At 44.7% G+C, this 67,563-nt stretch overlaps 1 protein-coding gene across 2 annotated transcripts; it reads left to right on the top strand.

The window, feature by feature from the left end:
• Window positions 1-13,473: 13,473 nt before the first annotated feature.
• Window positions 13,474-67,309, top strand: CASS4 (Cas scaffold protein family member 4). Of its 2 annotated transcripts, XM_053242727.1 has the most exons (8): window positions 13,474-13,658; window positions 14,936-15,248; window positions 42,665-43,090; window positions 55,101-55,205; window positions 57,839-57,988; window positions 59,328-60,692; window positions 64,664-64,744; window positions 66,681-67,309. In XM_053242727.1, the coding sequence occupies exons 2-8, from the start codon at window positions 14,979-14,981 to the stop codon at window positions 67,092-67,094; spliced, it is 2,811 nt and encodes a 936-aa protein (XP_053098702.1). In that variant the 5' UTR covers window positions 13,474-13,658; window positions 14,936-14,978; the 3' UTR covers window positions 67,095-67,309. The 2 variants fall into 2 exon arrangements, with proteins under 2 accessions (XP_053098702.1, XP_053098703.1); XM_053242728.1 differs by lacking the exon at window positions 14,936-15,248.
• The last annotated feature ends 254 nt before the right edge of the window (window positions 67,310-67,563 follow it).

Genomic DNA, 67,563 nt, shown 5'->3' with positions numbered 1-67,563 from the left:
CTCCAAAAGGATCTCTTCAAACTGGGCAACAAAATGGCAAATGTGGTTCAATGTTAGCAAGTGTAAAGTGATGCAAATTGGGATTCACATATACACATGTATCCACATAACTTCACATATACACTGATGGGGTCCGAGCTGTCAATGACTGGCCAGGAGAGGAATCTTGGGGTCGTGGTGGACAACTCGTCAAAAGTGTTGACTCAATGTGCAGCAGCTGTGAAAAAGGCCTATTCAATGCTTGGAATCATTAGGAAGGGGTTTGAAAATAAAACTGCTAACATTTAACTGACCAGGGACTTTTTTGTATGGGAAGGTAAATAAATACACTAAATAATAAATATTATCACACCCTTATACAAAACTATGGTGCAACCACATTCGGAGTCAGCATACAGCTCTGGTCACCATATCTTAAGAAGGACATTGTAGAACTGCAAATTGTGCAGAAGAGTGCAAACAATCAGGGGCCTGGAGCACCTTCCTTATGAGGCAAGGTTACAGCATCTGGGGCTATTTAGTTTGGAAAAGAGGCAATTATGGGGAGAGATGATGGAGGTGTATAAAATTGTGCATGGAAATAGAGTGGGCAGAGAGAATTTTTTCTCCCTCCCTCTCTCGCAACACTAGAACCAGGAATCATCCCATGAAACTGAAGGCCAGGAATTGTAGGAGTGGCAAAATGAAGTACTTTTTCATTCAATGGATAATCAGCCTATGGAATTCTCTGCCACAAGATGCAATGACAGCCAACAGCCTGGATAGCTTTAAGAGGGGCGTGGATAAATTCATGGAAGATAGGTCTATCAATGGCTACTAGTCTGAGGGCTATAGGCCTCCTCCAGCCTCAGAGGCAAGATGCTTCTAAATGCCAGTTGCAGTGGAGTAACAGTAGGAGATAGTGCATGCCGTCGACTCTTGATGGTGGGCTTCCCAGAGGCATCTGGTGGTCCACTGCATGAAACAGGATGCTGGACTAGATAGGCCTTGGGCCTGATCCAGCAGGGCTTTTCTTATGTTCTCTCTTATTCAGAAAGACTTTTTAATGTGTTTTACTACAGCCTGGTGGGTTTTTAATTGGGTTTGTTTTAATTATTTTAATTCTATATTGTGTCGTATTTGTTTATTGTGTAAATTTTATATTACCTTTAACGGATGTGCACATTATCATCAACTGGACCACTGCAAACATGGCTCAAGCAATTCAATTGCGAACTGCTCCAAAACGGTTCAAGCTGGTTCATCAAACTGACTGGCCCAGCTGGTCAGTTCAATCGAACCAGTTCAGATACTGGTGGTTCAGTCCAAATTTGGTTCTAATTCGGACCGAACCACACCAACCGGTCCATCCTCACCCCTATTACTTTTACTGTTTTACTGTTGTGAGCCATCCCAAGCAGTATTGTACTGGGGTGTGGGGGTATAAATATTTTAAATAAATAAAATAAACAATAATAATCAAGAATTATTTCAGTATTTTGGGTTATTACAGAGGATGCGATGGCTAATATACTGCACTATGTTGTACACACCGTGGCATGTAATATTTGCACAGTTGCACAAGAGCACTGTTGCACAAGTGCAAACATTGTACAAATAAGGTTGTGCGACAGTGCAACCATTATATATAATGGTCCAAAGGGGGCTGGCCTTTGTGGAGCCCTTCGGTGGTGGGACTGAGGGCTGGGGCAGGACCTTTTGATAGTGGTGTATTGTTCTCTTATTATTAGTTGTGTCTGGTGCATTGTATCTGCAAATTCATGTCCAGCAGAGTTGTCTAGGATTGTGAGAAGGCTAGTACAAGGCCCCTTCCCCTTGAATCCAAATTTGGAACCATTGGCTACCTGCTGTGATGCTTTTAATGACTTTTTCGTGGACAACATATCTCATATTTGGGCTGAACTGACTTCTACAATTAGGGTAGAATATGCTTGTGACTCCTGAGGATGTGAACAATCTGTTTCAGACTATGCACCCTACCACCTGCTCACTTGACCCTTGCCCAATGGCTTATTTTATCTAACAATCAGAGTATTGGAGAGGGTCTGGTAAACATCATAAATGTTTCTCTGAGAGGTTGAGTAGGATGTCTCCTAGTCTTAAGGAGTCTATCATTAGATCATACTTGAAAAAGCCTACATTGGACCGCTGAGAGTTAGGCAACTATAGGTCTGTCTCTAATCTCCCATGGTTGGGCAAAGTGATTGGCCTCTCAGCTCCAGACAGTCCTGGAGGAAACTGATTATTTATACCTATTTCAAACTAGGTTTTAAGCAGGCTGTGGGGTTGAGACTGCCTTGCTTGGCCTTATAGATTATCTCCAACTAGATATTGACAGAGGGAGTATGACTCTACCTATCCCTTTGGATCTCTTGGCAGCTTTCAGTACCATTGGCCATGGTATCCTTTTGGATCGCCTGACGGAAGTGGGATTAGGTTTTACAGTGGTTCCATTCCTACTTCTTGGATAGATTCCACAGGGGTGCACTTCCCCCCGACTTCTGGGCAGAAGTCCGGGGGCCCCACACCCCCTAAGCCCCCCAAATCTTCATTAAAATGTCCCGCTCCATGCCACACTAGGCAGCCAAGCATGACTGTCGTGATGGCAGTTGCTGAGTGCTGCGGGTGCAACCACTTGAGGCCCACCCGATCTCCTCCTGCTGTATGTGGCCATGGGCTGAGGGAGGAGCGCGGGCTGTGTGTGAGGCCAAAGTGTGCGTGATCTCCTCATGTGTGAGGCTATGCAGTGCCTGGCAGACCCGGGCCTGGTCATAAGCAGCCCGCTGAGCCACTTCCGCCTGGCCATAGAAGCACACACCTGCGCACCTGCACATGTGACAGCGTCATATGAGCTGCACACTAGGGAAGTACGGAGCGAACGCCAACCAGGCAAGTTGAAGCTGGGGGCGCTCTGTAGGGCAGGCAATCAGCCACTGACTCTCCCATCCTGCAACTGACTCGTCTTGTCCAGCAGGGTGAGGCTCGGCGGGGGGGGGAGGGGGGGAGGGAGAGAGAGAGAGAGATTCAAAACCTTTTTGTATCTGTTAAAAACTGGACTTGTTAGAGACAGAGCAGGGAGTGAAGAAAGAAATATGTGGAATAGGGATATGTTAAGTTGTGTATTGAAATGTTTCTGCTAGTGCATGTTTGCATAAATATACTTGTATTTCTCTACATTTTTGTGAGCTCAGTTGCTGTTTGAGCCCTCAAGAACCCACATGCTAAAAGTGTGTGTGTGTGTGTGTGTGTGTGCGCGCGCGCGCCAGCCGATATGGATTCCTTTCAATCTCAACAGGCCAGCAGCAGCAATATCAGCATTCTGTATCCTGCAAGACTATAATAATAATTATTATTTTACACAGTCAGACAGGTGTTATTGACTGGTTTGTTTTATCCAGACATCGAGTCCTTCCCAAAGACCTGGGATGGCTGAATTTTATTGTCAATGTTGTTGCTGTTGTTATAGATATCGTTGCAGAATATAGGCTGTTCCCAGTAAAGTTGCTTTTTGTAATTGGCTGATGGTGATTTCTGTGGCCCCTATGGTGTTTATTATTTCTTGTTTACACAGTCAGACAGGTGTTATTGACTGGTTTGTTTTATCCAGACATCGAGTCCTTCCCAAGGACCTGGGATGCCAGAATTTTATTGTCAATGTTGTTGCTGTTGTTATAGATATCGTCGCAGAATATAGGCTGTTCCCAGTAAAGCTGCTTTTTGTAGTTGGCTGATGGTGATTTCTGGGGCCCTATGGTGTTGAGGTGCTCTTCAAGGTCTTTTGGAACTGCACCCAGGGCACCAATGACCACTGGGATTATTTGGGTCTTTTCCTGCCACAGCCTTTCAATTTCAATTTGTAGATCTTTGTATTTGGTGATTTTTTCTATTTCTTTTTCTTCTATTCTGCTATCCCCTGGTATTGCTATGTCGATTATTTTAACTTGTTTTTCTTTCTTCTCGACTACAGTTATATCTGGTGTATTGTGTGGCATCATCATCATCATCATTATTATTATTATTTAAAAATTTTGTACTGCCCTATATGCGGCAATATCAGTGTTCTGTTTTCTATGATACTATATGGGGCCAGAGGTGCATGCACCTAGGTAATTTTGGAGCCTGGACCTAAAGGCCTTTGGAGTCTCCCCCCCACCCCACCACTGCAAGTTAAGCATCATCCCCCTACACGCACACACACTGTGAAACACGCAGTAATTTTAACACTTGGCTTCCTGAGGGCACAAACAGCAACAGAACTCACAAGAATGTAAGAATATTTGAAAGGTATATTTATGCCAACATGCACTAGCAGAAACATTTCAACACGCAACTTAACATATTCCCATCCCACCTATTTCTTTCCCCACTCCCCCCTCTGTCTCTAAAGAGGATCTGGGGGCCCCCAGGGGGTGTGGAGGCCCTGTAATTCAGCCCGGAAGTCCAGGAGTAAGAGCACCTCTATATGGGGTGATGTCAATGCTCTGTATTCTGGAATACTATATGGGTCAATATCAGCATTCATTCTGTCTACTGCAAGACTATAAGGCTCTCCACACAAGCAGTGTAGAGAGCAGGCCTGTAACCAGCCTCAAAAAAATTTTTTAAGGGAGATTGCAGAACTCAGGGGAGGCAGGTTATAAGATGTTCAGTGGAAACAGTCAGTGAGGCTGGGGAGGAAAGTGAATTTTTTGGTGTGGCAGGTACACATCATGCCACCAGCTGGCTACTATGGGCCTGGTAGAGAGCCTAAAGGGGGTTTGCGGGGAGAGAGGGCTCTCCCTGCAGATGAGCAGGAAGCCCTCCCTGGGCAGCTGGATCAGCCGCCCATACTGGCTCCATCACAGAGCTGGTGAGGGCAGCAGGGTTCGGGGGGCTTCTGGCCCTCGGAAGTCCCAGCTCCCCTCGCAAGCCCCCCCCCATGCCAGGAGGCTAAGGGAGCACAGCCTGGTTTCCACTGCACATGAAAATAGCCTCTATATGGGGCAATATCGATGTTCTATATTCTGTGATACTCAATGGGGCAGTATCAGTGTTCTGTAGTCTGCAGTATTAGGAACATAGGCAGCTGCCATATACCGAGTCAGACCATTGGTCTATCTAGCTCAGTATTGTATTCACAGACTGGCAGTGGCTTCTCCAAGGTTACAGGCAGGAATCTCTCTCAACCCTATCTCCTAAATTGGTCCACAGCTTGCAGACAAGTGCTATCTCAGGAAGAAAGATGACAGACTCATTGTGTCCGCTGAGAGAACTTTTTTACTCTATACAGAATGAAAGTTGGAAAGGTCACCTCATTGGATCAAGTTAAGGCCTTTGACAAAGTGAACCACAATTATCTGTGGACATCGTTGAAAGCTAAAGGTATACCACCCCTCTTCGTTACTTGGATACAGCTGCTCTATACAAATGCAAAGGTGACACCACAGATTAATGGATGGCGGGGCAACCCGATCATTTTGCATTCGGGTGTCCGCCAAGGATGCCCACTGAGCCCATTACTTTATGTTTTTGCCCTGGATCCGATCCTGATCAGGATTCAGAGAGAACCCCATCTGCAAGGACTCTCGGTCTCTATCCCTCCGCCCTGCGAGATCTTCCTGGGAGGGAGGAGGAGGGAGAGTGAGGGGATAGCCGAACCACCTGAGTTTAGGGTAAAATTTGTAGCTCATGCCGATGATGTTACATTACTGTTATCGAATGAAAATGAAATATCTGTAATACTAGACCTCTTCTGGGAATATGGCAAGATCTCGGGCTCAGAATTAAATGCTGACAAAAGTGTATTTGTTAAAATGGACCCCGGACACCAGCATCTCTCGTGCCTACCCATCTCTGAATGTAAAAGTGAAGGGGCCCCAGAGTCCAAACTGAAGTGGGTAAATACAGTAAACATTTTGGGGATTGAATATGGGATTAAGGAAAAAGTCTGGGGGGAAATTGGACAGATTGGGAAGAAAAAGTAATGCTTAAAATATCCATGTGGAAAAAATGGAGCCTCGCCATGTACCAGAAAGCAGTTTACATCCGGACTTACCTGATACCCCCGGTGCATAACCTGGCGGTAGTCTATCCTCCCCCGCTCGATCTCCTTCGGAGAGTTGAAAGCCAGATCTTCCGTCTAGTATGGCACACGGCGTCCTTCCCTTTGGTCCGTGCGGTAGCATTTAAGGAGGTTGAGCGGGGAGGCCTAGCCCTACCTGCCCTGCAACCCTATTTTGTAACTGAATTCATGTCCTACAATTTTGGAAATTGGATTTTCGTGAATGTCCATAATATGTCCAACCTCCTGCAAAAAACCTGGGTCTCACTTTTCACTCTGCGTTGGCGCAAGTCAGCATGGGGCATAGCATGGTGGGGGAAAGGATCTTTCAATGGTAATATCACACAAGTATTAAAAAGAGAACACCCGGACTACTTGAGAGATTTGTTATTCACACTTAAAAAATGGAAGGTTGAACCGGATCTATTTAAAGGATCCTCCTCAGTTAAGCAGCTAAGGAAAACAATTTATGGAGAGATTCTAGAAGTGGGTTTCTTAAAACCTGATTTAGAACGTAAATGCTACAAACACCGCACTTCACAGTACTTGTTGCAACCCGATCACCCTATCGCTCTCTTTAAGGAGAAAAAAGTCCCTTTCCATTTATGGGAAACAAGGTGGCGCTTATACCATCAAGTACTACCACTTAATGTGGCTAAGCCATGGCTCCCAGAGGACCAGCAAGAGTGTCCTAAAATCGCCTGCAAACAGAAAGCTAGTGAGCTTGGTAAAACATTCAGGGAAACCCACTCACATTTCTTAAAAGAGTGTGCGGTAGCCAAAAGAGTGTGGCAGGGACAGGGAGTAAGCAAGATGTTAGAGTGGCCTGATTTGGAAAAACAGACTTGGGAAGAACTAACATCGGGTTTGAGCAATAGAACCTCCTTTTGAGGTCCCAGAAAGAAACCTTCAAGGAAACGAGACAGAACGGGTGCCCTCATACTAGGAAATTGGAATGTTCCCCTCCTCGTAATCAGGTTAGTAAACCTGTATGTCATTTATGCAATGCTCCTGCATAGGAATAGGGAGGGAAGACGCGACCAAGAGGTTCACGCAGATGAGACAGTAAATCTCTTCTGGAAAAGTTTGTATGGTTATGTGCAAAAAGACAAGAGTATCTCTTCTAAACAGCAATGGGACAAATTGTGGAAATGGACATCAGATGTAAACCCCACCCCCCGATTACCTGATGTGCCTTGTAATCCCCCACCCCCGAGTTACAGTACTACTTGCATATACTTCATAACCTTGTGGGTTTCCAAATCCTTGTGTGTAAATCTTTGTAGATATATCATGTACAAACAACCACTTTGTATATAATTGTGCTTTGGCAACATACTGTATGCTTTGGTAGTTTGTTGGTTCAATTAAAAAATCTTGTCCTATTAAAAATAAATAAATCTTGTCCTATCCTGGAAAAGCCAGGGAGGGAACTTGAAACCTTCTGCTTTTCTCAGAGCGGCCACATCCCCTGAGGGGAATATCTTCCTGTACTCACACATCTAGTCTCCCATTCATATGCAACCAGGGTGGACCCTGCTTAGCTAAGGGGACAAGTCATGCTTGCTCCCACAAGGCTAGCTCTCCTCTCCCCATACTATATTGGGCAATATCAGTGTTGTGTATCCTAGCAGTTTCTGTGATACTGTGCATCGTGGGAGGGGGGAAAACACAGTGAGCAGCAGTTGTAGGCTCAAACGCTGTGGATGCTGTGCTGCTGAGAATACAGGAAACACACATCTCCCACAATGGAAGGCAGGGTGGTTCACCAAACCAGCAGCCACTCCCCCCCCCCCACACACACCATTTCAGTGATGGAAATAGAGACATGCTAATAACATCTCTATTGGTATACCAAGGATCACTTCATCAGCCACACCCTCTCCATTATTACGCATTTGGCCACATCCTGATAAGTAGATCCCTGAGTGGAAGATGTTCTGCTTGCACAAGGGGAGAGGGGCGATTCTCACCTATCCTCCCTCCCTTATACCAGTGTTTGAAATCCTGCCCCCAGATCTGTTCTTGAGATCCTCCCAACCCTTAGGGACACATTTTCAGAGGTCTGCAGAGGGGAGGGGAGTCGATGAAAATGGCCTCTTTTGCAAGTGGAACATCTCCTGTTCCTGGAAATACTACTCAGGAAGTTGTCTGTTGCAGTATGCTGTACGATGCGTTCATTAACTCTGTAGCAGCCTGCCCTCTACTTGAATGCCAAGAAGGTGATTGTCCTTTTGGTAAAAATATACTAAAGGTAAGGTAAAGTGTGCTGTCAAGTCGATTTTGACTCCTGGCACCCACAGAGCCCTGTGGTTTTCTTTTGGTAGAATATAGGAGGGGTTTACCATTGCCTCCTCCCACGCAGTCTGAGATGATGCCTTTCAGTATCTTCCTATATCGCATAGTCTGGGAAACACACCAGCAGGGATTTGAACTGGCAATCTTCTGCTTGTTAGTCAAGCATTTCCCCGCTGTGCCACTTCAGGTGACAAAGATATACTAGAAAAGCATTACTACCTTATCATAGGTTCTCAACAGATTCAGTATTTGAACCATGCCTGCAGTGCATGAAATGTCAGGCTATGCATGGCTTGGTGCCTTAGTGCTCATTTGTGTGCATTTACATTGTGTGTGTGACTCACACAAATGCAAAATGCAAAAATAGGGACAGAAAGGGAACAGTGGTTTTTATCACAGACAGGTACCAGAAAACAGGGACTGTCCCTCATCAATAGGAAGAGCTGGAGGGAATACAAGGGTGCCTGGCTGATTTTTAGGGCCAAACTCCAGGTTGTACAGAATGCATTTCAGCAGTCCTTGACTTCAGACGCTCTGAATTCAGATAAACGGCACTGCAGATGTTTGCAAATTGCCACCTTGTTTCAACTTTACAGTGTTTGCTACCAGAGGGAAGGCTCCACTGGACAGCAGCTGGGTGGGGGCTAAAAGAGGAGGAAGCCTGTCCCCCCCCCCCACACCATGATAAAATTAACATATTATTAAAAAGCATTTGAAGGAAGGGGGCAGGACAGATTTCTGGAGAGATGGAGCCTACTTATAGGCTACTGGAACTGTATTTTACAGAATGATGACTCAATGCAGGGGCGTAACTATAATAGGGCAAGGGGAGACAGTTGTCTGGGGGCCCACTGCCTTGGGGGGGCCCCAGAGGCAAGTCACATGACTGACTCCCCCAGCCGCGCACCCGCCCGGGCTTCCTTCAGTTGTATTCATCCTCCGAAACTGATGTGAGCGTTAAGACCTGGAGCTATATATAACTATGCTTTTTGTTACCACTATTCAGCCTCATTTAAGATTTCTTTACTTGATGAGCTGAGCTTCAGTGAGCAGGGGGGCATTTCAAAATCTTGTCTCTAGGCCCACTCCAACCTTGCTATGCCCCTGACTCAATGCGTGCGAGGTTTCCCTTTCTTTAAAGAGTATTATAAAGAGAAGATAAAAGGAAGTACAAACTTTAAATACATCTCTAACATCGATAATGTTCTAATGTAATTGGCAATGTTGGTGTTTATTCATTTATGTAACTTGACGCTTTGAATTATGTGTATCAATGTGGCATTTTCTCATGAAATGAAATAAAGACGAGGAGGAAGTGACAAAGGGCAGCTCGGCCAGATCCTCCTCTTCCCATCTCAAGAGGCAGTCCTGGTGACAGCAGCTGCTGCTGTTACTCCGGAGGTTGAGGAGGGATTGTCTGACTTGCCCATTCAAGATGCTCTCCTCACTGCTGCTTTGGCCCCTCCTCCTCCAGGTTCAGCTGCTGTATGTGAATGGTCAAGAACAGGGATTTTCAACGTCGGGTCCCCAGATGTTATTGGACTTCAACTCCCATAATCCCCAGCCCCAGTGGCCTTTGGTTGGGGATCATGGGAGTTGAAGTCCAGCAACATCAGGGGACCCAACGTTGAGAATCCCTGGTCCCCCCTGCTCTTTTTAGCACTTGGTTAGATTGAATGGCCCCGCCCCTGAGACAGCCCCGCCTCTGAGACGGCCCCGCCCCAGACGCCTCCCCCCCGCAATTTGTCCCTTATTCAGGCAAGGGAATGTCTCACCCTAGGTGAGAGTGAGACAGTCCAGCCTGTTCCCAGCCCACACGCCGCTTACTGTCCATCCTCCTTCCTTCCCTGTGCAACCACTGCCCAGTGGACAAGGAAATGGAGATGAGGAACCGAGCTGCCTCCCTTCCTTTCATGGAAAAGTGAGCAAGAGCCCGGAAGGGAGTGGGTGGGAAAGGGCTCATGCTCCACCATCAACTTCTCTTCTGCGCGTCTGTGACTGACACACCGTCAGCTTTGTCAGGGTGCTTTCCAGACAAGAACATGAAATTGCTTGGCGACATATAGGCTTGGTGTGCTTTCGTACAATCTGGGTTGGGACACCGTCTTGCATATGGGCACAGCAAGATGCCGTTCGCACAGCCATAGCCTGAATTCGTATCTTCTCTTGCCATTTCAAGTTTAAAGCATTGTATGTGCAGGATAAAATTGTAGCTGATTTTTTTAAAAAAGAAAAGAAATTGAGAACAGTTTGCATACTTGCTGGGTTTAATCAGAAGTAAATGATTTAGTTCAATGGGCTTCCTCCCAAGTAAGAGTGCATAGAATTGCAGCTGTATTTTTCACTCTGTGCCTTTTAGAGGGGTGTGTGTGTCTGTATCTGTGTTTTTAAAATTAATATATTGTTGTTGTGAGTAATTGAAACAACCCGTCTGCTTCTTGGTCTTGGGAAACAGCATGTGTGTATGTGTGTGTGTGTGTGTGTGTGTGTGTGTTGCTTTGGTGCTCTCTTTCATGCTCTTGTGCAATGGTACCAGTGGCAGTGGTACCAGCAGTACTGGATTTTTTATTTTTTATTTTTTTTAAAAAAAAAAAATTGTAAAAGCCTGGTGCTCTTGAGCAAATTCACCAAGTGGGGGAGGAGGGAAGGGAGGGAAAGCCATCACGTCACCCGTCCCCTCCTCTCCCCTCAAAGCCTCAGTGTGCAAAGAAGGGTCCTCAGTGTTTTTAAAAAACATCTTAAAACACACCTTTTTAAAGAGGTTTTTTAATATCATTACTATTTTGTTATATCTGGTAGGTTCTTTAGCTTTTTATTATTTTCAGTTTTAATTTGAACCTAATAATTGTTTTTAATCTGATTTTTTAAAATTAATCTTATTATTTGTATCTGTGTCTATCGTATTACTGTAAGCTGCTCCGAGCAGTATTGCACTGGAGGAGTGGGGTATAAATATTTTTAATTAATTAATTAATTAATTAATTAATTAAATTTAAATAAGTGGTGTAAAATCCGACAGCTAGGTCTAACCGGCTTCAAAATGTTAGGGTTTGCTGTAGAATTTTACATCACTTCCTCCTGCACAGTCTGGAAAGCACCATGGCTGGGGAGTCGAGGGAATATGGTATCTGGCCTCCATTCTTGATCCAAAACCCCATTTATGGCATTGTTTCCTATCGGGGTGGGGGGAGTACAAAGACTTTTTGACTTCAGACAGTTTTCAGGAAGCAATTGTGCTGTAAGTTTGAGGACTTCCTGCAGGTCAGGGGTAGGGGTAGGGATAGGGGAGTGGATGGAGGAGAGCTGCTCTTGTGGTAGCAAGCATGGATTGTCCCCCTTTGCTAAGCAGAGTCCACCCTGGTTTACATTTGAATGGGAGACTAAATGTGTGAGCACAGTAAGATATTCCCCTTAGGGGATGGGGCTGCTCTGAGTAGAGCATCTGTATGCTTGCATGCAAAAGGTTCTAAGTTCCCTCTCTGGCATCTCCAAGATAGGGCTGAGAGAGACTCCTGCCTGCATCCTTGGAGAAGCCGCTGCCAGTCTGCATAGACAACACTGAGTTAGATGGACCAATTGTCTGACTTGGAATAAGGCAGCTTCTTCTGTTGCTATTTTCCTACCTGTCCTCCATGGATTTGTCTAATCCCCCTTTAAAGCCATCTGAGCTGGTGGCCATCACCACACAGAGGTGCACCTAGTTAACTTTGGGGCCTGGACCTAAAGGCCTTTGGAGGCCCCCCCACTCCCACACACAGTATTTTAAACACATTTTTAATGTCACCACACCACCTGGGACAGACTAAAAAGGATTTGGAGGCCCCCACCCCAGGGGGTGTGGAGGCTCTGGACTTTGGCTCAATGTCCAGGGGTAAGAGTGCCTCTGCCACCACATCCTGTAGCAGAGAATTCCATAGATTAATGATGTCTGTGTGCAAAAGTACTTCCTCTTGTCACTCTTAAATTTCCTAGGAATCCGTTTCACGGGGATGACCCCTGGTTCTAGTTTTGTGTGAGAGAGAAAAAAATTTCTCTCTCTCCACACTATGCATACTTTTATAGACCTCTACCATATCTCCCCTTAGTCACCTAAGGGGGGCTCAACCATTGTCTGGGAGACTCAGGTTCATATCCCCATTCAGCCATGAAGCTCACTGGTTGACTTTGGGTCAGTTGCTTTCTCTCAGCCTGACCTACCTTACAGAGTTGTTGTAAAGTGGTGTGTGTGTGTGGGGGGGGGGGAGTTCTCATTCACTTTCATTCAATTATGTGGAGGAAATGTAGGATTCAGATGTGACTGAGAAATCAGTCTGAAGTAGGTCCAATTTTCCAGCACTGCCCCTTAAAAATTCATGTGCTTTTTGGCATCCATGATGCTTCTCCTATAAGATATTAAGAGTATCTTACATATTCAGTAAGAATAAACAGTGAGAATAATACTCAGAAAGAGTCTTCTGTAAAAAGAGGAAGGTTGTACTCAGGCAAGGCAGTGGGGGGGCGGGGGAGGGGAGATAAAAGGAAAAATATATGATGAGTAAAGGAACCAGAGAGGGTTGTGCAAAAGCAGAAGAGGTTAAAAAGTGATTAAACTGCAGATTCCAGCCAGGTCCAGATGGCCAATTTGAATAGCCGGCCCCAGTGATAGTATTTCATTTTCATGAATCTGCTCTGCTTTGTTCTCTCTCTCTTCCTCCTTCCCTCCCTCCCTCTTAAAAATATGTCATGACAATATCTTTATCCGTGCAGTTTGAAAAAGGCTCAGTGAGTCAGCATAGGCATGGTAAAGTGCGCTCTGAAAATTCAAATTCTCCATACGCAAAAGTAAAGCATGTTTTTCAGTGTAACTGTTCAGGTGGAATCTTGGAAAATAGTCTCAAAATGCAAAGCATTTTGTCCTGTTCAGCAGTTTGCCTTGCTTTCATTGAGGATGTTTTGAGCTATAGAGAGCTTTGCCTTTCAGGGCCCCTTTTGTTCTTCCCACCCCTTTGACAGTGAAGAGATACCAAATATCCATGTGTAATGTCCTTATTTGCATGGAGATAACTCCAGGCCAATGGCAAGGCTGGAGAGGATTTATGATGTGATGAGGTCCCTTCATCGCCCAGGGCTGTTCACTTCACTCAAAAACTACTTCTCAAGCTGGGGAAGACCAGCAAAGGCAATTAAGATTTCTAGGTTTGCAACCAAACTAAAGCACAACACTTCAGCCATCCTGACTCTGCCTCTTTGATAAAAGGTCGAACAAGACAGCTAATTTGGAGCGTGCATTTAGGTGATGGACTAATAGAGGTTTTGTGAAGACAGCAACATGAAAGTGAACGTGAGTATAGGGTTTTTTAAAAAACAAAAACTTGGCTGTATTTTGTGGGGAAAGGGCATTGTTATTTCTTGGGACGGTGAATTTGATGTGTTTATTTGTTTTTCGCTTTTTAAATTTTTTATTGGTTTTTACAATATCTTAACAATCCCGTTACATCTAAATAAGTAAATATTGACTTCCCGCTCACCAATCTGCGTGATTCATTAACTATACAAGTCAACCATTGCTATAGTAATTCAAAACATATATCCTACACATTGCAAACTCGATTTTACTCTACCCAACCTGCTATTATTACTAAATTTCAAACCCTGCTGAAAGGTCCATATTAGAAAAATAGTTCTTTAAGTATAGTAAGAATGGTTTCCAATCTTCTTTAAAAGATTCCAAGTTTTCATCCCTTATCAGTACTGTAAGTTTCGCCATCTCCGCTTATTCCAAAAATTTTATCAACCAATCTTCTTTTGAGGGCATTTCATTGTCCTTCCATTTCTGCGCATATACTATTCTGGCTGTCGTCGTTGCAGTGTTTATTTGTTTTTGAGTGCATGCTCATTAATGAATGCTAATTGATCATCTGTAATCACAATGAATGAATTGATCATCTGTGATAGCTGTGATCATCTGTAATCACAAATGTCTTGTTGCTAAATGATCATCTGTGGTCCTTATGATAATCAATAATCACAAATGTCTTCTCTGCCTGCCCCCCTTCAAAAGAATCTGTAAGTTCAGAAAAAGCTGTCATGAGGAAAATAATTCAAAGTAGTTCCATTGAAAGGCAATGCCTAACTTGTCCTTTTAATTTAATAGGACTACCTTAAGTAATTTTCCTCATGTCAGCCTACTAATGGAAGAAAAAGATCGGGGTGGCTGGGGCACTGAATTTCTTTGCCCTTCTGTAGAAGTAAGATTTTTTGCAGATTTCTTAAAAGTAAAGTTTTGCCTTTGAGACGGTGTCGACTCCTGGCAACCTCAGAGGCCTGTGGTTGTCTTTGGTAGAATACAGGAGGGGTTTACCATTGCCATCTCCTGTGCAGTATGAGATGATGCCTTTCAGCATCTTCCTGTATCACTGCTGCCCGATATAGGAGTTTCCCATAGTCTGGGAAACATACCAGAGGGGATTCGAACCAGCAACCTCTTGCTCCCTAGGCAAGTTACTTCCCCGCTGCACAGATTTCTTAGACGACCTGAAATGTGGAAATTCTGAATGAATGCTGGTGTGCTTGAATTTATGAGCAATCACAAATATATGATTTTCCACATATTTGTAGAAAAAATGAAAAATGGTAAAGATTTCTGATCTACACCATACATATGAACCACTGCGAGGTTCTTCTAGAAGAGCTGCATAAAAGCGTAAAAACTCATTTCAGAGAAGCTGGCAGAGGAGATCTTCCTGGCAGTCTGTGCCCTAAGTTTTTATTTCAACAAAGAATGAAAACGTCAGATAGAGCTGCCTCCTGCACTGCTGTCTATACCCCTCATGTTGGACTAGGTCTGGGGAGTCCAGAGTTCAAATCCCCATTCAGCCAACCTAACCCTGTATACCACTCTGTGCTCCTTGGAGGAAAGCAGGATATAAATGTAAGTAAACAAACAAATAAATCTCTTCCTTCAGCTTGGTGTTCTGACTACCTACCTGAATGATACTGTTGTGACTTTTATAAAGCAGCTGTGATGTGTCAGGGATTGTTAGGGAGTAACGTTCAATTCCTCTTTTAAAAATTCTTTTTTTACATTTATATCTTGCTCTTCCTCCAAGGAGCCCACAACAACCCTGTAAGGTAGGTTAGGCTGAGAGATAAGTTGCCCAGAATCACCCAGCAAGTATCACGGCTGAATGGGGATTTGAACTCGGGTCTCCCTGGTCCTAGTCCAAGACTGTAACCACAACACCATGCTGGTTTTCTATGGTTTTTTAGCATAGCCTTTCCCCTGACATGCTATTTTATGTGTGCAGGGAATTTTTATGTATAGTGGAGCATGAAAATATATCGTCTTCCACCTGTAGTCTTGAGTGCTAAGCTAAAGGTATATTGGAATTCTACATTCTGAAAAGAAGTGTCTGTGTTGAAAGCTACTGGCAATCCATTTGATAGAGTGACACTGAATTCTAGCATTGCATGGGAGAGAGAGGGAAATAGCTCTTTATTCACTTTATGCCTTCATTTCCACTGTTGGCAGAGTACGTTAATTTAATTTCAGTTAATTTTTTTTAAAGATATCTTTATAGAGCTCTCTTTTACTGGAGGATCAAAAGCCATTTACAATGGTTAGAGAGCCTAAAACAATAAAAACAAATATATATATAACACAGCAGCAGTAGCTAGAAAACAGGCCATCTAAAGCCAGATAAGATCAGAATAACAAACCTATAAAAAGAAGCCGCCACCAATTCTCCACTAAAAGCTTTGGAGAAACAAAAGGTCATAATCAATCAATCAGCCTGTCATTTAGATGTCAGAAGTGTTTGAGGGGGTATTCCATAAATGAGGCAACACCACTGCAAATAGTATTTGGATTGCAGCTGGGTTTAGGGATTTTTAGATCAAATGTACTGAGAAAAGGTTGCATTTGGCCAGTTAATCCTTAATGTTACCATTCTAAAATGAACCAACAAAACATAAGATCTGTCGTTCTTGGCCCTGGGTGGAGAATTACATTTCCACCCACATCAGGAGATGAAGCCAGCCAGGTCAATGGAGCCCAGATAAACACTCCATATTTGCATGTGCATCAGCATTGACTCCTGCTTCTGCACTCCCTGGTTAGGGGTGTGTTTGTGTGATGGGGGTGGGGGGTGGATCACCCCAGAGTCCAATTTCAAAGGCAAAATTTCAAAATGATTGACATTTAAAAAGAAAAAGAAAAGGAAGCCAGATTCAGAAATGCTTTTGCCTTTTGCCAGCAGTGCTTTGTTCAAGAGAATCCCCAGGGCAATTGTGCCTTCTGTCAGACCTTGGGGGAACATGTCTTTGATCTTCTGTTGTTTTTATCCATTTTTAGGGATATTTTAAAATACTGGTACTTTATTATTATTAATGCTATTTTGGGATGATTGTGAGCCATTTTGTAGCTCAAACTGAATGGGAAAGAGGGATACAAATATTTTCAATTAAGTTGTGCCCTAAAGTATCACATGGACAGCTTGAGTCTTCATTGGGCAGATGCACTGCTGAATCAAGACACACTGCTGAATCAACAGGTATCTGGCTCAGCCGCCATGGGTGAAAGTTTCCTATTTTTAAAAGAGATCAGGGGTTCTCAGACTTGGGTTCCCAAGTGTTGTTGGGCTACAATTTCCATCATCCCCAGCCACAATGACCCAAAGATGGGAGTTTTAATCCATGGGAGTCCGATGATGGGAGTTGTAGTCCAACAATATCTCTGGATCCAAGTCCTTAGATGAGGTTGCAGTCCCCTGTGCATGTATATCCCAATTTAATCTGTGGGATTTACTCCCAAGTAAGTGTGCATAGGGTTGCATGCTTTGATTATCAGGGCTGCACAGCTTTGGCCTTCCAGCTTTTGTTGGACAACTCCCATAATCCCCAGCCTAAGTGGCCAATAGTCAGAGACGATGGGAGTTGTAGTCCAATATCTGCAAGACAGAAGGTCACAGTTGTGCAGTCCTGGATTAAGTCGAAGAGGGGAAATGCATTGGTTCCTATGGTTATAGCATTCCATCTCTATTTTGTAGTCTTTTTCTCTGCAATCCTTTTACTTCTTTATTAGCTTAAAAAAATAGAGGGGCAGAAATACAATGAATTCAACCACTGAGAAGAAAACAGAAGGATGCATTTTGTCAGAATAATGCTCATTCCAAAAGTTCACAAAAAGAGACTCTTTTCTCTATAAACATATCTACCTGATTCAATCAATAACGCCTCAAAAATATGTGAGTTTCATCACTGAGGTTCTTTAGCATACCTTTTTGTTTTATGGCTGCTTCCCCCATAAACTCAAATGTTTGTTTAATTAAGGCTGGATTCAGACGAAACCCGAAACTAGAAGTCCATTCACCTCCTGTTTCACTAGCCGAACGTCTGGACCTGGGGAACTTGAGTTAAAAGGAAAAAATGGACCTGCAGTTCCCCTCCCCTAACTTCAATTGTTACCTCCATTTGTAAGGAGTTATGCCACCGATACCTGCATTTTGGGTGCGTCTACATTACATCCGGAGTGGGGATTGGAGTTTGCCTTTCCTCAAACTGGAGTGGAGGGAGGAAGCTCTTCCCTTGCTCCGACTTCTATTGGCTGCGTGGGCTGCCTTTCAGGAAAGAAGGAAGCCCACTCAGCCAGCTCCCACACCTCTCTGCAGTCTTGATGCAATAGGTTTGAACTCAGACCAGAGAGCGGGGGTAGGAGGGTGCAGAACCACGGGTCCACTGAACCCACGATTCTGTATGTTGTCTGAACTGACCCTAAGCTTCATTCAGAAACAACTCCATTTTTCCTTCTCCCTTTTCCTTTCCTTTTCTTTCTGACTCCATTCCCACACTCTCTACAGGATCCCCACTGAGACAAACATCCAAACAACAAAATACAAAAGATTACTGGATAGAATACAACACCTTTTGTTTCAGTCCAATCATACCGGACAGAAGGTTGTTTCCAAACCTTCCCTTTACAAGTATTAGGTGGTTAAGAAGTGCTCCTAAAGTTCCTTATCTGACTGATCAACATCTCCTTCAAAACTCACAAAGAGACTTTCTGGCATCTTAAAGGCTAACCAATTTATTGCAGCATCTCCAGCACACATCTGGTGTGACTTAGTAAATACAATGTGCAATCCTTTTAAACTGATGAGTGCTAGCCTGCCATTAACTGGGTATTGTTAAACTAAATTGATCCAATTCAGGATGGTGTGTCAAACTGGCTTATCTGGGAACTGCAGTTCATATCTCATCAGGGACATCAAGGCTGGGTGTCTTTTGTTGTTGTTGTTCAAGAAGTAGATAAATGAGTAATCCTTTGGTCAGCTTCAGAAGAACAGCTGTGTTAGTCCCTGCAGCAAAAACAAGAGTTGCGTGACACCTTAAAATTTAACATTCATTGTCTCTTAAGCTTTCAGGGACTGGAGCCCACTTGATAACTGCATGAAAACTTACCCTTGATAGTGTGTGTGTGTGTGTGTGCACATCCACACACACACTAACTGAACAAAGAAGCACGTTGCTAACTGAACAAAGAAGCACTTTTAAATTCAGGTTAAGCAACCATGGCTCTTATGGCATTTTTGGTCAATCCATTCATTGATCCAGGCCACCTTTTGAATGGTGCTTTAATTACTTGTATTCCAGCCCCAGAGCAGAGGCGGGGCTAACAGTCAGCAGCAAGAGGCAGACTGCACTTGCCTCTCTGTACATAACATTTTTCTTAATGATATTAACAGGTTAATGAACTGTTAATATTCCTGACTCAACTCTACTAACATGTCCTACCACAACTCCTTCCTCTGGATTCTATAGCTCTCCAGCTATTTGTTCAACTACAACTCCCATCACACTGGGGATGATGAGAGTTGTAGTTCAACATCTAGACAGTCAAGGTTGCCTACCCTTGTTTTAAGTGGTGGTTCTGTTATATGTGGTAGAAGGAGGACAGTTGTCCCTGTGCAGCACTGTGCCTTTTCCAGTTACTGTTTGCTGGTGTCTCCTTTGTATCTCTTGAATTTTAGTTTGTGAGCGCTTTGGGGACATGAACCATGATTTTATTTCTTCTGCTGTGTAGACTGTTTTGAGAACATTTTTGGTGAAAAGTGATATATAAATAGGAACATAGGAAGCTGCCATATAATGAGTCAGACCATTGGTCCATCCAGCTCAGTATTGCCTACCCAGACTCACAGGGCTTTTCCAAGGCTGCAGGCAGGAGTCTCTCTCAGGAGTCTTGGAGATGCCAGGGAGGGAACTTGGAATCTTCTGCATGCAAGCAGGCAGATGCTCTTTCCAGAGCGGCCCCATCCCCTAAGGGGAATATCTTACAGTGCTCACACATGATGTCTGTTGTGTTCTGTTAAGAATATAAGAACAGCCCTGCTGGATCAGACCTAATGCCTATCTAGTCCAGCATCCTGTTTCACACAGTGGCCCACCAGATGCCTCTGGGGAGCCCACAGGCAAGAGGTGAGGGCATGTCCTCTCTCCTGCTGTTGCTCTCCTGCAACTGGTATTCAGAGGCCTCTTGCCTCTGAGGCTGGAACTAGCCTATAGCCATCAAGTCTAGTAGTCATTGATAGACCGGTCCTCCATGAATTTGTCTAAGCCCCTTATAAGCCCATTCTTTACAATAATAATATTCACACACACACCACACACACATACAGAGAAAAATGTGAATAGTGGGGCTAAAATTCCATGAAATCCAGGGAACAGGAGTGAGTCTGTGTCATTTCTGTGTAGAGCTTAAATATAGATAAATAAATATAGATGGATAAATATAGAGCTTAAATAAAGATAAGATATTTCATAAGAGCAGTCCCTGAGACAATGCTATCTTTCCAGATATGCGATGGTATCTAGAACATGTTGAGGGAGAGAGGCCAAATCAAATAAATAAAATCATCCTATACATTCTAGTCCATCATTTTCAGGCTGGGATTGCAAATTTCCCTTTGAACTTTTGTTGTAGTATGGTGACTTTGAGGTCAGCCACAGTTTGTCGTGGGAGGCTGTCATGATTTCCCACTAACTTCTGAATGCTGCTGCTTTGCAGGCCAGGCCAGGCTCTGTTCATCCTCTTGTATAGAGATGAACCTCTTTGTTTATGTAAACAACAGACGGGCATTGTTGGCCAGTGATGACATATGTCATACTGGAGGATGAGCAAGCTGAATGATATGGCTGATATCATTAGGCCCTTTAATACTGTTACCTGAGAAGATACAGAGATAATGAACATAGGAATCTTGGACAGGAGAACTGGTCTTGTGGTAAAGGGTGCTGTTGAGTTGGTGTCGACTCGGTGACCACAGAGCCCTGTGGTTGTCTTTGGTTTACCATTGCCATCTCCCGTGCAGTATGAGATGATGCCTTTCAGCATCTTCCTATATTGCTGCTGCCCAATATAGGTGTTTCCTATAATCTGGGAAACACACCAGTGGGGATTCGCACCGGCAACCTCTTACTCGCTAGTCAAACCATTTCCCAAATTGTCCCCTTAGCTAAGCAGAATCTACCTTGATTTGCATTTGACTGGGTAGCATTTGACACATGTGAGTGCTGTAAGACATTTCCGTAACGGGGTGCAGCCATAGTTCAGTGGGAAAGCCGCTTGCATGCAGAAGGTCCCATGTTCACTTCCTGGAATCTCAGATAGGGCTGGAAGAGACTCCTGCCTGAAACCTCAGAGAGCTGCTGCCAGTCAGTGTAGACCAGGGATTCTCAATGTTGGGTACCCAGATGTAATTGGACTTCAACTCCCATAATTCCCAGCCAAAGGCCACTGGGGCTGGGGATTATGGGAGTTGGTCCAATAACATCTGGGGACCCACACATTGAGAAACCCTGGTGTAGACAATACTGAGCTAGATGGACCAGTTGACTGAATCAGTATATGGCAGCTTCCTATAACTCTGTTTTACTGTGTGTTGGAAATTATGAGAGCTGGTCGCAGTTGCTCTGACACAGTGCCTAGGATGCATGGAGCATGGAGCATCCTCTGTCATTAGTAGGAGCATTCATGTGATGGTGAGTGCCATGGAGCCAGTGAGCCTGCATCCCTCTAGGATGGTTGGTTGTGCAGTATGGTAGCCAAGATGCGCACGTACAGATCTGTTGTGCACATGTTATGTTAAACTCACATAGAGCAGTATACTTTCAATCTGTTATCTTGCATTTCAAGGGGCTTGTACCCAGGTTCAATTTTAATACGCATACACAGACAGTCATTGAGGCTATTTACATGAGCAGCCCAACACAGGTTAGGAGTAGCCCAGCCTGGGTTGGGCTGCTTGTGTGGACCGTCAGGATCATTCCCAATCCCAGCACTTTTGCTCCCACTAGCCTGACTTTTAACCCCGGCCCTTAACTGGGGTTAGAGGGCATGAGGGCACCTTCAAACCCAGGTTCAGGATTGTGTGTGTATGCTCTGGAGTTGCCTGAGCACACACAGCCTGAGCACCAACAGAGTCAGGGACTTAGGCACATAGGAAGCTGTCATATACTGAGTCAGACCTTTGGTCTGTTTAGCTCAGTATTGTCTTCACAGACTGGCAGCGACTTCTCCAAGGTTGCAGGCAGGAGTCTCTCTCAGCCCTATCTTGGAGATGCCAGGGAGTGAACTTGGAACCTTCTGCTCTTCCCAGAGCGGCTCCATCCCCTAAGGGGAATTTCTTACAGTGCCCACACATCAAGTCTCCCATTCATATGCAACCAGGGCAGACCCTGCTTAGCTAAGGGACAAGTCATGCTTGCTACCACAAGACCAGCTCTCCTCTTTATTGGGCACTTAGAGTGCCCAACTCTTGGGGGAATCTGCCAATGCACCGCACTCATCACACATTGCATTTTGAGATACCTGGAGGCCGGGACTTGTTTTCCCGGCCTCCAGCAATCCGTGCTGCCAGGAGCAAGTGTGGACTGTGTGGGTATGCGATGGCATGCCAAAGAGGAGCTCCTTGCTAGTCTGGGGCGAAAGTAGGTTCAACCCTGCCTCCCCACCCCACCCCATTATGATCATGAGAACGACCTTATTCATACACAAACCTGTACCTGTGTACAGACCTCCAAATCCAGGTACAAGAAGGTAATGTCTGAAAAGGGTTTCTATAAGTGAGGGGAGGCCTGCCACCAAAGACTGCATGAGAAGTACCCTTGTCCAGGATGGGCTGTAGATCATTGATTACACATTGGAGGTACGTAGTAATAAACTTGACTTGACACACTGGAGGTGTAGGTAACAAGTCGTGTTCTTTCTTTTTCTCTTCTGTGCTTATCCTGTCCTAGAGTTTGGGGTGTCCTGGCAAGAGATTCGAGGTCCCTTGAAGGTATGAAGGAAGTCAGACTTCTTAAAACCTGTACATGAAGCTGCAATGAAAGTACAGATACATGTATCCTAATTCATTCATGGCCGTTAATTCAGAGGTGGCTGGTGAGGGTACTGCTGTGAGGGTACTGCTGTGGTACTTTAAAACTAAATTAGATCGTGGTTACCAGTTTTAGGTGTGGTGGTAATGCCAGTAAGCACTATCTAATTTAGTTTTAAAGGTACCTCCTGCCATCCCACACCCAGTGGGGCTGTCACTGGGCTAATTTTTTATTACAACTGGAGTGGAGAATATTATACTACATTGTAAATACATGAATACAAGTCATAAACAAAAAGAAACTTGCTGTTACCCCCATATGTGATGTTCTTAATTAAACCAAAACAGACCCCCCAAAAAGTAAAAATAGAAAGCATCTTGTATAAGCTAAGGAGCCTTGGAAGATTCCTGTAGTAGGCAACTCTGGAGTGTACCAGTTGGTGTGGCCCATTTGTTTCTTCTCTGGGTAGGTGCTGTAACTTTAAAAATGCCAGTCCAAGCAGTTAGAACATCCATGGTTGTTTTGTAGGGTTTAGCTGTAGGTTGTGGATGTTCGTGTTGTGTTCTCTGGATGGTTGCTAGGAGCAGATAAAAAGGAAGTGGTTTCTGGTATATTTGTCACACATTAGCCTTATTTAGGTGTTGAGATAAGAAATGCCTGTGCAGGTTAGAAGTGCTGAGAGCCAGTTGGAAGTCCTGACCCCTGCCTGTCACTCACCTCCCTCATCGCTGCTCATGAAAAAAGTAGCATTTGTCTGTAAAGGGGAGCTCCCTAACCATGATCACCTGGCGGAGATCATCCAGAGATCTGGGCTTGGGTGTCAATAATATGCAGATGATACCCAGCTCTGTCTCACTATGTCATCTGATCCCAGGGAAGCAGAAGAGGTTCTGAGCCGTGGCTGGGAAGCTGTGATGGGCTGGATGGGGGCTCACAAGTGTAATCCTGACAAGACGGACTGTTGGCGGAGGTGATGATGGTTAGTAGAAAGCCTGATCAGGGTATGGAGTTTCAGCCTGTTCTGGATGGGGTTGTGCTCCCTCTGAAGGAGCAGGTTTGCAGCTTGGGGATTCTCCTGGCTCCAGCACTGCTCCAAGAAAATCAGGTGCTGTGGGGGCCAGGAGCGCCTTTGCTCAACTTTGCTCAAATGGTGCACAAGTTGGGACCCTTCCTTGTGAAGGCTGATCTGGCCTCTGTCACCCAGGCCTTAGTCACATCATGTTTGGATTATTGCAATGCGCTCTACATGGGGCTGCCCTTGAAAAGTACAGTGGTCCCTCTACTTACGAAATTAATCTGTTCCAAATGCACATTTGTAAGTCGAAAAGTTCGTAAGTCGAAAAGCGGTTTCCCATAGGAATGCATTGGGAACGGATTAATGCGTTCCGGAGCCTAGAAAAAAGACCCAGACCCCCAGTAAGGCTTGCAAACTGCACAGGAACATTTCTTTTCAAGAATAAACAGGCAGTAAACAGGCAGGCAAGTCAAGGAAACCGCATGTAAAATTCGTAAGTCGAGGAAACCCCATCTAAAAATTTGTAAGTCGAAAAAACCACATCTAAAACCGGATCTGAAACTGCCGTTTGTAACTCGAAAAATACTTATGTCGAGTAGTTCGTAAGTCGAGGGACCACTGTATTCAGAAACTACAGAATGCAGTGGTCAGATTGATCTCTGGGACTGCACACAATGCACATATTACACCAGTCTTGAAGGCACTGCACTGACTGCCAGTCTGTCTCCAGGTACAATTCAAAGTGCTGGTGATTACCTTTAAAGCCCTAAATGGCTTGGGCCCCCAAGTACTTTAGGGACTGCCTGCTCCCAGCTGAATCTATCCACCTGACTAGATCGGCTCAGAGGGCTCTGTTCCATGTGCCGACACCATGTGCCGACAATATTTGGGTTGTAGATCTAACATCTACATGAAAACGCTGAGTGAGGTCATCAGGAGATTTAGTTCAGGGTGTTATCAGTATGCTGATGACACCCTAATCTATTTATCATCATCATCATCATCATCATGAAATGGCATTCACTCCCTAAATGCCTGCCTATAGGCAGTAATGGGCTGGATGAAGGATAACAAATTGAACCTGAATCTAAGCAAGATGGAGGTGCTCATTATGGTGGGGTCAGAATTTGAGGGCTGCCTCTGTACGTAGTTTGGAAACATCAGTTAGTTCACAATGTGGCAGCCAGACTGGTCTCTGGGGTAACCCAGAGGTACAGGTTGAGTATCCTTTATCCAGACATCCAAAATCCGGAATGCTCCAAAATCCGGAAACCACCACGGTGTGTGCCATAACAAAACAACAACAACAACAAAAACGCTTCAGCTCACTCTCTCACAGATTCCCAATTTTACTGCTTTTAAACATGCAGTCAAAACTAACTTATTTCAGAAGGCTGTTAGTGACAGGGGTTTTGTCTGTAATCCTCTCTAGTTGCGCCCCTGTTTTTATTGTGAAGCTTTTAAATGTTTTTTATGTTCTCACTTTGGCGCTAGAGGGAAAAGGGAAAGCCCCCCTTCTCCACTCCCTGCTCAAATAAAATACAGTAACCTTTTGTGTTTAGACTTGGATCCCATGCCCAAGATATCTCATTATGCAAATATTCCAAACATTATGCAAATATTCCAAAATCTGGAAAAATCCAAAATCCGGAACACTTCTGGTCGCAAGCAGTCTGGATAAGGGATACTTATGCCTATTTTAAAACAGTTAACGCTGGCTGCTGATATGTTTCCGGGCAAAATAGAAAGTGCTGGTTATTACCTTTAAAGCCCTGAATAGCTTGGGTCTGCCTCCTCTGTAGCTGCTCCTGGCCTATGGAATGCACTCCCAGCAGATTTCTGCAGTTTAGGCTCGTGATTGGCCTTTAAGAGAGCCTTAAAAACTTACTTGTTTGGCCTGGCTTTCCAAGGTTTATAAATTGTTTTTAAGTATTTTAATTGGTTTTAATTGGTTCTGAATTGTTTTAAATTTGTCTTTATATTGTTTTAAGCAGTGCATTTTACATGGTGTTTGTTTTTATGTTTTGTAAATTTGTTGTGCACCTCCCAGAGCCTTTGTATGGGGCGGAAATGTAATGAATTAATAATTAAATGTTGTGAGTGAGGACACCATGGCAAAGCTTGGTGCCCAGATGTGCTGTGGCCACCAAGCTTAACCCTGGTGTCTTATAGTCCGTTTTGGTGGGAAATCTTGGTGTAAAGTGCCTTTACATCTATGGTGGTGAAGATACTGGCTATATGATTGTCCTTTTAATTTCAGTGGGACTGCTTTTGAGTAATTTCCCTCATCGTCAGCTGTTGTTTTTTGGAAGATTGTCAATAGATTCATAAACATGACCCACACAGCATCACTGGCACAATTATCTTGTGCAGCTTTTCAACTTACTGTTAGACATAATAAGTGCAGCTAAATGTTTTTCAAGGAAAAACTATTTGTTAAATGTGCACACACATGCACACGTGTGTGCACACACACAGAATGTTAGAATAAAAACTCTATATAAACTGAATTATGTAATCATAGATCAGGGGAGAAAAGGGTGGAAAGAACCAATTGTAGTACAACATCTGGGGAACCAAGTTTGATAAGGACATTGTGACATAGGGATGGTGGGAGTTGTAGTCCAACAGCATCTAGAGACACAAGCTTGAGGACCCTTCAACTTGGGCTTTGAAAAGCAAAGCAGCTCTACTAAAATAAGGTAGAATAGTGGCTGAAGATGTCCCTTGCATTGTAGAAGATGTCCCTTCATCTGCCTCTAGTTGCACCACACTACAGCTAAAAATAGAGGATGATTAGAGAGTTCAGCCAGAAAAGCATGATCTGTTTCTTTTTTATGCCTCCACAGCAGTGAGTGTTCTATGAGTCACTGTGGCTAACCTCTGTCCAAAAGGAAATCTGGGGAGAAAAGATGCTCACCATCCTTATTGGAAGTGCAGAAGATGGTCTTGGACAGAGGTGATGGTGCAGGACCACACATCTTTCTTTTCAGAGCATATGAAAATGCTGCTGCTTTCTTTTGTTGAAAGTGCAGTTACCATGGACACCCCAAACCATTCCTCTGATTCTTCTGTAAATAAGCTTTTTGATAGGGCAATGCAGATTTTGGTACGGTTTGGCTGGTTTTGGCTGTCCTGCTGCCATTGGGCTGAAAAGGTCTCTTCTGTTCCTAGAGCCCAAAATCAGGTTTGTAGATTTACCTTAGGAGGGGGGGAAAACAAGAGGCAGTTTTTGAATGTAGCCAGAGAATAGAGCAGTTCACATGATCATTAGCAGAGTCGGAGAAGCTCCCACCCTAATTTGGGAGCTGGGAACACGCCAGATTTTCAGTCGTGTGCGAGATAAAAAGAAGATCAGAGGTGGGGACCTTGATGGTCAGATGTTGAAGAGGAACTGAACCTACAACCTTGTAAATACAAAGCACTCTTCTTTATTTGGAACCCTCAGCAGAATGGCCTATAGGAATTGGCAACAGAGATGGAACGAGCCTTTTGGAAGGGCGGTATAAAAAATCAAATCAATCAATCAATCAATCAATCAATCACTATTTGGAAAGACTCATTCTAAATACCATTGCAGCAGTCCTGCTTTCCCTTTTTATCAACAGAACAAAGCAGCTAGAGGGGTTGTCCAGGGCAGCGGTTATCAAACTTGGGTCCCCAGATATTGTTGGACGACAACTCCCATCATCCCTGGCCACAATGGCAGGAGGGCCCCAGCTGGGTAGGATGATTTTGCCAGTGCCACCTACCTCGTTCGGAAGATGGGGATGGAATCTGGGTAGGGCTCACTCATCTTACCCAGTTGGGCTTGACTGATGATCAAGCTCCCCTCCTCTGGCCTTATCTTTATCTCTCATACGACTGAAAATCAGGAGGGTGCCCAGCTCCCAAATTAGGGTACATACATAAGAACATAAGAACAGTTCTGCTGGATCAGGCCAAATGCCCAGCTAGTCCAGCATCCTGTTTCACACAGTGGCCAATCAGATGCTCCAAGAAGCCCACAGCAGGAGGTGAGGCTGGGCATGCCCTCTCTCCTGCTGTTGCTCCCCTGCAACTGGTATTTAGAGGCATCTTGCCTCTGAGGCTGGAGGTGGCCTATAGCCCTCAGTCTAGTATCCATTGATAGACCTGTCCTCCATGAATTTATCAAAACCCCTCTTAAAGCCATCCAGCTGTCACCACATCTTGTGGCGGAGACTTCCATAAGTTAATTGTGCATTGTGTGAAAAAGTACTTCCTTCTGTTGGTCCTGTCAACAATGGGAGGGAAGGAGGCTTCCCTAAGGAGAAGGTGGGAGTTGAAGTCTGGAGTTGTAGAGCTTGCCAAAAAAGGTTGATAGAGATCTCTGACTGGATTTTTAAAAGGTCTTTGGGTGTTGCAGCTCTGGGCAGGGGTGGTATTTCCATGACGCAAGGTGAGGTGATTGCCTCAGGCAGCAGATTACTGGGCTGCTAAAGAGGTGGCAGCCACCTTAAATGGCACAGCGGGGAAATGCTTGACTAACAAGCAGAAGGTTGCCAGTTCAAATCCCCTCTGGTACTATATCGGGCAGCAGCGATATAGGAAGATGCTGAAAGGCATTATCCCACACTGCATGGGAGGAGGCAATGGTAAACCCCTCCTGTATTCTACCAAAGAAAACCACAGGGCTCTGTGGGCACTAGGAGTCGAAACCAACTTGACGGCACACTTTACTTTAATGAGGCAGCAAGATGCAATCCTGCCCCCTACATTTTTTTTAAAAGGTGGGGGAGAAGGGGAGGAGGGAGCACACAAGGCGGAGAAGCATTTTGCACCTTGCCTCAGGTGCATAGAGCTCTTGAGCAGTCTCTGGCTCTGGGATTTTTATTGCCTGCCTCTGTATGCCTATTTCTTTGCCATCTGCTCAACCTGTATATTTAAAATTAAATTAATAGACATCACTATGGAAAGCATTGCAAAACTTTATTTATTTATACATTTATGTATCACTCTTCCTCCAAGGAGCTCAGAGTGGTGTACATGGTTATGTTTATCCTCACAACAATCCTGTGAGGTAGGTTAGGCTGAGAGATACATGACTGGCCCAGAGTCACCCAGTGAGTTTCATGGCAGAATAGGAATTTGAACTCAGGTCCCCAGTACTAGCCCAACACTCTAGCCACTACACCACACTGGCTCTCCGTACTTCCTACCCAGGAACAAGTTGACCCTATAAAGTTATCTTGAAGGCAAGAACTCTTTTTCTCTGGAGAAGAATTCAGGGCAATAAAAAAGCTTGTTCGTTTATTTGGTCTGGTCATTTGAGCAGTTCAACCCCTTTCCATGTTTTATTTTGTTAAGGGCTTCATGTCCCCTGCTAATGGAGCAAAGAGGTGCCTTTTTAGTGGTGATTCTCTTTATTGTGCAGGGAAAAAGCAACTGACCCTATCTATCCCCAGCACAGCATCCCTCCAGTGGCTGTTGCTGGTGTCTGCCTTACGTTTCTTTTTTAGATTGTGAGCCCTTTGGAGATAGGGAGCCATTTTAGCCATTTTATTTATTTATTTTCCTTATTTCTTTGTAAACTCATTTGGGAAACTTTTGTTGAAAAGCAGTATATAAATATCTGTTGTGTTGTATTGTATTGTATTAGCTCCAAATGTCCCTATATATCAGGGACAACCCCTACTTTCTGTTGGTATCTTTCCTTGAGAATCGCTGCCTCTCCTTTGTTTTTGGAGCTGTCTTCTTAATATTATGTTAGTTATTATGTCCCATACTTGAGAGGCGGCCCAGAAGGATACTATGGTCGATGGTGTCGAAAGTCGCCGAGAGGTCCAGCAGAACCAACAGGGACACGCTCCCCCTGTCTAGTTCCCGGCGTAGGTCATCCACTAGAGCGACAGGCAGTCTCAGTCCCATACCTGGGGCGGAAGCCAGATTGAAAAGGGTCCAGATAATCCGTATCATCCAATACCCTCTGCAGCTGGGACGCCACCACATGCTCTATCACCTTGCCCAACAAGGGCAGGTTAGAGACCGGTCTATAGTTGTCTGGGTTGGAGGGATCAAGGGATTAATTGCTTGGGTTTTCTTTTTTCAGGCTAAAGCCCCCTTTCCTAGATCTGGTGCAGAAAAGGGCACACAAAATGCAAAACAATCAGAGGGCAGCAGCACCTCCCCTATGAGGAAAGACTACAACATATGGGGTATTTTAGTTTTTTTAAAAGGGTGACTAAGGGAGGGATTATGATAGAGACTCATAAAATGATGTATGCGATGGAGATATTGGGCAGAGAAGTTTTTCTTCCCTTCCACAGTACTAGATCCAAGGGTTATCCAAGTACTTCTGCATGTGACATATAACTCTATGGAATTCACTTCCATTCATGGGCGTATGGAGGGGGGCAAGGGGGCAGGTGCCCGCCACCCCAGACTGAGCTTGAGCTCCTGCCTATCCCAGCACACTTTCCCCCAACTCCCACCCATCCAAAGGCTAGCCCAGGTGGCCTCCGCCCCCCTCTCTTGAAGGAACCCAAGTGTCCAATCGCTTACTTGTCTAATGTAAATAGACCCACAGACTCCCACTAACTGACTCATCACTTCAGGCAGATAAAGCAGCCTTTCAGTGAGGCTTTCAGTGACAGCCATGGTAAGATGGAAGGGGATGTAGCGTGTGTAAGCCTAAGGGATTCTCTTAATTTCTCACCAGACCTTTGCTTCATGTCTATGTGGGATGGTCTGTGTGAACAAGGAGATTTGTGGAATCATGGAGCTTCTGCTGTTTTGTTCTTGTTGTTACAAATGCATTGCTGCTCAGGATTCTGACTACCCATAGGGTGACTCGACCCCCAAGACCCCCCCACCCCCACTTGTGTCCCTTATTCAGGCAATGGAATGTTGGCAACCCTACTCCGAATACTAGTTGCTAGGCAACAGGCACAGGAGGAGAGAGTTATTTGCCTACTTGCCCAAGCACATCTGGTTGAATAGTGTGGGAAACAGGATCCTGTACTACACCTTGGCTCCGCAGATGTTGTCAGACTATAATTCCCATCACCCCCTGCCACAACAGCCTTAAAAGATAGTGAAAAATCACCATGCAGGCAGATAACTGGAAAAAGAGTATGCACAGCACAGAGGTGTGTCCTGATGTGAAAGTGAGAGTGTGTGCATGAGGGAGTAACCCTCAGAGGTCACCATCCTCTAGATTCATCACCCACACAATGAACCACACTTCCACAAATGTGCACTGCAGTCTGTCCACATACTATTCCTTGCAATTTGGATGGCTGTTAGTGGACACAAAAATCTAGGAAGGGTCTCTACACCATCTGGCCAGCCAACAACATTGCCCATAGAAATTAGCAGTCAAGGTGGAATAAATCGTCCAAATCTTAGAGGCCTCCAGCTGAACCTTGTGCCATGCCATTCGCGGCCTAATTGTCCCCAAGGAATAGTAGACGATATTTTCCACAGTTGCAGGCCTGCAAAGAGTCTTTGGTGTCTTTGTGCAATTTTTTAAAAAATAACATTTTTATTATTTTATCATAAGAAAAATAGAAATAACAAAAGAAAGAGAAAAAAACTAAGACGTGATCAAGCAATACACAATTATAACGATTCTCATTACAGTCTGTATACTTCCACCGGATTTCTTTACACCATCATCTCTCTTTCCCCTTCTCCAATCTGCAAGATAAATGACTGCAAATTTAAAAACATTAACACTAAGGTCAATAATTAGTGCACCTAATTATTAACACTTAGGTCAATAATTATCTACACAGAGCATTCAGCATTAAATTTCTCAACAAAAAGAAACCAAATCTTGGGTGAGGAACCAAACCCCATGATATATTATATTAAATAAATCATTCCCATGTCTGAGAAAAAGAACCTTCAGATTTGCTGTTAATATATGCAGTAATTTTGGCCATTGGTCCATAATCCCAAAGTTTAAGGTACCAATTATCTAGAGACGGAATTAGATTTCTTTTCCAGCAAGAAGCACAGAGGATTCTTGCCGCTGTTATCAAATATAAAGAAAGTCCAGTGTATCTTCCTGAAATATATGGTTTACCTTATGCAATACTGTCCAGCAGGAGCGTAGGGAGGCTGGTGGCTGCCCATGTGCGGCTGCAACTGCGGCCCCATGACCTCGCCCCCCGTGTCTGACACCAGACGCAGGGGCTAGGCTAGCCATACCCCCATGTCTGATGTCAGATGTGGGGGGCGTGGTCTCCCTCCCAAACGGGACCGCTTGGCCCCATTTGGAAGGGAGATTGGCCCGTGCTACATTGGGCAGCGTGGGCCAGAGTGACTCTCTCTGCCTTAAAGGCCCATCTAGTCCAGCATCCAGTTTCACACAGTGGCCCACCAGATGCCTCTGGGGAGCCCACAGGCAAGAGGTATTTGCATGCCTTCTCTCCTGCTGTTGCTCCTCTGCAACTGGTATTGAGAGACATCGTGCCTCTGAGGCTGGAGGTGGCCCACAGCCACCAGACTACTAGCCATTGATAGACCTCCTGCCCACCATGAATTTGTCTAAGCCACTTTTATAGCCATCCAAGCAGGTGGACATCACCACATCCCATGGCAAAGAATTCCATAGATTAAATATGCTCTGTGTGAAAAAGTATTTCCTCTTGTTGGTTCTAAATTTCCCAACCTTCAGTTTCATGGGGTGACCCCTGGTTCTGGTGTTGTGAGAGAGGGAGAAGAATTTATTTCTGTCTACCCTCTCCACTCCATGCTTAATTTTATACACCTCGCTCATGTTTCCCCTTAGTTGCCTCTTTTCAGAGAAAAAGAGCCCAGATACTGAAGCCTAGCCTCATAAGGAAGGTGCTCCAGGCCCCTGATCATCTTGGTTGCCCTCTTCTGCACCTTTTCCAGTTCTACAATATCCTACTTAAGATATGGTGACCAAAGCTGTACGGAGTACTCCAGATGTGGCCTCACCATAGATTTGTATAAGGGGATTATAATATTAGCATTTTTATTTTCAATCCCCTTCCTAATGATTCCTAGCATGGAATTAGGCTTTTTCATAGCTGCTGTGCACTGAGCCAACACTTTCAGTGAGCTGTCCCCTACGACCCTAAGATCTTTCTCCTGGTCAGTCACCGACAGCTCAGATCCCATCAGCGTATATGTGAAATTGCGGGGGGGGGGGGGGGTTGCCCTAATATGCATCACTTTACACTTGCTTATGTTGAACTGCATTTGCCATTTTGTCACCCACTCAACCCAGTTTGGAGAGATCTTTTTGCAGCTCCTCACAATCTGTTGTGGAGTTGACTACCCTAAATAGTTTGGTGTCACCTGCAAATTTGGCCACTTCGCTGCTTACTCCAAGGGTGGGTCACCTCCAGCCTCAGAGGCAAGATGCCTCTAAATACCAGTTGCAGAGGAGCAACAGCAAGAGAGAGGGCATGCCTTCAGCTCTTGCCTGTGGGCTTTTCAGAGGCATCTGGTGGGAGAATGTGCGAAATGGGATGCTGGACTAGATAGGCCTTTATCCTTCAATTTATTGCCATCTGGAAAGACCCTAATAGTCAATGAAAATCCTATTCATAAATTTGTCTGATTCTTTTTCTAAAAGCCCTCTATGCTACTGGCCATTGTTACACTTTGCAGCCTGAATTCCATATGTTCAACAATGAATTAAGTTTAATTCCATAAGATAAAATGTCATTTGAATAGTGGACATGCTTTGTCTGATTGTGCAGAAAGGCTTAAAATGCAGTACTTGGCTACTTCAAGGAATGTTTTGAATTGGCAAAATGTAATACTGGGGTAAGGGTGGCAGAAGCAACAAGCTGGCTTGCAGCAAACTGCCCCGGGAGGTAAACAGGACTGTTGCTGTCTGTCTCTGACAGCTGTTAGGGAGGTCCACAAGGGAGGGTATTGCCAGGCCAGGCTTCATAAGTGATCCATTGTTCCCAGGCCATCTTTGCAAAGACACTGATGTTATCAACAACAGGCCGCTTTCATCATCTGAGCTGGCCAACACATTTCTTCTCTTGCTACTCCAGAGCAGCTGTTTCTTTTCAGCAAATGTTGTGGGTAAAAATACAAGTCCTTGTGTTCCTAATGCCATTTATGCCTTTGGATAGAACCTGAGATTTGGGTAGCAAATTCTTAGCCGGGTCTTCTGACCTGAGTTATGCTGGCACATTAAGCAGTGCTTGTGGTTTGCATCCTGTTTTGCTTGGGGGGTTCTGGAATTCAGTCCCACCCTCCTCCCTGCCCTGGTAATGAAAGCATTGCGGGCACAGAGGCAGAGGGATGGGGCCAAAGCTCAGTGGAAGAGCACCTGCTTCGTATGCAGAGGGTCTCGGGCTCAGTCCCTGGCAGCATCTCCAGGTACGGCTGAGGAAGACCCTGCCTGAAACCTTGGAGAGCTGCTGCCGGTCAGTGTAGGCAATACTAAGTGAGATGGGCCATTGGTCTGACTCAGTCTGAGGAAGCTTACCATGCAACTCTGTAGTGCTGTAACTGGCCATTTCTATGCCGAGAGCAGGCTCCCCCTTCTGTGTCCTCCTCCTCCCCCAGCAACTAGCACTGAGGTGGGAACTAAGAATCACTGTAGCCTGTTTTTTAAAAAAAATACTGCTCAGATAGACTGCTCCTGCTCAGCAGTTGTGTGAAAACATCTGTTGGCCTCTGCTCTCCAGTACCATGTCTCCAGTTTTCAGACATGCAGAATGTCCAAACCCAGATCAAGCAAGGCAGCTGGAGGCACAAGCTCTTGAGGAGAGCTGTTAAAAAGCAAAAGGCTGTTACCAGAGACCAACTGCAGTTTCTGGACTACAAACAAAGGCAGCCCCACATAGAGTGCATTGCAGTAGTCAAGTTGGGAGGTGACTAGCAAATGTACTACGGTTTGTGGGTATGCTTATGTAGTCACACTACACCAGTGATCTTCACTATTTTTCAAGCGAGGGCCACTTTGGCAAAAAAAACCAAAACAAAAAAACCTTTCATGTGAGAGCCGTTTCCCACTGTGCTGATCTTGGCACAGTATTGCACTTTTCTCAGTTCTGGGCGGGCCCTTTGCGAGAGAGAGACGGAGCCCTCTCTTAAGATCTCTGGGGGAGAGTGCTGGTTAGGGCTACGCTTTCCAGCACTCTGTGCACAGCTTCCAAGATGGTGCAAGGGATCACGAGGACTCAGTTTCCCTTATAGGAACCCACCCTCCCCACAATGGGCACAGCACAGCACTGCATGGTGAGAATAGTCATCTCTGCATAGTTTCAGGGGACTGTGCAGAGTATTCAGCTTTGGCTGAAGCTGTTGAAGTTCCAGTGCATCAACCTTTTGCCCCAACTATCTTAATGACTACTAGGGGCATTGGGAGTAGAGACAGTGAGTAAGGGTCTCCCTAACTGTTCTACCTGTCTCTACTCTATGACCCCTGATTGGACTCTTCCAGTATTTCCTGTGAGAGTCAGATCCCCTTCCTTTCCTCTTAGAGAGCAGATGGAAACATCTCTCTCCCCCCCTACCTATTCATAATGTAGTTCTATAGATTAGGATTAGATCTTTCCTATCCAAAGTGTACTTCACCAATACATACTTAGTCTTTAGTTCTACAAGAATCTCCACCTGTCTTCTCTAAATAGCTGCAACAACTAAACTCTGCAAACTACTCTGTAACTGGAGTAGGTAGCTTCTTTAGTGCTCTGCTAATTAACGGGGATAAAAATTACAACCCCCAACAGAAGCGTCACAGAGGCCCGAATCACACACAGGCCCAAATCACAGTTAACCAGGGAGCCATACATAGGGTTGATGAGGGCCACCACTGCCCCCTGGACCATACAGTGAAGAACTCTGTTCTGTATAGCAGAGACATATTTGTTGCAGTGTGCGCAAAAATAGTGGTAGTTGGTGTGGGGCTATTTCTGTGGAATTGTGAAGCACCCGAGGGTCACACAAAGTGGTGAAAGAAAGAAAAATCCCCAAATGCCCTCTGTGTCAAACTAGAGGGACAGCTACATGCATGTTATACACAAGTCTGCCCAATTCACCTATAAAGCGGAAATGGTAAAGTCTACTCTTACATGAAAAGAAGCACTGGAAGAGGCAAACGACACCAGCCGCCCCCCCCCCTTCCTGCATATCACATACTCTAAGTCAGTGGTGCACAGTGGTTCTTGGCATCTAAGCCATGTTCTCCCAGCATGATGAGTCACTTCCAGCATGGCGAGCTAAGATGGGGCAGCTTTTTTGCTCTCCTCCCCTTTTGTGCTTTATTTAGAAGTATTACCATCCAGAATATCTATACTGCTTTTCAACAAGCACATTCTGAGTGGTTTACATAGTCAAAAGAGAGGAGATGGTTCCCTGCCCTCAAAGGGCTCACTGTTTAGAAAGGCACACAGAAACTAGCAACAACCACTGGAGAGATGCTATGCTGGGGTTGGATAGGGAGAGGTGCTTCCTCTGTTCTCTCTATTCTCTCTAAGGCATGCGCACGTACACACACTCACAAGTTTTTTGATGTCCGCTCAGTTCATTTTAGATCCTGCTCAGGTTGAATCAGGAAGGCCCCATTCTGAATGCAGGTGCGCGCACACTGCCTTGATACTGCCGTCCAGAACAAAACCCATTCTGCACAGAGTTTTAAGAAATTAGCTGCTTCCCTGCCCCTGCTACATCTGAAAACCACTGCTTTGAAAGATACCTCTTTGCCCCTTTAGCAAGGGTCAGGCAAAGAATAGGACCTCCCCCGCTCCACTTTGGATGTGAATGGGACAGATACGTAATTGGCTTACATCAGCTTTGGCCCAGGGAAGATATGGAAGCCTGGAAAGTCAGTGAAAAATAGCCTATGCTTACCTTGTATATTTTTAACCTTGTCATGAGACTAGATCTTCACTTCCTCTTGCATTTAGCTCTGTTGTTTTCTTCCTCCCCGCCATACATGTATAGTACTGATGGTTTCACTTCATGCATCTGATATGATGAAGAGGATGACATAAAAGCTCATGCATGCTGCACTCAATGTGTTATGCTTTAAGGCACCACAAGAGTCTGTTGTTTTTGCTGCTATGGACTAACAAGACCACCTAGTTGCTGTGAACTATCTGATATTGAATGAGTTCACTGATACAGATCATTTTTAGATTGTGAGCCCTTTGGGGATGGGAAATTCCTAAACCTTTTGCTAAGTAAACTGCTTTGCAAGCTTTGTTGTTGTTGGTGAAAAGCAGTATATAAATCTTTTTAAGTAGTAGGTGAGGTCCATTGACTGGGCAAAGTCTTTTGTATGGATGACATGTATAGGAAAGTTCAAGGAATTAAATATATTTAGTAGAATTGTTTATTAATGAGCTTGCAAAATGGAAGTAAAAGAGCAGCCTGAAATTTGTAGGATTTCAACTTCAAACATTATTTTATTGAACAATTGCCATATGGCAAATTTGAATAATCATAACTTTTAATCTGAGGAAGAACTGCTTCTCTTGGACATTTATTTTATTTGCTTTAAGGCACCACAAGAGTCATGACGTTAGTTGGACATGACGTTAGTTTGAAATTATTGATCTGATTATAGAGTGTTCAAAATCTTTTGAGAACAATAACAGTTAAAATCTGATGATTATATCCAGAATTTCTTTGAAAAAGTACATTTTTAAAAAACCTTAAGCCCAGCTGAACATTCTGGTATAAGAAGTAGTCCATTCAGCTAATTTTAGTGAATATAAGAACAGCCCTGCTGGATTACTGTGTATGCTAAGTATCTGTAGGACTATTGTGTATGCAAAAATTGGTATCTGTAGGTAAGTGAGAAGTATGATTTTCGTTCACACAAATGCAGCCACAAACTCTTTAAAATACATAATATCAAGAATTACATCTGAAGAATAGATTTATGGTATCCTGGGTGTTCTCTTAACCTCTGTTTCCCTCCTTCAATCCTTCCCATGGTGGGGTAACTTTTGTAAACTGCCTTGGGATACCTTATGAAAGGTGGTATAAAACCTGAACAATAAATAAATAAATTTCTCCATCCTACAAGAATTCTCATGATGGCCAATTGAGATTGTAATCATCGTGAGAACAGTACTACTGTGTTAACTGTGGCCCTCATTTTTCTTTTTATGAACTATCACACAGAGAGAGAGAGAGAGAGAGAGAGAGAGAGAGAGAATGAACAAACAAGCTGTTGATGGCAACTGCTGAAGGGGTGGATATGTGCACAATTGTATTAATTTCCTTTTAAAGGGAAAAAACACTTTTGATAGTTGAAGAGGGGCAGGGCAATGACTAGGATGAAAGGCTTTGCAGTAGTAACCTTGATTTTTTTAAAATGTTTAAATGTGATTTTTATGGAGTTTTATTGTCTTGTAACTTTTGTAAACCGCCTTGGGATGCCTTATGAAAGGCTGTATAAAAATGGAACAATAAATAAATTTATCTATCCTACAAATAAAACAGAAAGGTCATCACAATCTTATGACATGCGTAATTTTCATCTATGAGTGGGAGCTGACACACTCTTCCTCCATCTTCCATAAAGAAGTTGGAAGAGCCTTGTTGAGTCAGGCTGAAGGCCTATCTAGCACAGGATCCTGTCTCCCACCATGGTCGATCAGAAGCCTCTGGGAAGTCCAGAGGTAGGAGATGGAGGCATGCCCCTTGTTTTGCTGTTGTTCCCCTACAGCAGCAAACAAATACAAGTATTCAGAGCATACGGTCACTGAACCTGGTGGTAGCATATATAGATAACAAGAAGAGTAGCCAAGAAACACAGAAGTGTCACAGCACAAGGTAGGCATGTTGTCCTAGAAGGCATGAACGCTAGAAATGGCCACAGCCCACCACCTCACACCATTTTCACTCCCAAGGAATCCTCTGTCCCGGGGAGCTTCTATCTTGTGATGTGCATTCCAGTCCTATAATGGGAACATGAGTGCTGAACTGTTTGTATTTTGGTTTAATTTAGAGCTTTCTCCATCTAGTATAGCGGCAGTTTCCTGATATTACTCATCTCTCACATCCTGTATGTGATGTATTAGTTTTATCTTGTTTCCGACAGCATATTTCTCTTTCCTCTTTGCTGAGAGCTTGATCCATAATAATTTTAGGGATGCTGTTGTTGGCAATAGCCACAGGGACATGATGTGGGTGTTCTTGAAGGTATTCACCCAGTATACCAGTTTATCCTCCTATCACACCATCACTGGTTTCAGGTTCACACCATCTGCTCCTGAGGATTCTCAGGAGCGAGAGAAAAATGGTGAAACCAATGAGTCCTACAGGAACCAGCGGAGGAGAAGGATTGCACTACACCCCATCCTCTGTAGGAAGGATGCACAAGGAGGAATCCCGATTTCTCCCTTGTACAAGCAGCCAGCCAGAGGGGGCTGTGGCAAAAGTGCTGTTGCTACAGCTCTGGTGGGCACCCAGTAAATAGGACAGGCTTCTGGAAGCTTCATGGCCTGGCCACTTCTTCAGTGTAAAAGGTAAAGTGTGCCATCAAGTCAGTGTCGACTCCTGGCACCCACAGAGCCCTGTGGTTTTCTTTTGGTAGAATACAGGAGGGGTTCACCATTGCCTCCTCCCCGCACAGTACGAGATGATGCCTTTCAGCATCTTCCTATAGTGCTGCTGCCCGATATGGTACCAGCGGGGATTCAAACTGGCAACCGTCTGCTTGTTAGTCAAGCATTTCCCTGCTGCAACACTTAAGCTGTATTCAGGGTTAAACTGAAGGGGGAAAGCATGATAGTCAAGTCGTTCACACGGCCCAAATCCCTGATGGCTAGGGAGGGCTCGGGCCAAGGCAGGAGAATACCTACCTCCCCCCACCCCCACAATCTCGCTGATCCTTCCACCGTGCTGCTCTGCCATGCAAATGATTGCCGCATTCTGGAGGCTGGGGAAATACAGCCCGACCTCCAGAAATCCCACAATGCATTGGGCAAAGAGTGCATTACATTGGTTGGTTCCCCCACAAGCTGGCTGCTCTAGGTGCCCGGTTCTGTGTCTGCTCAGCCTGTAGGCCCGACCTGGATCCCACAATCCACCTGACCGGGATCCCAGGTAGAAGGGTGGACCTCTGCCCTTCCACCTGAGTAATAACCTGGGGGGAAACCTTAGGCTACCCAGCAGGGCAGCACCAGGATCGGGCTCAATCCCAGCATTCCACACGAGCAGCTCTACCTGGGTAGGCTGTGCAAGTGCGGTTGGGCTGCGTGTGTGAACAGCCTCAGTGTGTGTTAAGAGGATTTGTTGCAAAGGCAGACAAACTCCAAATCCTGAGGGCTTTGTTTGCAGACGTTGCCTGAAGATTTTCATCTATGTCCACAAACAAAGAATGACATTCTCAGGAAACCCATGTTCTGCACCAGCCTGATGCTTGCTCATGTCTGAGGCCGACAAAAAAAATGAAGGAAAAAAGCTGCTTCCTCCCCCAGGCTGGAGCTGATATAATCCCACCCCTCAGTAGCCCCACCTACTCTGCCTCCCAAGCCTGGGTGCAGAGTACATCACTACCATGCTTGCTGGGAGGCTCCCTTCTTCACATGGTTGTGCTAGCTGATAGCAGCCGCAACAGCACTCTCTAACTCTCAGGTCTACTGGGTTTTCTTCCCTATGAGCATGGGAACAAGAGCCAGTGGAAGTGAGGGAGGAGAGACCTGGCTTAAGCCACTGGCTTAATGATGAGAGAGCCCAGGCATCTGCTCCAGGCTTCTTCCTGCTGAGTGTGCCATAAGAACATAAGAACAGGCCTACTGGATCAGGCCCAAGGCCCATCTAGTCCAGCATCCTGTTTCGCACAGTGGCCCACCAGATGCCGCTGGAAGCCACAGGCAGGTGTTGAGGGCACGCCCTCTCTCCTGTTGTTGCTCCCCTGCAACTGGTACTCAGAGGCATCCTGCCTTTGAGGCTGGAGGTGGTCTATAGCCCTCCGACTAGTAGCCGTTGATAGACCTCTCCTGCATGAAGTTATCCAAACCCCTCTTAAAGCCATCCAGGTTGTTGGCTGTCACCACATCTTGTGGCAGAAAATTCCACAAGTTGATGATGCGATGTGTGAAAAAGTACTTCCATTGGTTGGTCCTAGATTTCCTGGCAATCAGTTTCATGGGATGACCCCTGGTTCTAGTGCTTTGCGAGAGGGAGAAGAATTTCTCTCTATCCACTTTCTCTACACCATGCATGACTTTATAGACCTCTATCTTTTTTCTAAACTAAAAAGCCCCAGGTGTTGTAGCTTTGCCTCATAAGGAAGGTGCTCGAGGCCCCTGATCGTCTTGGTTGCTCTCTTCTGTACCTTTTCCAGTTCTACAATGTCCTTCTTTAGATGTGGTGACCAGAATTGTACGCCGTACTCCAGGTGTGGCCGCACCATCGTTTTGTATAAGGGCATTATAATATTAGCCGTGTTGTACTAACAGTGCACCCAGTGGGAGGGAGCACAAAATGGCTGCCTGGGCTCTCCCATAATTAAGTCAACAGCAGCGCCAGCAGCAGCATTCTCCAACCCTTGCTTCCCCTGGTTCTCCTTCCCGTGCTTGGAGGGCCACCTTAATTGTGTGGCAGTGTGGAGAAGGTCGGGCAGCCTTCTGTCAGGCTTATGGCAACTTGCGCTGCAAAGAGCAGAGCATGGCACCCGAGCTTGGGAGGCAGGGCTGGAGAGGACCTAGCAAAAAGGGTTATGCCCGCGGGTGCATTCTGCCCCCCCTCCCCAAGCTGTGCCTGAGGCAATTGCCTTAGTTCATTCATGGGAGAGCCACCCCTATTCTGCACCAGGCACGAGCATGCCAAATGGATTTCATTTCAAATGACATGGGTCCAGGGTACTTAAGAGAGTGCCTCCTTTGTTGTGAACCCTGTCTCCTATTAAGATCATCTCGGGAGGTCCGGTTATGGTTGCCACCTTCTCGTCTGGGGTTACTTGGGACTGGGCCTTCTCTGTGGCTGCCCCAGGGCTTTGGAATGCACTCCCTGTCAAAATAAGAGCTTCTCCATCTTTGGTTGCTTTTTTAAAAGACCCCCAAGACACACCTGTTTCTCAGCCTTTTAATTAAAACTAATTTTAAACTGTTAAACTGTTTTACTCTGTGACATTGTTTTAATTGTTTTTATTCAGTGAAAGTGTTTTAATTGTTTTTAATTCTATTTTTATATTGTATTTTGGATTATGTACACAGCCTAGAGATACATACATCAGGCAATATGTAAATATGTTGGTAAGTAAATAAATTTTGCCTCAGCACAGAAGATGAACTTTTGGGGGTCACATGACAGTTCTCTGACTCTGTCGTCTAGTCTCAGTGAGGTGGTAAGCCGGTGTCTCAGCTGTGCTACTTTCGACTGCAAGAGGAGCTAACATGATTGGATGCTTCCCCCTACAAAATCCTTGCACATAGAAAACCAGCAAATCAGGGGATAGGATAGGATAGAATAGAATCTGTCTCCCTGACATTTAGATTTCTATGCAGAGAGGGCTTTTGTTTTTGTTTTGTATGTACCTCAGTGGAAACTAGCACATAATTAGCAGCACAGAAACGCCAACAAATTATAATTATTATTTATTTCATCATTACGTTTTAATGCTGCCTCAAACAGTATGAAACATTCAACTATGTGAGTCCCCTCCTGTGTGAAGTATAGCCTAGACATAGGTTTATCACCTCAGTGGAAACCAGCACATAATTAGCAGCACAGAAACACCAACAATTTATATTTATTATTCATTTTATCATTACATGTTCATGCTGCCTCAAACTGTATGAAGGTGGTGGGTGGCTCAGTGGTTTATGTAATGGGGGCAGTGGTCAGATTAAAATTATTATATCTGGGACCATGGTTAATGTAAAAAAAAGAGCTGAGAAGGTTAGATATTTTGAGACTGGACCCTCGTTCTACTGAGATCCTATTTGGGGCTTAAATATAAACTTAGTAGCTAAAGGATAAGCACTGCAGCTTGTATATCACTTGACGTTTAGTCTCTTCTTCTTTCCCAGAACACCTTGGCCAAAGCATTATACGATAACAAAGCGGAGAGTCCTGATGAGCTCGCCTTCCGCCGAGGAGACATCCTGACAGTTCTTGAGCAGAATGTCCTCGGAAGTGAAGGGTGGTGGAAATGTTCCCTCCATGGAAAGCAAGGCCTGGTGCCTGCAAATCGCCTCCAGCTTTTGACCCCTTCACAGCTTCCTTGCACCCAGCATGATTTCCAAGGACTCTCAGCGAACCCACAGATTATCTACCAAGTTCCCTCAGCCGTGCTCAAGGCTCCCCCACCATTGTCCATTTATGAAAAAATGGACGGTTGGACTAAGACTCCTCCTCCTTCCTCTGCTTCTTCCCCACCACAACAAGAGGTCTACGAAGTGCCAGCTTTGGCTGCAAAAGTGCTGAGTGAAAAGCCCCAACATTCATCACATCAGGTAAAGGTGTAAACCAAACCTCAAAGAGCAGTCGTGGCTTGTCCTAATGAGCCAGGGTGTGTGTGTGTGTGTGTGTGTGTGCGCGTGCGCCAAATGAAGCACAGCTGCCTCTGCTTCCTGGCAGCAGTTTGGGTTGCTTGCTCCTCTGTCTTCCACTGCCCCTGAACGCCCCATTGTCTGCAGGCTGGCTGTTCATCAAGTAGAGCTGCACAATTAACTGCATAGCTATACCTGATGAATGGCTAACCTGCAGGCAGCACAGCTCTCGGGTATGATGGGAGAAAGTGGCCTCTATCCCCCCCCCCAGCTTGTTAGGATGAGCCGGTACTGCTCAAAAGTGAAAGTAATATTGAGAAACATATGGGCACTCATGAGGACGAACAAAAAGCGTATATGGATGGATGCTTTGGCCTCCTCCTGTCACAGCCCCCTCTCTCGCTCACACACAGAGAGAATGCTCCCACAGAATGCTCCCCCCATGGACAAATACACATATTATCTACTTCAGAGATAGGAATCGCAGTCCACTGGTGGACCAAAGACCAAGTTCCAGTGGGCCACCTATCTGTTGCTGAGTGTCTATGAAGAATTACGGGCTGGGTGGATTTGGTTTGATCCAGCAAGGCCCTTATGTTCTTGAGCAAGCATGAATTCTTAGAATCGCCTAACACAGACTAGTTATGGGCCAGAATGGAGGATACACACACACACACACACACACACACACACACACACACACACACGGAAGAGGTTGTGCCGAGGGCTTGCCCATGATGGCATTGTTGGAAGATGTCGCTCCTGGCATGTCCCTTTATTGTGGGAGGGGGGCTGTTCATCTGAATGGCCCCTCTACATGCACTCCAAATACCTATTTAAACAGGTGCAGAGGAGCCATCCAGATGAACAGTCCCTCCAAGCTCTCTGTGTTTGACCCTTTCCTTATCGCATGCGCCAGGACATTATCATACATACCAGCCCCCAGTCTTGACTGCTAAGATATCCTGAGTATGCACTGTTGTTTTGTAAATTTAAAATACATGAGTGGACCACTGGTGCTCCAGTAGAAAAACAGAAGAAGATGACGACGACTGCTGACCAGCCCAGCCTACTAGGCAGAAGTCCAACCCAGCCTACTAGGCAGAATCCTGCTCAGGCTTCCATTTTTCACAGCAGGCCGAGATACCTTCTCTCTAGGCTTTCTGACTAACAAGCCCTTCAAACACATCAAAAATCCTGAAGGAAAAGCCAGATCCCAAGGTGTCCTCATGGTCCCCCATCACACTCTTCCCTTCTTGGTCTTTTCCATTCTCATCCTAACTGGGCCTGTTTTTCTACATGATTGTTATGTTGCCCCTAACAACCACTCTGAAGGAAGGCATTGCCAGTTTGTTATACCAGCCTCAATCTGCTTGTGCTGAAATGTTCACTCTCTCCTCTCTCTCTTTTACTTTTTAAAAGATACACACACCCCCACCACATCCATCTAAAGTGATCCAGGAATGTTTTCCCTCTTGGGAACATTGAAGAGTTTGGAGTTTCTTAGTTTAGGGAGAAGGGTGACAAAGGGTGAACATATAAGTTGATAACATTCTGAATAGTGTGGAGAGACTGAACAGAGATACATTTTTAGCCTACTTCCTTAAGGAAAGTAAGCTTAGGAGATTACCCAGCTTTCTGTGGGCACTTTCGGACATAGTGTGAAACCGCGGGTTAATGAACCAAAGGTTAATTCTTGAACCCGGGAATAGTCCCGCAGACGATCTTCCAACCCGAGTCGGACAATCTCTGGTTTCAGGGCCTCCCTCTTCCTGGTCCACTGAGGTCCAATCCCAGCAAGCTACAAAGCGTGCTCATTGCCAGACTGTGCACAAAACGTCAGTACTCCAGCAGGGCAGCAGCCATGATCTTCAAGAGGGCATGCCTGTGTGTCCCCACTATCAACTTTGCAATGCTGTGACCGATTTGAACCAAATTTGGTACAATTGTACAGTTGGACACATAGGGACACCTCAACGGTATAGTTTGTGATGATGTCATCCACCCCAGTTCAAAATGCGGACATGTGGCCGTTTGAGGAGCAAGTGGGCTAATGTGTGGACTGCCTAACCATTTGAGCCAAATTTGCTACAGCTGTAGGGATAGGGACACCTCAATGGCATAGTTTGTGATGATGTCATCCACCCCAATTGAAGATGGTGGACATGTGAATGTCTGAGGCAGAAATTGGTAATTATCAATTAAGATTATAGTAAAAGGAAAGTAGGCAGATTAGTTCTTACCAGAATCTCTTGTTCTTTCATCTCCTAGAATTTGGTGTGTCATCCAATGAAAATGGTGATAAATTCAGGGCACAGGAAAGTACGTCACATAATGTGTAATTTATTTATTCATTAATTACCTGATTTAGAGTTGGGTCACTAGCTTTGAAGGCTTTTTAAAGTATCAGGCACATTCATGAAAGATTGGACAATTAGCCATGTTAGCTAAAAGTGAGCCACCAGATCCAGAAGCAGTGTACCTCTGAGTATCTGGAGCCTGGGACAAATAGGAGATGATTCCAGCTTTCAAGAGGCATTTGGCTGGCCATGGTTGGAGACAGAGGCCAACATTCTGTGCAGTCTAACCTCTGTGTTAGGAAGCCACTGGGGCTGCTCTGTATGTAACAGGCAGCCCTGGGGCTGTGAAGGAGGCAGACTGTTGAGATTCCCCTTAAAACAGTGTGCAGGCACTGCTTCGCACTCTCTCCATTGTTTCCAGTGGAAGCAGCATGAAGTTAAATGTCCACATTCTCTTCCTAACCGGCACAGAAATCTTGGATGGGCAGCTCGCTGTGCAGTATGTCAACCACTATACATAGCTCTTTTACAGGATCACTTCTGGGTTCTTTGAAACAGGTAGTAACCCCTTTCTGAAATTAATCCTTGGGATTTTCAGATTTCTGGGGTTTACGTCTAACACAGTGGCACAGTTGTTGCTGGAAAAAACAAGTGTGCCATAGCAATCCATGGCAACACACACACTCTAAAAGAACGTGGACGGTAAGCAGCCCAGCTGAATTGCAGGAATAGAAAGAGAGCAGACTAAATCACTCGGAGACAGTTGGCGTGCGATCAGCTGTTCCTTGAGCAGACAGACAGCGCTCCTGCCAGTCTGACTGAGAGTCCAATAAGAATGCAGCTAGGGAAGACTGAGTATTAATTTTAAACATTTATATATCCCAAGCTAAAGCTTGTTTTCATAAAAATCTCAAATTATTTCAGTGGCACTTTCTTCTCAATATGAGCCAATTCAGACAAATGAACAGGGGTGTGCAAATCAGTTCACCATCTAATTGATTCTGGCCAAATTGGAGGTGATTTGCAGATTTGACCCTAAATCGAATCACCCTCAAAATAGAGGGCCCAATTCGGGGTCAAAGAGAATCACCCTCAATGTGAATTGAATCGATTCGAACATTTTAAACACCATCTTGAGGCTCATTTTGCTGGAGAAAAAAGGCCTCAAAATGGTGCTTTCTTCCAGGGAGAGCTGGTCTACTAATTGGGATCAGCAGGTAGCCAAACCACCACTCTGGATTTGACGCATCAGCCACCTCAAAGGACAGGTCTACCTGTCCTCCAAGGTGGGCTGATGCACCAAGCCGGAGCAGAGGGTTGGTCTACCTGCCAATCCCAGAGACCAGCTCTGCCCTGCTAAAAGTGCCATTTTGAGGCCCATTTTCCCAGCAAAATGGGCCTCAAAATGATGTGCAAACCACTCGAATTGATTTGGGTGATTTGAGGCTGATTCCGACAAATCAATTTGGGGGTCTGTGATTCTGTTCAACTTCGAATTGAATAGCAGATTTTGATTCATGCACACCCCTACAAATGAACTGATGCAAAGACTGTAGCTTGAGCATTACCAAGGAACATGAGAACAGCTCTTCTGGATTAGACCAAACCTTGCCCATTAGCCTGTTTCCCACAGAGGCTGACTACATGTTTCCAGAAAATCCACCAGCAGGGCACAGCAGTCCAAGGTACCATGGTGCCGGAGGCAAGACACAAAATTTTGCCGTGCCCCACGTCCCTGGTGGGGCCTGCTGCCTTTCAAAACCAACCTTTGCAAGCTCTGAGAGTGCATGGGGGAAAGTTGCTAGCAGCCTCCCCTCTTCTCTCCTTGTGCTTCTTGCAAACTTTGCAAGGATTGTGAAGAGAGATGCTTCTTGCAAAGTCGGTATGGGTCTGATCTGCCCCACAGAGCTGCTTCGATGGTAATGAGAGTATTGTGCCACACTGCTGGCACCCCAGTAATAAAAAGCCCCTGGGGGTTTTTCACAAGAGTGCACAGGGGCACTCGGAGAGGAGAGGTGGTCTTATGGTAGGAAGCATAAATTGTCCCCTTAGCTAAGCAGGGTCTGCCCTGGTTGCATATGAATGGGAAACTAGAAGTGTGAGCACTGTAAGACATTCCCCTCAGGGGATGGAGTTGCCACTCTGGGAAGAGCATCTAGGTTCCAAGTTCCCTCCCTGGCATCTCCAAGATAGGGCTGAGAGAGATTCCTGCCTGCAGCCTTGGAGAAGCCGCTGCCAGTCTGTGAAGACAATACTGAGCTAGATAGACCAATGGTCTGACTCAGTATATGGCAGCTTCATATGTCATTTATTTATTTATTTATCAAATTTGTACACCGCCTTAAACTTTCATCTTTCATGCAGTTAACAACAGCATAAAACAAGTTAAAGAACATGTTCTTTAAGTTAACAGTATTTACTTGTTCCTAGGGGCAACTACTTAAAAGAGTCGTGCAGGCAGTTACTCCCGCTGGAAACAATGAGAGCCGCATTGAGCAATTGCCCATGCGCTGTTGTGAGTACCGTAGCTGTGCAAATGCACTCCTGAGCAACACTTCTGGAACTGCCTTCCATGTATTGGGACCTGCTGGGGCCTAATTGCCAGCATTTCACTGTGGGTCATGTTGGCCTATAACCGTGATCTTCACTGTTTTTCAAGCAGTGGCCTCTTTGGCAAAAACAAACAAACAAACAAACAAACAAACACACACACACACTGTTCTGCCCTCCCCACAGTATTGCACTTTTCTCAGTGCTCGGAGGGTCCTTTATGGGAGATGGAGCCTTCTCTGAAGAGATCTAGCAGGAAAGCACCCCCCCGCTCTCCCGCCGCCCCAGCTCTGGGCAAAACACAGCATAGCAAAAATGGTCGCCTCCGCATGGTGCCAGGGGGATCGTGCAGAATATTCAGCCTTCAGCCAGCGCTTCTGACAGGTTCTATGAGCAGTTAGGGGGCCACATTCAGAATTGATGGGGGCTGCCACAGGCCCTGGGGCCTTGCAATGAAGAACACTGGCCTATAAAATTGGGAGGGTGGGGGGAGTTTTGCTGTGGCCCACTCCCTGCTGTGCTAGTGCCTTCCTACTTGCAAGATGTGATTAAAAAAAAAAAAAAAAAGCAAGCATGGGAGCATGAAAAAATGTGTGTTCTCTCCTGCAATGGTACTTCTCCATTCTACCACCCTCAGGACTTTACCACCTAATTTTGTTGCATGTGTAGACCAGGCCAAGATCACATACTTCTCTAGCCTTTTTACAAGAGACAACTGTGGATAAAAACATCCAGGCTGTGTCCTCTCCACTCGTTCTGTGCCAAGCAAACTTGCTTCTAACTGGTGGATGCTGGCACTTTTTAAATTAAAATGTGCCCACTTACTTGCATTTAGTTTCCCACTGCTTCACAAGGAGTTATGATTTCCACTCCCACTGCCCCAGACTCAAGCAGTCTTAGCCCATCCCGAGAGCATCTTTGGCTATGATGAGTCTGGGGACAGGTCAACAAGCAAAGGATACGAAATCAGAGGGGGAGGCCGGCCCAAACCTAAACATTCCTGGGCAAAATTTGGTGGAGCCATTGCTGGCCTTTGGAAGGCTGTGCTGCTTGCTCTTTAACTTGTGTCCTGCCCATGGAACACCGTGAGTGTGAGTGAGACTGGAGCTGTGATCAAGGGGTCACTTCCCTTCCTCAACCAGTCAATCTTTTTAGCATTGCAACATCCTATTTCAACTTTTGACACCACCTCCACCACCACCACCCACACCGCATGGAAACTTCCTGGGGTGACGTGTCTGATGTTGTCATAATCTATTTACAGATTTTCTGCAGAGTTTTTGTTTGTGGGTGTGTTCGTGGAAAAGCAAGTTATACTTCCCAATTATCGACAGATACACATTTTGCATGCACCATCCTGCCACTGAAATTAGCTGAATGAACTACATAAGAATGTAAGAACAGCCTTGCTGGATCAGGCCCAAAGCCCATCTAGTCCAGCATCCTGTTTCGCACAGTGGCCCACCAGATGCCGCTGGAAGCCCCCAGGCAGGAGTTGAGGGCATGCCCTCTTTCCTGCTGTTACTCCCCTGCAACTGGTACTCAAGAGGCATCCTGCCTTTGAGGCTGGAGGTGGCCTATAGCCCTCCGACTATTAGTAGCCATTGATAGACCTCTCCTCCAAGAAGTTATCCAAACCCCCCTTAAAGCCATCCAGGTTGTTGGCTGTTACCACATCTTGTGGCAGAGAATTCCACAAGTTGATTATGCATTGTGTGAAAAAGTACTTCCGTTTGTTGGTCCTAAATTTCCTGGCAATCAATTTCATGGGATGATCCCTGGTTCTAGTGTTATGTGAGAAGGAGAAGAATTTCTCTCTATCCACTTTCTCCACTCCATGCATGATTTTATAGACCTCTATCATATCTCCCTGAAGTTTTCTTTTTTTCTAAACCAAATAGCCCCAGGTGTTGTAGCCTTGCCTCATAAGAAAGGTGCTCTACGCCCCTGATCATCTTGGTTGTCCTCTTCTGCACCTTTTCCAGTTCTACAATGTCCTTTTTAGATGAGGTGACCAGAACTAAAAAAGGACATTGTAGAACTGGGAAAGGTGCAGAAGAGGGCAAGCAAGATGATCAGGGGCCTAGAGCACCTTTCTTATGAGGCACCTTTCTTATGAACTACACCAGAATATGTTGGGTGAAAGGTTTGCAGCTTTCTGGATTTTACACTGAAATATGCTGCAGGAAAGGTTTGACTTTTTAAAAAAAAAATCTGTAGCAGAAATTCTGAATGTAATCCTTAGATTTTAACTGTTGAGAACACATTTATCACACTCAATCAGATCAATAATTCAAATACAACATCATGCCCACGAGAAGCAGAAGATCTTGCTCAGATTCAAATTCACCACATATGATAATTACTCAGTAAAATGAATGTTTGAATTTGAAATCCTACACATTTCAAACTGTTCTTTTATTTCCCTTTTCCCAGCACATTTATTTATTCATCATATTTATATACCTCCTGATATATACATAGGAACATAGGAAGCTGCCATATACTGAGTCAGACCATTGGTCTATCTAGCTCAGTATCTTCACAGACTGGCAGCGGCTTCTCCAAGGTTGCAGGCAGGAATCTCTCTCAGCCCTATCTTGGAGAAACCAGGGAGGGAACTTGAAACCTTCTGCTCTTCCCAGAGCGACTCCATCCCCTGATACTGTATTTCAGTGACAGTATTCTGTCATTAAAAAAGAGGCTCTGGGAGGTGAGACACTTCAGGACATACTTGTGGAGTAGAAAATTTACGGTCAGACCATAAGCCCCTATCTGCTTTATTTACTGCTCAGTGATCAAGTCAAGCAACCCCAAGAATAGCCAGATGGATCACCAGATTTATGGATTTTGATTTCCACGTGGAATATCTTCCAAGTCTTCAGAATGCAACGGTAGATTGTTTATCTCAACTTCCACTTCCAGGCCAAGAGGAGATCCCACGAGGATGAAGGAATAGTAATTGCACAAATATTTTCATCCACTCATGGAGTGATCACATCTTATGAATGGAAAGCGGTCCTCAGTGCTGACCGGGTGCTTATTGCATTTAAACCTTATCTACATAATAGACGGCCATGCAAAAACAGGGTACCTGAACATTTTCAACCGTACACAAACATAGCGAGTGAGTGGTCTCTTTCCAATGAGCTGGTGCTTAGGACTGATTGTTTGGTAATGCCAACCTCCAAGCAAAAGTGATCAAAATCGCCCATGAAAGTCACCTGGGCATGAGCTTGACTACATAGTGAATCAGAGAAAGTCTTTGGTGGCCAGCTATGGACAAACACATTGAAAATGTAATCTGGCACTGTATGACTTGTGCTGCATCTGACAAATTGCAGAAGACTTTTACCACTCCCTTGACTTCAGTAAAGTATCCCAAGTGGGGCCTTTTGATAGCCAGCCTGCAAAATTTCACCCAAGCTTTTCCACTGGACTGTGGTTTTAAATTGTTTTAAGGTCTTCATTTTTAATCTGTTTGATGTTGTCGTAAACTGCCCAGAGATGGATGTTTGGGGCTGTATACAAATTTGAAAAACAATAATAATAAAACAAAGATTTGTTATAGTGGTGGTGGATTATTATTCCAAGTGGCCAGAAGATTCATTTGCTGACAACATGACTACAAACAAGGTGATCCAGTTCACGAGGAAAGGTCTTCCTAAAGAACTGGTGACTGACAGTGGGACTCAGCTTACCTCATTTGAAATGGAGCAATATTTGCATAACCATGGGATAAAACACAAGGCTCTTTCCTTGTACCATCCTCAAGGGAATGGCTTAGTGCAAAGAATGAACAGATTAGTAAAAGAAAGTTTACAACTGGCTACTACACAACAATAACCCTGGAAAGAGGCAATCCATGAAACTCTATTTGCTTATTCCACTCCCACTACAGGAAAAACACCTTTTGAACTACTGAGAGGATGCAAAGCTGCCACCAACCTTACCAGTGGCAACAACTCTCACCCTGAGGATGCAGAGAAGGGAGAAGCAACAAAAATATAAATTGTATGTAGATCAGAAATGGGGTGTAAATTCAGGTGGGGGTTTTTGTTTGAGTACAGCTGCCTTATAAAATGAGAAAGGGATGTTCCCGATATTCTGGACCAAAACAAATAATCAGAATCCAAGGAGATTGTGTCATATTGGATGTGGGAAGAAATGGAACAGTTTGAGACTTTCCAGCACTCATACACTAAGGCAAGTGGGAAGGTAGTCTGAGTTCAAGTGAAGATAGGAATATGATCTTGCATCCATTTTGACCTCACAGATGAAGCTGGTGACGGTGGTGGACGATCCTCGGTACTAGAAGACCAAACAGCTCCTGTGCCCAAGAACCCAGGACTTAAAAGAAGCGTACATGACGGGAGACCACCTAAAAGACTTCAGGACTTTGTCATTTGATTTTAAATCAATTAAATATTTGGTTATTATGAAGGGGAGGGGTGTGCTGTTTTCTATTCAGTAATCTTTTGCAATTTGTTTCTTTGGACATTTCTCCCAAAGGGGATCCTGAGCGCTTTCCAGGTTGGACACTAGAACAGTGTCACTATGTGTCTGTTAAGTGTGCCTCTGAACTGTCTGTGTTTTGACATTGAACTTCCTGCGCTGTCAGCAAGGTGCCATTCACATTTCTGAAGTCTTCTTTCCGATTTTATTGCTGCATCACAATCCTATAATGTCGCATGTGCGGTGCAAAAAAAAAGAAAAAAAGAAAGAAAGCTGTATTTTCCCGTTGTGGTGTTTTTGCAAGACTGTTCCCCCTGCTGGTGGCTTTGCGCAACAGCCTTTATTTATGGTTTCAATGCACTCTGCCCACACTGAACCATTTACTGCTGTTGAGCGGGTAATCTGGAAAACGCCTTGTAGAGAATGTGCGGGAGGATTCAAGAGGAAAAGGGAGGGGAAGGAGATGGAGAAAATTGAGTTGTTCCTGAACAAACCTTTGGCTAAATATACTTAAGATTTCCTTGTGTGTATGAAGGAAGCAGCTATAAAACAGTGGCTGGGTTCATGATAAAGAAGGTGGCCTCTTAAATAAATAAGCATTATTTATTAATAATCTTATTTTAAATTAATAAAACATTCTATTACATAGATTTAATTTTTTAAACTTGCCTATAAGTATAATCTATGCAAAGTGACTTTGCCCAGTCAATGACAGTCCTCACCTACTGGTAGGCAATTATTTCCTTTGTAGACTATGCAAGGTTAAACCAAGCAGCAAAACAATGGTCTCCTCCATCCAGGGACCACCCCCAAATCCCTCCTTCTCTACCACACTTCCTTCCCTTTTAAGCTCACCTGTCCTTTCCCCTGCCAAAGGAATTCTAACGTTAGGAAATTTGGGATTGCAATAATCAGTGAAGCAGCAAATATACAGACTAAAGTAGAAGGGTGGAAATAAAGCAAACAGCAACAAATTAACTGTACAAACATAAAATCAGTCTTTGGGAGTGATTTTAGCAAACAAAAGGTACTATTAATCTCCAAACAGCTCAAGAAATCCCTGCCAAATATTTTTAAAGCTACTTTAATACAGGCTGTTGCAGACTAAATGAATACAGGGCGCTTTCCAGATTGCATGCTACCACAGTGTCGTGACGTATCCCTTAAGTTTCCTTTCGCACTGCCTGTGTCTTGACATCACCGCACACGGCAAGGTGCTGCTGCTCATATTTCCAATGCCTTCTTTCGTGTTTTTTCCGCTGTGTTACAGCCCTATAAGTAGCCACCTAATGGTGCAGTGGGGAAATGACTTGACTAGCAAGCCAGAGGTTGCCAGTTCGAATCCCTGCTGGTATGTTCCCCAGACTACGTGGTCGCCAGGAATCGACACCGACTTGAGGGCACACTTACTTTTACTTTACAGTGCTATAACGTTGCATCTGCATTGCAGAAAAATAGCTGTATTTGCCCGTTGTAGGAGGCACCGGTTTCCACCACAGTTTTAAATCGGCACCACAAAACGTTGCAGTTTACACCACTTTTGGGGGTGTAAAGCTTGCTATCTGGAAACCACCCAGAATACAGCAGATGGGCAAAAGAGCTTTAAACCACTGCGGGGTGATAAAAGGATAGCGATCCTTGGCAAAAGTAGTAGCAGCTACTTTTGGAGAGTGCTCCAGAATATTGGTGCTCTAGCTCTCTCATCTCTCTTGATTATCATACTTCGGACACATTATGCGAAGACCCAGCTCAATTACGACAGCAATGAAGGCACCATTGAGAGACCTTAAAAGCCAAGTTGAAGACAGATCATCCTGGAGAGAATCGATCTATGTGGTTGCTAAGAGTCGACACCAACTTGATGGCACTTAATCAATCAATCAATCAATCAGCTCTCTTATACAACTGCACTTAGAATTTAGCAAGTGGGGCAGATCATAGGATCTAAAACATGGATGCTTTGTTAGCATCCATGCAATCCCCTGCTAACTGAGCAAAGAGGCACCTTTTATAAGGGGTGATTCTCTTTATTTAGCAGGGGGAGAGTAACTGGCTCTATCCATCCACAGCACAGTACCTCCAGTGACTGTAGCTGGTGTCCATCTTATGTTTCTTTTTTTTTTTAATTGTGAGCCCTTTGGGGGACAAGGAGCCATTTTATTTATTTATTTATTTATTTATTTATATCTCTGTAAACCACTTTGGGAACTTGTGTTGAAAAGCAGTATATAAATATCCATTGTATTGTATATTAATCAAGATGTTAGCCTCATATCTCTAAATTTATATTATCTTGTTTAACTAGCAATCTACCCAGAGAAGAAAACATGGAGAAGGAGAAATTCTTCCCACTATTATTCAGTAGATGATTCTTTGATACCTTATGCACCTGCCTGTTCAATAGCCACAAAGGTTTCTCTCTTTCGCTCCACAGTAATTCGGAGAAACAGTCTAGCAGGAATTGCCAAAAAGAAGAAAATACTCTGTGAAGAATGAATTCAGTTTTACTGGCAGACACCCAGTTGTTTTCAAGTGACTACTGACACAAGGTTAACCACGATCCACCAAAGTGTCCTTTCAACAATAGCTACTGAACTCATAAAAAGTTCCTAGAACCCTTAAGTTCACTTCAACTTCCTCATCATTTTTCTCCCCTCTCTTCTCTGTAGCACCTCATCACTCTTCCCAGAGCAACTTGGGCATCTGCACTGAAAAGCAAAAGTGATACCTATGATGTCCCATCCCCACAGCGCTGTGTATCCTTATTCACCCAGGTAAGTCCCGCTGTGTTGGTAGATGTGTCCATCGGATAAGAGCAGGCCCTGGATTGAAAATCATTCTCAGCTCCTCAATTTCCCCATCTGAAGCTCAGTACTAAAGACAATTAAATCTGTGAAATTGCTAACATTTGTAATCAGCTTGTCTGGGCTATAAACTCCTATGTAGCATGAAAAATGGAAACTGGAGGTGACTGCTTCACCTTGCCTCATGAAAGGGCTGCCCCTGATCTGAGGAGATGCAAGGCACCAGAGGAACAGGAGGCACTAGCAGCAAGCCCCAGGTGTCTTATTCTCTAGGCTAGGGGTTCCCAATCAATGGTATTCCATATGTTGCTGAACTACAATGCCCATCACCCCCGTAACAATTTATTGTGGCTGATGGGAGTTGTAGTTCAGGAACATCTGAAGTACCACAGGGTGGGAACCCCTGCTCTAGTCCCCTATAATAAATTGCTGGAGGAACCATAGCTCCTCTGCTATCTACTATAGCTCAGCCCCATCACCACAGATGGCCAGAAAGAAGCACGACCACTACCAGGTCAGCATGGGTAAGATGATACTAGAAATAAATCACCTGGCCCCATAAAGCTGTGGTTTTTGGCCTCCTCAGTTTGTTGCTCAGCACAGCCTGAGTTCCAGACTGCTTGCTTGCTTGCTGCCTGTCTGATTCCTTCCTGGCTTGCCTACCATTTGCCAGTCCTGGCAGTAGGCAACTTTTAATTGTCATTTCAGTGAATCTGGCCTTTCCAAGTTATAGTTTTCTTGCCCAGCCAATATGCAGTTATCACTGTATTGCAGAGAAGTCCAACATCTTTCTTATAACTAGTTCCAGGGAAATGATTTATATTTATTTATTGTTATATTTATATACCACAGGGTTTCTTAACCTTGGGCCCCCAGATGTTGTTGGACTACAACTCCCATCATCCTCAGCCACAAAGACCATGTCTGGGGATGATGAGAGTTGTAGTCCAACAACATCTTGGGGGGGGCAAGGTTAAGAAACCCTGATATACCACCTTTCATAAAATATCCCAAGGTGATTTCCCATAGAAGTATTAAAACAATAATAAAATCATGTTCCCCAAGCAAACTGCAACTCACTTGTCACTTTTCTCTGAGCTCCCCCCCTCCCCACACAGCTAACAGGTCTCTTGCAGCTTGGAGGGGCATCTGTACAACGACTACAGCTATGGGAACTATTAGCTTGCGCTGATGACATCACTGGTATCACGTAGCACACCCATTTCAAACCTGTTTCTTAAAGTTCTGTTGTAATTTTAGTGGCTGAACACACAACATACTGTAGCCAACACATTAAACAAATACATATTTGAGTCCAGAGATGTGTTAATTAGGTCACTCTGCCATCTAGTGCCCATCTGCTCTCAATACACCATTATAATAGGTTGTTTGTTGCTGCTAACTGGGCAAAGAGGCACCTTTTAAAGTGGTAAAGGTAAAGTCGATTTCGACTCCTGGCACCCACAGAGCCCTGTGGTTGTCTTTGGTAGAACACAGGAGGGGTTTACCATTGCCTCCTCCTATGCAGTATGAGATTATGCCTTTCAGCACCTTCCTACCCAATTTAGGTGTTTCCTATAGTTTAGAAAACATACCAGTGGGGATTTGAACCAACACCTCTGGCTTGCTAGTCAAGTCATTTCCCTGCTGCGCCACTTAAGGTGGTGGTTCTCTTATATTTAGCTGGGGGTAGGGGAAAGCAACAGGCCCTATCTAACCCCAGCACAGCATCCCACCATTGGCTGTTGCTGATATCTGCCTTACGTTTCTTTTTAGATTGTGATCGTGAGCCCCCTTTGGGGAAAGGGGACCATCTTATTTATGTATTATTTATTTTTCAACATAAACCGCTTTGTGAACCTTGGTTGAAGAGTGGGATATAAATAGTAGTAATAGTAGTAGTATTAAGTACACATTTTTGCCTTGTCCATACTCAGTGGAGTATGGATAAGGCAAAAATGTGTACTTAATACTAGTTCTGCTTAGTATCCCTAAAAGTTCTGCTTAGTGACCCCTAGCTTCAGAGCTTCCCCTGGGCTCTGCCTATGTTTTCACATTTATCTTTGCAGTTATAAGGACTAGCATCTTTTTTTTTTTTTAAAAAAGTAAACATTGTCAGGGCCAAACCAGGGCTGTGGACCGTGGTATCTGAGTTGAGATCTGGAGTGAACTTTTACTAACCCAGGATCTTTGAGGTCAGCAGTTCAGCTGCCTAGGTTTCACACTGCCTGCCAACCACAGGGACTGGTGCTGTACATCCCAACTGTCTGGGAGCTGTAAGCACAATCTAGGCTAGATCATAGGTCATGAGATTCCTAGTGCAAGCTCAGGCACCCCAATGCTGAGGAGTCTAGATCCTGTTCCAAATTCCATTCTGGCCTGGGGCAGTTGCAGAGATACAGAATGTAGGAAGCCCTCAATGTAAGTGTCTGCTGTTGGGTCATCTCTCTGTCCTGTTTTCAGCATGGTGAGACTTAACGGGGGCTCACAATGACCCAGTTAAAGAATCTCTGATGTGCATGCATTAAAGGAAACGTATAAATGATTCCTGTATATTTCTGGGCAATTTACAGTTTAACTTCTTTTTTAAAAAATCGAATTAGGGTCTTGCCACTCCGCCTTCTTCTAGAAAGGGCTCCAAACAATTCCCCTTCGCGGAATGCTGCCTGGAAAAGGCACTGCAGCTCTATGATACCCCGCTGAGTCCAGAAAAGGCCAGAACGCACAAAAGGCAGGAGTCTCCGGAGGGCAACGTAAGTGCCACTCATGAAGCCTGAGTAAATACATTGATGTCAGTCATGAGGCCTGTGTCAGGCTCTGTCTGCAGACCTGCTCTAGCCAAGGGGCCAGGCTGGGGCTGGGGGCAGCCCAGTTCAAATCCAGACTGGGGGTGTGTGTTGTTGGACTCTCAAGATCCATGACCTGGAGCTGGAGGTTTCAGTGGGAGCAAGGGCTGGAGATGGAAGTGTGCAGGCAGCAGAATGGGAAGCTCTTCATAGGGACATAGGAAGCTGCCATACTGAGTCAGACCACTGGTCTATCTAGTTCAGTATTGTCTTCACAGACTGGCAGCGGCTTCTCCGAGGTTGCAGGCAGGAATCTCACTCAGCCCTATCTTGGAGATGGCAGGGAAGGAACTTGGAGCCTCGATGCTCTTCCCAGAGTGGCTCCATCCCCTAAGGGGAATATCTTACAGCGCTCACACTTCTAGTCTCCCTTTCGTATGCAATCAGGGCGGATCCTGCTTCGCTTAAGGGGACAAGTCATGCTTGCTACCACAAGACCAGCTCTCTTATATCAGGTCTTCCCAATCGAGAGGCCACAGAGTCCCCTAGTAACTGAGCAAAGAGGCACCTTTTTAAAGTGGTGATTCTCTTTATTTAGCAGGGGGAGAGCAACTGGCCCTATCCTTCCCCAGCTCAGCATCCCTCCAGCAGCTGTTGCTGGTGTCTCTCTTACATTTCTTTTTTAGATTGCGAGCCCTTTGGGGACAGGGAGCCCTATCTATCTATCTATCTATCTATCTATCTATCTATCTATCTATCTATCTATCAAACTTCTATACCACCCAGGCTTTTGTCTCTGGGCGGTTAACATAAAACAAAACACATTTAAAAAGTTAAAACAATTCAACAATTTAAAATCAACCATAAATTGATCAACCATTTATGTCTAAGTCAACCGCTTTGGGAACTTTTGTTGCAAGGCAGTATATAAACGTTTGTCGTATTTGTATTTGTATACTACCTGTCATGCCAGTTGCAAGTGCTAGTGTTTCACCAGCAGACAGCAGGTGCTGTGCAGAACAAACCTCACACTACTGGGGGGGAGCCCAAAACAAAGAGGCTGTTTCCGAGGTTTCCAGTTCCTGTTCTGGAACCTTTCTTCCACTCTCCACTCTGCTGCTCTGCCGCGGCAGTGGCCTTTGGAGCATCCTCTTTTGTCGTGAAGAGCGGGCCAGGTTGGTAGGCCAGGCTGGAATGAGGTCGTGGGGGCGAGGGTATATAGGATCAGAGTTGAAGCACTAGAGGTCTAGAGCCATTCTTACTTCTGCATACATGGTAAAGGAGTTCCCCCCCCCCTGCTTTTCAGGTGTATGACATCCCACCAACAGCCTCCAGAGAATTTGGCACTGCTACAGAAACAGCACATCAAGGAAAGCATTTGAATTATTACAATACTATGCCAAACCTTCGCAAATCAGAATGGATCTATGATATACCAGTGTCACCGGAAAAAATGGGATTAAGACAGAATCATTACCCAGCTAAGCATTTCCTTTATGATATACCATCAGCCAGGTTTGATTCTGGTATGCAAATCAACCCACTAATACACAATAAATCAGTGAATTCACAAGTATATGACGTTCCACCTGTACTAAGGAAAATAAGTGCTCCAGAGATTCCTCTTTATGATGTGCCATCCACACACGATGCATTATTGCAGCATCAAAATGATAACTATATTGTTCCTCTGGGAATTCCGTCCTCTAGGATTGAAAAGGAGAGCTATCAGACGCTCTATGATATTCCAAAAGGAACGCCTATTGCTTCACCAGAAAAGAAAGGGGTTGAAAACCATAATTCTGAAGACAACACTTATGTTTTTCCTCTACATGTGACCAGAGATGGCAAATTGGACCAAGACAGATTGTCTGTTTCAAGTACAGACAGCAGGACCAGCACCATATCAACCTCATCAAGTTCTTCTACAGAGTTTTTTCAATTTACAGCATCATCATCGCCTTCTTCTACCCCGCTGTTATCAAGAGAGCCCACCCCTAAAGAAGCAACTATGGAACTTGACTCAGCCATAGAAACGCTGACTAAGCTACAGCACAGTGTATCCAGTTCAATTGCAAGTCTAATGATCTTTGTGAGCAGCAAGTGGAGATATCAAGAACATCTAAAGGAAAACATTGAGGAAATCCGTCGAGCAGTTGACCACATAAAGGTCTCTTTGGGAGAATTCTTGGACTTTGCTCGAACCGTTGAAGGAAATGCGGCTTATGTCTCTGATAGTAAACTGCAGGCAAGAATTAAAAAGCAGCTGAACAGCCTCATTGACTCTTTTCAGAGGCTGGTAAAAACAAGAGAAGCGCTGAATGCCTGCAATTGGTCGCTTGAGGTTCTGGTAATTAAGAGTCCACAGGATAACCTGGACGATCTGGATCGGTATGTGATGGTGGCCCGCACCATTCCAGATGACATCAAGAAATTTGTGTCCATCATCATAGCTAATGGGAAGCTACTGTTCAGAAAGAACAGCAAGGAGAAAGATGGCCACGAGCGGAGAATTGGTGTAGAGCACAAAATGAAAAAGGACAGTTCCGAGCAGAGAATAGGAGATGATTCTCTTGTAAGAAACGTTTTGGATAAGCCAAGAGAAAACAGTACCTATTTGGAGAAGTCAGGAGTTGACATCCCTGACGACTGTGATAATGTTCAGTTACAGGTCAGTGAAGCTCAGCTTACAGTAACTAACATGCTTGGGATGCTTGCACAGTATCATGCCTTTCACTTCAGATTAATTAAACCAAAATAATTTCCACTCCTAATTCTCAATTTGAAATTAATAAGACTAACAACAACCATTTTCTCCTCCTCCTAAATCTTAAGACCCTTGAGGTGCTAACAGCATTTTTTTTTAAAAAAAGACAAAGTCACTTAAAAAAAAAAAAGCTCCATAAATCAAACAAATTAAAATAAATAAAATAAATTACTAAAAAGACTCTATCAGCAACAAGCAATAAAGCAACAATCAAACGAAGTACAATTAAGGTGAAAGAAAATAAACATGTTGTTCCCTGTCATCTAAAGGCAGTGAAAATTGGGTGTCAGATGGATTGCCAGAGTGAGGTGCCACCACTGAAAAAGCCTTGCAGTCTGTTGCCGCCCACTGGACTTCAGAAGGTGGGGGGCACTTCAAGCAGGGCCTCAAAAATGAGTTAGTTAAGTTATAAGTTTATTCGGTCATTGACCAGCAAAAATGATGTTAATGGCTAGACAGCCTCTCATGAGAACAATTGGAAGAAAGTGAATGGAAATTCACCCTTTCACCTCTCTTTAAACATACAGTGACTACAAAGGGCTATCAGTGTGCTGGGAACGAATCCAGATATAGGAACATATAGAAACATAGGAAGCTGCCACATACTGAGTCAGACCCTTGGTCCATCTATCTCAGTCTTGTCTACACAGACTGGCAGTGGCTTCTCCAAAGTTGCAGGCAGGAGTCTCTCTCAGCCCTATCTTGGAGAAGCCAGGGAGGGAACTTGGAACCAGGGGCGGAGCCACCATTGGGTGAACGGATTCAAAGAACCAGGGCTGCCACCAATCAGGGGCTGTGAGTGCGGACCCAGACATGCCCCCCCCCACGTCTGACGTCAGATGCGGGGGTGTTGTTTGGGTTCCAAATGGGGCCGCGCGGCCCCATTTGGAGCCGAAATTGGCCTGTGCTGTGTTGGCAGCGTGGCCAGATTGACTCTCCTTGCCTTAAAGGCAGAGAGAGCGGTCCCAGCCGTGTTGCCAATGCAGCACGGGCCGATCTCCCTTCCAAACGGGGCCACGCAGGCATTTGGGAGGGAGACCATGACCCTGCATCTGACATCAGATGCGGGGGGCGGGGCCAGGGGGCCACGATGGCGGCTGCACACAGGCCGCCGCCAGCCTCCCTACCATGTTTCCCCGAAAATAAGACAGTGTCTTATATTAATTTTAGCCCCCAAAAATGCACTAGGGCAATTAGCGGTACATCAGAAATTACTGCTAGGTCTTACTTTTGGGGTAGGTCTTACTTTCGAGGAAACAGGGTACACTCCTGCTTGGAACCTTCTGCTCTTCCCAGAGCGGCTCTATCCCCTGAGGGGAATACCTTACAGTGCTCACACTTCTAGTCTCCCTTTCATATGCAACCAGGGCGGCTCCTGCTTAGCTAAGGGGACAAGTCATGCTCGCTACCACAAGACCAGGTCTCATGTGCCCCATTTGTGTAATCTGCTGTAGTTCATCAAAATTATATTTGGGGGTTTCACATGCTGCTCTCACCACGAATAATAGAAATAATCGCACAGCAATTATTATTGTAATATAGTCTTAGGATGCTTTGTTTTTCAAACACAGAATCTGGTTGCCCCCACATAATTCAGAGAATCTCAGTCTTTATTTAAAACAACAACAACAGCAAACAAACCTCGAGTGAAGTTCTAACCTTGTTGGTTCTTGAGAACAGACCAGACAAGTTATAAATAACTTCATAAAAAACTTAGGAATCCGAGAGTGTTTGGACAGGATTCCTCATGTTATGGAAGTAGAGATTCACAAGCATCCCACTGCTTGCACCCAAAGGGGCTGAGGATTTATTTGTTCTGACTGAATGTGTGTGAATCCTCAAGGGCTTTGTGAGTGGCCAATGCTTTGCAAAGCACTTGTCTCTGCCACTTCCATTTCCCCTTGTCTCACTAAGGTCCCCCAGAAACTTAACCAGAGGCAGAGGAAAGGCAGAAGTAGCTGGTGCTCCAAGACAAGGCAGGTATCTTTTCCTACCAAGGACTGGCTGGGGACCAGTATTCCCTCTAACAGGGATTCCTAGATGTTGTAAATTACAATTCCCAGAATCCCCAGCTGCAATGGCTTTTGCTTGGGGATGATGGGAGTTGTAGTCAACAACATTTGGGAATCCTTGTTACAGGGAACACTGCTGGGGACTACAAGTACCAGCATCCCCAGCAGGAAATGACATGCTGTACTCCATTCCCACAATTCTGTTTTGACTGTGCTCCTGTGGAGTGGAGGAGTGTCACTTTCTGTCATTCAAGGAATGCTTTTTAAGGAGCTCCCTTACATGGACTCATGCCAAAGGGCTGTTTAGTCTAGAACTTGCAACCTTTGCTGGAACAGCTGTAAGTGAGGCCTTAGGGCAATGTACCCAGGATGCCCAAAGAAGCATGTTATTGAACATCTGTTGATTTGGAATGGCCCTGGATTGTAGGGTTGCCAACTAGGGACTTTTATAGTGGACTTGTGACTATTTGGGGGACCAAATGACTTTTTTTGCATGCGTTGTGGTGTCCGAAGTTCTAGGGAGCAGCTGGAACATTTTGTTTGCTCTTTGGTCCCATGTTTTCCTCTGTCTTCTTCCCATTCCTCCTGACCATCCATACAGTGCAACATAGGAACATAGGAAGCTGCTATATACTGAGTCAGACCATTGGTCTATCTAGCTCAGTGTGTTCTTCACAGACTGGCAGCGGCTTCTCCAAGGTTGCAGGCAGGAATCTCTCCCAGCCCTATCTTGGAGAAGCCAGGAAGGGAACTTGGAACCTTCTGCCCTTCCCAGAGCGGCTTCATCCCCTGAGGGGAATATCTTGCAGTGCTCACACATCAAGTCTCCCATTCAGATGCAACCAGGGCAGACCCTGCTTAGCTATGGGGACAAGTCATGCCTGCTACCACAAGACCAGCTCTCTTCTCCTCTTTTCCCCGGTGGGGAAGCCGGGGTGAGGGGAGGGGGGTCTGCTTCAGAGGCAGGTTGCAGAACCATGTGATACAGGAGCATGGATTGGTGGCCCGACAGGTGCGGCTTGCTTCCTGGTGGTGGTGGCAGTGTGGGAAGCTAGCAGTTAGCTAACTTTACTCAGTCAGCAGTTACGCCTGCTAACTGACTAAAAAGGCACCTTTTAAAGTGGTGAATCTCTTCTGGACCTGGAACCGGTTTGGCACGGGGGTGGGTGGGTGGACCTTTAAGTGCAAGGGAGGGTGTACTTACCCTTCCTGCCGCTTTCCCCCCTCTAGCGCTCCCGGTTTTGTAAGCATTTGGGGCAGCTGGGTACCTTCCCCTGTTCCTCATCAAAAGGCTTCAAAGGCCTCACTGCGCACGTGCACATGCACGTCACGTCCTGCATTGTGCGTGCGCAATGTGCGCATGCGCAGTGAGGCTTTTGAAGCCTTTTGATGAGGAACAGGGGAAGGGGTGGCAGGAAGGTACCCTGCCGCCCCAAAAGCTTATGAAACCGGGAGCGCTGGAGGGGGGAAAGCGGCGGGAGGGGTAAGTACACCCTCCCCCACCCTTAAAGAGCCCCCGCTCCCCAGTGCCGGTCCGCAGAGGTGCGGTTCCGTGCTCACTATTCAAATGATCAATTTTTTATAAGAACGTGCATATATAATACCAATACACATATGCAAATTTTATGTTAAGTGGAGACTGTTTGAAAACTGTTTTTTAGTTAAGAGGCCTCTATTTCTACTGTTTTGGTGATGGATATCAACTTTTTTCACTGTCTAGACCTGGCAACCCTACTGGATTGTTCCCTAAATCACATATTCCGGAGTGCTGCTGAAGATAGCAACAGTACACAAATCAGTGTCAGAACTCTAGCTTTCATCTATATTATACGTGATAAAGACATCTTTTTTCCCCCTTTGCAGAAATCATTAGGACTGGGACAGGCACAACGTTCTCCTTCAGCTAGCAAGATGGAAAGAAAGAATGTGGAATTAAAAATAAAGGTATTTAAAATGATTTCTGTTTCAGCAGGAATCTGAAATGAGCCTAATTCTTGAAAATTCATCTTGTATCATTATAATGAGAGCTGTAGCATATAGCTGATTGCTTAATTGACTTAAAATATCTTTGATCAACTAAAATTGGCCTCCAATTAGTCCAGAGGCATAGTTTTTAATTCATTAATTTATTATTATGTCAATTAAAAGCTATAGGCATCAAGTGCCATGTTGCAAACTGCCTAGAGACTTGCGTTTTGGGCAGTATACAAATGTGTTAATTAATTAATTAATTAATTAATTAAATTAAAATGTTTAGAGAAGGCATTTCTTCTGTGTGACAGAGAAGGAAAAATGCATCTTAAGACAACACAGGCAGGCATCTTCTAAATAACAGGAAAGCGTGTTTTCCATTATAACAGTTTTTCTCTCATTCAAATATATGCAGATTTAATCAATAAACTGAATAAAACTCATATGATCTATCAAGTAAGATTTCCTTAAATTAAAATGTAAAAACTTGATTTAAAAAACTCATATTAAATTGCAATTATTTAAAAATTTATCTTATTCAGCATTCAGTTCAGTAAACTTGATATCATCAAGAACAATTCATAAGTGTGTATAAAATCTTACATTTTCTTATTCCAGTATTGAATGAACAGTATCTACAGTATCTGTAAAAAAAACAAAAAAACCCTTGAATTGTATTGAGAAAAGTGTACAAGATTTCTTCCTCTTACTCCAGTCTATTAGCCCACAAAATATTTACCATCCCATCTACTCACCTGTATCACAGCATAACTTGACCAGTGGTAAATCTGATAAGCTAATAGTTACTTGATCTCCTCAAATGGCAACTTATCAAGAATATGAGAAAACTCTCACACATGGAAGAATCGCACAGAAGGGATGCCGCTTCCCCTATCGCAGCAGACCTATGGTGATAAAAGTTACATGTAGTGAATTTTCTTCCTCTCTCTGTGCAATACTGAACAAGAGCTTTCTTAGGAGCTGCATTGCATCAGCTCCACTGATTTTGATTTTATAATAGAATGTATAATGTGCAGTTCCATAAGGCTCTATCAAAATAAACAAAAAACAGTCCCAAACTCGATGATTGAAACCACTGTAAATCCAGGCTTTCATCTTTGATTTTTGTTCATAGATGTTGGCTGTCTAAAACACACCCAATACAAATGAAAGTAAAAAAAGAAGATGAAGTCACAGTTTTCAGTTGGATCTGCCCTGGTAGACATTCCACAGTCTGGGTGCCACTGCAGAAAGGGCCCTGACACTTGAACCGACCAGATATCTGATGGTGGTAGGATAGAGAACAGAGCTATAGCTGTTGATCTCAAACTAGGGCAGGTTTATATGGAAGGAGGTATTTCTTAGGTATCCTAGTCCCAGATCATTTTAGGTTTAAGGCCAGAACCTAGGCCAGCCTTTTGAATTAACCCTGGAAACAAATGGGTAGTCAACAAAATAGCAGAGGAGTGATTAATTATTAACTGGAGTTGTTCTGAATGTGTCAGCATTAATAGATAGTTGATCTTGTGGTAGCAAGCATGACTTGTCCCGTTAACTAAGCAGGGTCCACCCTGGTTGCATTTGAATGGGAGACCACATGTGAGCACTGTAAGATATTCCGCTCAGGGGATGGAGCTGCTCTGGGAAGAGCAGAAGTTTTCAAGTGCCCTCCATGGCAGCATCTCCAAGATAGGGCTGAGAGAGATTCCTGCCTGTAACCTTGGAGAAGCCACTGCCAGTCTGTGAAGACAATACTGAGCTAGATAGACCAAGGGTCTGACTCAGTATATGGCAGCTTCCTATGTTCCTGAATATAAGTAGATGTGAGGAAGTGTTTTAGAAAGAGCTACACAATCTGTTCTGATAGCTGTGGAATACATATGCCTTGTTTTCATTTTCCCCTCTCTAGGGTTCTCCACCTACAGTGAAACACAACAGTTTGAGCAAGCAGGATTCAGCCCAGAAAGTGGTGCTCTCTGATCTCTGCAGATTGTATTTTGGTGCTGTGCAGAGAGCCATTGGTGTCTTCCACAAGAGTCTCAGTGATGACCAGAGCCCTGAAGTCTTCATAGCCCAGAGCAAACTGATCATTATGGTGGGGCAAAAGTTGGTGGACGCCTTATGCCAGGAAGCCCTTGAGAAGGCCACTCGAAACGAGATCCTGTGTGGCAGCAGCCAGTTTTGTGGCTTGCTGAAGAATTTGGCAGTTGCCACCAAAAATGCTGCAATGCAATATCCAAAACCCGAAGCCATAAGGGAACTTCAGGATCAAGCTGATGGGCTGTCTAAGTACATACAGCAGTTCCAAGCGATGATGGAATGAAGTGATTGCTCTGCTGGCGTTTGGTGGACACACGTGTTGGCAGGGTTGAAAGCGACGGAAAGAACTGAGTTTCATTTCTAGATGTGTAGCAAGACTCCTTCTTTGTTAAAGAGCTTGTGTGTCAGTCTATCCCTGCCCAAGGGGAATAATAGTATTGTAGCTCCCTACCTCAAAGGGATGTTGTGAGAATAAATATATATACATATTTGGTAAAATGCTTCAAAGCTGAGAGATCTAAATAGTCAGGGCTGTTCAAAAGACCACAGGTGCACTGAGCCAATGATTAGGCTCCTAAGGTCATCCCAAATGCTGACTATATGGTGGGACAAAAGTTTGGGAATTCTCTAGGCTGTTGCAGATATTGGTTAACCATGGTTCAGGGATGGAGCAAGAAGATTATGGCTGCATTCACGCGTAAAACAAAATGAGGTGAAAGGACCTCCGGTTTCAAATCCCTTGGCAGAAGAAT

The sequence above is a fragment of the Hemicordylus capensis genome, chromosome 4 (genome assembly GCF_027244095.1).
Source record: "Hemicordylus capensis ecotype Gifberg chromosome 4, rHemCap1.1.pri, whole genome shotgun sequence".
NCBI classification, from domain to species: domain Eukaryota; kingdom Metazoa; phylum Chordata; class Lepidosauria; order Squamata; family Cordylidae; genus Hemicordylus; species Hemicordylus capensis.
Note: the sequence above shows the minus strand (reverse complement) of the source record. Positions and strands in the feature narration are given on the sequence as shown.

What these genes read in the sequence shown, in the direction of transcription:
- CASS4 (XM_053242727.1), top strand. Translation starts at nt 14,979, where the DNA reads ATGAACCACTGCGAGGTTCTTCTAGAAGAGCTGCATAAAAGCGTAAAA. An exon ending in GAGGAAAGCAGGATATAAAT is followed by an intron (nt 15,249 to 42,664) that starts GTAAGTAAACAA and finishes CTTCTTTCCCAG; the next exon opens with AACACCTTGGCCAAAGCATT. An exon ending in GTGTATCCTTATTCACCCAG is followed by an intron (nt 55,206 to 57,838) that starts GTAAGTCCCGCT and finishes AAATCGAATTAG; the next exon opens with GGTCTTGCCACTCCGCCTTC.